A 68,556-nucleotide genomic window follows, 5' to 3' on the forward strand; every position below is an offset into this window, starting at 1 on the left:
ACACCTACGGCTTTCACCTTCTGGATTTCACTCCAAACGCCGTCGCGTGCATGGCTCTCTTTGCCCATCTCTGCGAGGGCTTCGCCGGAGTGTTCCCCAACACGGCGCTCTTCCGCCACTACTTTTATCCTCGAATCCAAAAGGGAGGCGCCATCTCTGGTTGTGTCGCCTGGATCCCAAGGACCAAAGGGACATACCCGGAGGGCGCTCCGAAGGAGAGGTGGGAGGAGTGGCGGGGTCGGTGGTGCTGGATTGAGGAGGAGGACCCGCAGGAATTCCGCCAGGTTCGCCAGGCGCCGCCGGTTCGCAGAAATGACTGGGGTGATGTTGATGCCGACGATGCGAAGCTCACGATCGCCACCACCAGGATTCTTCGCCTCACCGAGGCCGGGCTCACCCTTGAGATGATCGGGGCGGATTTCATCCGCCGCTGAATTGCTCCGCTGCACAACAAGGGGATGCCGGCCTAGCTCTTCACGAATGCGGCCGACATCATGAGGCTTCGCCCCGGCTTGGACCACAACCTCACGGTGATAGGGCACGCCCACTTCTGCCAGCGGCTCTTCCAGCTCGACGTAAACCGCGACGCAAGGTCGAGCGGTCCGGCATGGTCGCGAAGGCCGGCAAGGTCGCCAAGGGGCCCTTGTTTGGGTTGCCGGCGGGGGTGGTCCCGCTGAGCAATAACTCGTGCCGAAACGACCTCATCGCCATGATGCCGGAGTTCAACGCGCACGGCCTCGTCCCAAATTGGGCCGAGCCACCGGCGGATCAGGTGCAGGAGTTCTTCGATACCTTGGAGGAGAAGTACGTCCGTGACGAGCCGCGGCTCGTCCAGGACACCACCCAAGCGGAGCTGGACTACATCGCCGCCAGGACGGCAGAGGCGGAGCTCGCTAGGGAGCCGGCAGCGCCGGCGGCATGGAGGACAAGGCTGCGGCGGCCGCGGAGGAAAAGGAGCTCGCCCAGTGGGTGGAGTCCGCTGGGGAGGCCAGCAGCGCCGGCACCAAGGCCCCTTTTGTCGAAGATGTGGTCGACGAGTCGTCGGAGGAGGAGGCCGAGGCCGTCGACCCTCCGGTCATGGGGAGAGGGCGAGTCCTGCGGAGGGCCAGCTCTGCCGAGCCGGTCCGGCCCGGCAGGGCTGTGCAGCCGCAGCAGACCCAGGAGGGGTCCGTGCGCCAGACAAGGGCCGCTGTGGCGAGGAAGTTGGTGAAGGCCATGGTGGCGAAGAAGAAAGCAACCGCCTCTTCTTCGTCCAAGCGTAGCCATACTCCACCTTCTTCCCCTCCTTCGGCAGACGTCGACGTGGAGGTCGCCTTCGACTTCGGGTCCCTCGGCCCAAGGAGGAAGAGGAAGGCAGCAGAAGAGGAGGTGGAGGATGAGTAAGTGTTTTGCTCCTTTTATCATTTCCATCTCCTCAGACTGTGCCGCTTATCTCGATTTGTTTTCATCTTTGCAGAGACGTGGAGACGCTGGCCCAAAGGGTGAAGAGGGCCAGGGCTTCGGGGGGCGACCAGCCCCCGGCGGGCACTTCGAGTACGCCGTTGGTGGTGGTGAGCAGCCCGGACAGCAGCCCCCGGACAGCCCCCAGCGTAAGCTCATCACTCGCCCCTCGTCGACGTGTGTTGGGGGTATGATCCCTTGGCGCTGACCTTGCCGTGGTTGCAGGAGGAGGACAGCAGCAGGAGGAGCCACCGAGGGCTACCCCCAACACGCCGCCCCCATCGACCACGCCGCCCCGAGGGGCGTCCCCGGCAAGGGTGCCAAGCACCGAGCCCATGCACATGGAGGAGGAGGAGGCAAACTTGGGCGCCGGTGACTCCGCCTCGGCGCCAGATGTTGGCGGGGAGGGGGCCTCTTCTTCCCAGCCTAGCACGGGTAAGTGATTCGCCTTCCGTCCCTTTTTTTTCTTCTTGAATCTTGGTCTTGGCTTCGCCTCATCCCCTTCTCGATATCCAGATCCTCCCTTGGCGGACCGGGAGGACATAGACACCGTCATCGAGGATGTCGCCAAGGATGACACGGCGGAGGCCGAGAAGATCGCCACTGAGGAGGCCGCCAAGGATGCTGCTGAGGACGCCGCCAAGGGGTCTGCCGGGGAGCCTGGCAAGGCTGCTGCCGAGGGGGCCGGCAAGGGGCCTGCCGGGGAGGCCGGCAAGGCCGCTGCCGAGGAAGTGGTTGACGACCAACCTTCCTCCTCCACTGCCTCTGGCTCGGGCAAGTACCTGAAGGTGAGCGACGACCTGTTCGTCCACCTCCCAGGGACGGCGAGCACCAAGGCGCCCATCGAGGGAGAGGTGTTCGACGAGGTGCTGCTTGCCGCCGCCGGGCTTGAAGTCGTCAACGAGCCGAGCACCGACGGCGGCGGTTCCCAGGAAGAGCGGCTCTTCCTGGCCATCGGCGCCAGCTTTCGGAAGCTCCAGGCGCTCTACCGTGCCCGCCTGGACAAGGCCAAGTCCATGATGGCAGTGGTGGACAAGGCGGAGGCGGACCTCGAGGGGCGCGTCACCGAGACGCGGGCTTGGTTCTGCCAGGCCTGTGAGGAGCTGAAGACCGCCCAAGATGAGCTGGCCAAGCGCAAGGTGGAGCTCGCCATGAAGCAGGCCGACATCGAGAAGGCCCAGGAGACGGCAAAAAACCAGACCGCCAAGGACGAGGCTACTCAGTCCCAGCACCAGGCCGCGCTGAACTCCCAGGAGGAGGACCTTGCCGCGCGTGAGGAGAAGCTCGCCGCAACGCTCCGTTGCAAGGACGAGGAGGTGGAGAAGCTCGTCGTGCAGCGGACCCAGGAGCTGGAGCAGAGGCACAAGGAGGCACTCAATGCCCAGGCTCTGGTACATGCAGGCGAGGTGAAAGAGCTGGAGGTGGAGCGGGATGAGTTGAAGAGGCAGGCCCTGGAGCTTACGGGAGAGAGGGACGCGGCCAACGGCGCCTTGGCTGACGCGCAGGCCGCAGTCCTCAGCAAGGCCGGGCTACTCTCCTTGGCCAATGAGTCCATCAAGGACCTGAAGCTGAAGCTAGAGGGCCTTGAGGAGACGCTCTCGGAGGCCAAAGCCCGGGAAGGGACCCTGGCCAAGGAGAAGGAGCTGCGAAAGAACGAAGCCACCAACCACAAGGATTTTGTGGAGGGCGAGAACCGCTGGATCAGCCGCCTCGAAGACGTCGCCGGCAAGATCACCACACAGCTGGCTACCATGGGGATGCCAAATGTGAGGTACACCCTGGATCGCAACGCGAGCCCCAACGCCAAGTTGACCCTATTCTTCGAGGGTGTCCTTGGAGCTCTGGAGCGTCTTCGCTCCAGCAGGGCGGCCTCTCTGGCCAATGAGGCCCGGAAGCTTTGCCGGGGTGCCATGACCAAGGTCCTCACCAAGGTGGCGTACTGGAACCCCGACCTCGACTTGGACGCCGCGCTGGAGAGCTTGCCGAAGGATGCTGACCTCGCGGTGCTCAAGGAGCGTATCGAGCCCATCATCAGTCGCGTCGACGGAATCCAGAGGGTGGAGGGCCAGCGCCGGGATTAGGCACCCCGTTTCTCATTATCGCTGCAGGTTCATGACCAAGACAATTTCTATCTTTAGTTAGAACCGCGGCAACAACTGATGTAATATAACTCTGCGGTACTTTTGAGACGATGCATGTTATTTCCTGTTCAATCCCCCCTTTGTATGTCCACCCTACGTTAATCGGGTAGGCTTGCCGGCACGTAAACCTAGGCCGCGGCACCTTGAGGACGGATCCCCAATGGCCTGCCGGGTGTGCTTGCTGCCAGGCGAACCACCTTACCGCTCTCAACGCGGCCACTCGAACTGTCGAGCTTGACTCGAGTCAGAATCGAGAGCGTTGCCAATTTCGGAAGGCTACCCTGCCGTTCTCAACGCGGCCGCTTAAGCTATTGAGCGGACTCGAAATAGAGCAAGGGCTTTGCCAATAGCGGAAGGGCCCCTTTGCGTGCAGGTTTTCCATACATAGGGCAGGACCTCCGAGGACGATAACCTTATATATAAAGAGAAATTGCTCAAGGCTTTGCATGACTTAGCTATTCTATCGTTGCACGGGCGTCCACCGCGTCTGCAGATGGTGCCATCAAGCTCGGTCGTCTTCTTCCTTGGAACGACGGCCACGATGAAGCTGCTGCTCCGATCAGATCAGATTTCCACAACTGCGCCCCCTACCTGGCGCGCCAAAGATGTCGGGGGAATCGACACCTATGGAATCACTGGGTCCCTTCTACGGTTGGCGGGCGCGGGGTTGTGCAAAGAGCGGGTCTGACAGGAAGCACGCGGATTGTTTACCCAGGTTCGGGCCGCAAAGATGCGTAATACCCTAGTCCTGCTTTGGTGGATGTATTTGAGTGTTCTTGTGTTCTTGAGCTAGCTACGGGGTGTGACTTGCCCAAAAGATCCGAATCCTTCTCCTGGTCTCCTCGGGCCCCCTTTTATAGGCAAAAGGGGTTGCCACAATGGCACACAGGATGTGGAAAGGTGTACAGTGGATGAGTCTATCCTCTGGCACCGTTGGACAAACGCATTTAATGTGCTGCCAACGTGCCCCTCTTGCTTTATCGGGGACGGCAAGGAAGCACGTCCCAGCTGTCGCCGCCTCGCCTGGCTTCGACACGCATCCGAACTGACGAGGCGTCGCGGCGCCATGCTGGCTGGCTGCTGGGCTGGCGCGGTGGTGGAGCCTTCACGAAGATCTGCATGCCACCACACAGGTGCTTGCTGGGTCGGTGTGGAGGCCGCTCGTCGCCACGCAGGTGCCTGCCCAGCTGGTTGAGCTAGCAGCTGCATGGGACGGCGGTGGAGTCTTGGCAGGCGTGGGCCTGGCTGTGGCCCCGCTGGTGTCCTCGGCAAGGGTCTTGCCGGGGCCCCGGCAAGGGTCTTGCCGTGGCGTCGTGGTCGTCCTCGGCAAGGATCTCGCCGGGGGTCTTGTGGATTTCCTCGGGTGGAATCCCATTGAGGGTCGTCGTCTTCTGGTCTTCATCTGATCTCGTGTGTTTATGATCTTGACAAAGATCTGCATGCCACCACGGAGGTGCCCCCCCCCCCAGCCTTGGTTCCAACGTAGTTGTTGGCGGCGTTTGGAACCCTTAGGCTCACGGGTGGCTCGCTCTGCTGGTGTTGGGCAAGCTGCCCCGGCAAGGCTCTTGTCGGGGCCGCGGAGGCCGCCCGGCAAGGGTCTTGCCGGGGGAGTCCACCTCGCCCCTTTGCTCTCTTGTGTTTCTGGTCTCGGCGTCGCCTTGGTTGTCTTGTGCTCCGGCTTTCCTCCGGCTTCCCTCCTCTGCCCTGCTAAGTGTGGTCGTGGGCGCGGCTCTGACTATCCGTGCACAAGTAAAGGGGTTAAAAGGAGAGCCCCTACTTTTGTACACCGACACAAACCATGTGAAGCCAGTGGACTTTAGCAATCGCATGTGTCTACCAAATCACATGGTGAGCCTCATAGTGGTGATTAAGATTTCTGGATGGATTTTTTTCTAACATGTCATTAAGCACGTGCTTACATTGTCTTGTAAGTTCGTACGTAATAGTTTATGGAACAAATCATACTACCATAGTGTTATTTGTTTGCAATCTGTTTTCCATTTAATATTTTTCAGAAGCATATATGTCTACTGATGTAGCTTTTAGGGTATTGAGATCATAGAAGGCACTGATTATATGGGTGAACAATGTTGGGCTTTGCTTGAGGTACTACTAAACACTCTAGTAATTTGTTGGTTCTGTTATTAGTAAATATTCCATTATTGCAAAATATATGCACTCTCCATTATTAGTGTTAATTTAAGGTCTAGTTGAATTTCTTGGAATGTCTATTGAACTTTGTTCCGAGATTTTGGTTCTTCTGCTCATCGAACTTGGTTACGGCACACCGCCAATGGATAAGGAAGAAAACTTCTGACACCCCAAAGACTTGGATGTATTTTTCAATTCATGCAAGAGTGTTTTAGTATGATATGTGCTACTTAATATATTGTCTTTTGCATTTTTGCAAAAATAGATAAAACTCGAATGATTTTTTGTCTTGTGGAACTCCGATGACTTTAAGTTGTATGATTTATGGATAGTGACTAAAGTGGATATACCACTCTTCTTTTTAAAGAAGTGGGTATACCACTTTCTAAGAAAAAAAAAGTAGGTATACCACGAGTGTATTTTACACTCTCCTTTCTTAGATAGAGTGTAATTTATACTCGAGGAAAATATTACTAGTACAGCCCAACACTAGACAACCCATGAGTTGCAAAGAAGGAAGGCAAACCCATTAGCTGCAACGCACACATGTAGCATCATGTGAATTCTCTAAAAATCTGACCGAGGGAGTCTGGAAGAAAACATCCATACCAGACCTTCATATTAATCTTGTGTCCAAACGGATCGGAGCGTAAGGTAGTAGTACGGAACAAGTTTTACAGATTCCGCAGCTTCGGCAGTTTCCCGATCGCCAGCGAGAGTGTGCCATCAAGGTCCATGTTTTGAAGTTGTCTACGAGCAAGCAGAATCAGGGAGAGAAACCATGTGAAGCCACTGGACTTGAGCAATCGCATGTGTCTACTACATCACATGATGAGCCTCATAGTGGTGATTAAGATTTTTGGATGGATTTTTTCTAAACTGTCATTAAGCACGTGCTTGCATTGTCTTGTAAGTTCGTGCGTACTAGTTTATGGAACAAATCATACTACAATAGTCTTATTACGTTTGTAATTTGTTTTTCCTTTAATATTTTTCGGAAGCACATATGACGACTCAAGTAGCTTTTTGGGTATTGAGATCATAGAAGTCACTCGTTATGTTGGTGCAGAATATTGGGCTTTGCTTGAGGTAGTACTATACACTCTAGTAATTTGTTGGTTCTGTTATTAGTAAATATTCTATAATTGCAAAATATATTTTGCTCTCCATTATTAGTGATTATTGTAAGGTCTAGTTGAATTTCTTGTTATGTTTACTTATCTTTGTAGCAAGATTTTGGTTCTTTTGCTCATGGGTCTTGGTTACGGCATGCCGGCGATGGATGAAGAAGAAGACTTCGACACCCCGCAGACTTGGTGTATTTTTCAATTCATGTAATGGTGTTTTAGTAAGGTATGTGTTACTTAATATATGTTCTTTGGCCTTTTGCAAAAATAGATAAAACTCTGATGACTTTTTTGTGTTCTGGAACTCCAATGACTATAAGTTGTATGTTTTATGGATAGTGACTAAAGTGGATATAAAAAAAAATCTTCAAAAAAAGTGGTTATACCAACTTTTAAGAAACAAAAGTGGGTATACCATGAATTTATTTTACACTCTTTTTTCAGATAGAGTGTAATTTATATTCGAGGAAAATGCTACTAAACCAACCTAACACTAGATAAACCAAGAGTTCCAAAGTAGGAAGGCGGGCCCATTACCCACAACTCACACATGTAGCTTCGTGCAAATTCTCTAAAAAAACGACATATAAAGTCTGGAAGAAAACATCCATGAGATATGGGAAAAACATCGTCCATTCCTGTTGACAAAACCAGAGAGAGAAAAATGGAGCTACCTGATGAAATAGCAGAAGATTCGATTGATAGCGAGATGACCGTAAGCAATGATTCTGTGGGCATCGCATACTGTGGCAGCCAAGCCGAAGATGACGACCTGGAAGCAGATCTTGCTATGCTATTACCTGCTATCGGACGGAAGCAAGCAAGATCTGACGGGCATGGTTATACTGATGGCCATGAGATTGATTCTGCCTCCCATGCTGGGAGGGTTGTTGTCAGCCCAGAATCTTTACCAGTAGCACAACCCGGAGACTATGTAGATATACCTCTCCCTAAGTGGCCAAAGGATATAGACTCAGGAGCAGGAATGTAGACGGCTGTTAAACAATTTCGAAAAGATGGGAACCAGTATGACAAGGTTAGTGTACTCATGTTCTTCTATGCTCTTTCCACTAACAATTTTTGTTGTGTGCTAATCCCTAATCATCTCATAGCATATGGAGTGTTTAGTCATGAGCACTCACACCAAATGATAAATTATTAAGATTCACAAAGATGTGTTTTAATTGAGTTATATTATAGATTTTTGATCTTTTGCATCCAAATAATATTCTGCATATGTGAAACAAGACATGGGACACATTGGTATCATGTTATTATAGAATTCTCTTGTGTACTGAATGGTTAAAACAATTAAAACCCACTCGACCAATCATGTGACGTTTGACAATCTGATGCCATAATTTCCAAAAAAAAAAGTGGTTATACCACTTTTTAAGAAAAAAATGTGGGTATATGATGAACTTATTTTACACTCTATTTTTAGATAGAGTGTAATTTATATTCGAGAAAATGCTAATAATACAACCCAACACTAGACAACCCATGAGTTACAAAGTAGGAAGGCGGGCCCATTACCCGCAACGCACGCATGTAGCATCGTCCAAATTTACTAAAAAAACCCGACAAATAAACTCTGGAAGAAAACATCCAGACCAGACCTTCATATTAGTCCAGCGTTCGAAAGTATCAGAGCGTAAGGTAGTATTATGGAACAAGTCTTACTTATTCCGCAGCTTCCGCAGTTTCCCGATCGCCGAGAAGAGTGTGTTGTTAAGGTCCATGTTTTGCAGTTGGCTACGAGCAAGCATATGCAGGTAGAGAAACCATGTGAAGCCAGTGGACTTGAGCAATCGCATGTCTCTACCACATCAAATGATGATCCTCATGGTGGTGATTAGGATTTTTGGTGGATTTTTTCAAACCTTGCTTCCTGACCTTCTGCTTCCAACTTCCTGATCTCCTCTGTGATGAATTTCTGTCGTTCCAAAGCTTGCTTCCTAACCTTCTGCTTGATGGGTCTCTCATGGGGACAGACAGCAAGATGGTGCTCCATCACTTCCCTGGGAACGCGGGGATGTCAGATGCTTTCCATGCAAACACATCGACATTCGCCTGCAGGAAAGTGACGAGTGCGCTTTCCTATTTGCTATCAAGGGTGGAGCTTATGGTGAAAGCCCCTCCCGTGCCATCCTCCCTGACGGACACCTTCTTGGTCTCTGGTGGCGCAGCTCTGGATTTCTTACTCTTGCCGGTGGAGCTCTCTGGCACGTCCTGGCGGTAGCACAACACTCCGAAGAGGTGCGCTTGCCGAAGTGGGTGCGAGAGGTCTTGCCGGTCTTCTTCTTCCCTCCCGGGGCTTCAGCGGCAGGAGCAAGTGCCTTGGCGGCAGCTGCTGCAACTGCTTCCCGGTAGAGTAGGTCGGCGCAGATCAGTGCGTCCTTCTTGTCGGAGGGGACGGTGATGATGTTCATCGGCCTAGGCATCTTCAGCGTGTTCTAGGCGTGGTGCGACGCTGCCATGAACTAGGCTAGTGCTGGGCGGCTGAGGATCCCGTTGTAGGGCAAGGGGATCCCGGCTACATCGAAGACAATCCTCTCCGTCCTGTAGTTCAACTCGCCTCCAAACATCACAGGCAATTTGACCTTCCCCTTCGGCTGGCTCCTTCCCGGGTTGACCCCTTGAAATGTGCCCGTTTCCTCGAGGTCTCCATCAGGAATTTGCAGCCTTTTGATCACAACGGGTGAGATCAAGTTCAGACCGGCCCCGCCGTCAACCAACATCTTGTTCACCTTGAGGTTGCGTATCGTTGGTGAAACCAACAACGGCAAACACCCGACCGCAGTTGTGCGGTCAGGGTGGTCCTCGGCTTCAAAGATGAGGGGCATGCTGGACCACTTCAGTGGCTTCTAAGCGTCGAACGAGGGCTCCGCTGCTGTGATCTCACGCGCCCACTATTTGAGCTGGCGGTGAGAAGTATGCAGCGAGGCGCCACCGTCGACGCACATGGCCTCCGTAGCCTTCTGGAACTCATGCTCGCCGGACTCGTCGTCCTCGTCATGATCATCGTCTTCCTACTTCTTGTCGCGGCCCCGAGCGGGCCTCTCTTGCTGGTTATCCTTGCCGCAGCGACCTCCTTGGCCGCCATGCTTCTTGTCGGATCCTTCGGCACCATGCTGACCCTTCTCCTTGTCCCACCTCTCATACTCGGCCTTTTGCTTCTACGCAAGCAGCTTGACTTGCCGGCAGTTCTGGAGGTCGTGGCCCTTGGTGCGGTGGATCTTGCAGTACTGCTTGTCGGAGCCCCCTGGCTTGTCGGCAGCCGCCAAGGCCCGGCAGGCGGCGCACCCAGCAATCTCCTTGCCGGGGTCATCTGCCTTGGCCTTCTTGGCGGCGCCGGTGTCGCTGGATCCCTCGACGGCAAGCACGATCTTGCCCTTGCGCTTCCTGTTGCGACGCCGACCCTTCTTCATCGGGGCGGCAGTGTCTTCATCGGTAGAGTCGGTTTCTGCGCCGGCGTCTTCGCCAGGGTACTTCCTCCCCTCTTCTGCCCGAGCGCATCTATCGGCCAGAACGTAAAGTTCGGCCACATCCTTGACCTTGTTCATTGCCAGCTCTTCACGCATCTTGCGGTTGTGCACATTCTGATGGAATGCGCTGATCACGGCGGCAGGGTGAACATCTGGGATGTTGTATTGCACTCGGCTGAACCTCTGTATATACTTGCGCAGGTTTTCACCTTCCTTCTGGGGAATGATATGCAAATCACTCGCCTAGCCATGAGCTTGGTGGCCTCCAGTAAAGGCACCAACGAACTCATGACACAGGTCCGACCAAAAAGAAATGGAATCCGCCGGCAAGTGCATTAACCAAGACATGACATGGATTTCAGGGCCAACGGGAAGTAATTGGCGAGCACCTTATCGTCGCGAGCCCCAGCGGCCTGCATCGCGATGGTGTAGATGCTAAGGAACTCCGATGGGTGGGTCTTGCCGTTGTACTTCTCGCCGACGTCGGGCTTGAACGTACGGTGGGACGGCCACTAGAACTTCTGCAGCTCACGGGTAAAGGTCGGGCAACCCACCTCGTAAGGTAGGCCGCCGGGCCTCCCGGAGCTGGGTGGTCCATAGAGGGAACCGCCTGCCTGTATGACTGGTGGCGTGTATCGCGCCGGCGCTCGATGGTGGTTCGAGCGTCTTCATGGGCTCGCTCCCGAAGAACTTGGCGCTGGTCGCGGTGGGTCCGTGGGTCGGACGACGCTATGGAAAAGTTATCACAAGCGTCATCACGACGGATCGACACCCGCGGTGGCTGGCGTGGAGGAGGAGAGTGCACCATGGCCGCAGCACCCCCGGCCCCTCCACCGCTGGCATGCGGTGGTTCGACGAAGCGCCGGCCCGAGGGCCCCGCTGGCCGTGGCTCGTCTTGATTGGCGACGCCGACAAGGCTCCGGATGGTGGCCCCCCATTCGTCGAGCTTCTCCGCAGCAGGAGGGAAGTCAAGGAGTAGCTGCGCGCGGGCCAAAGCTTCTGTTGGCGTGGGTGGCGGCGAAAGCTGCGTGGACTGTGGCGCACTTCGACTTCTAACCACGTTAGAAGGAGCTCTATCACGGCCCAGCGGCTGCGTGCCGTTTTCGCCAGCATTTCGGCGGGCATGCTGGCCTCCTTCGTCTCGCAGATGATGCAGAGGACTCTTCCCACGGCGGCGCCCGGGGTCTCCAGCGTGGTGACGCTGCTCGTCGCGCGCACCCTGGGAAGAGCGCGCTGTGGGCGCCGGCGTGGGCGTCTTGGAGGTTGCTACGCCGCCCGTGGGTGGCACAGCGACACTCCTTGAGGGCCCCGCGCCGCCTGCGGGGGGCCCAGCCCCGTCTTTGGATTTGGCGGTGTGCGGCCCGTCGCCTGGCGCACGAACAACGCCGCTCGCCAGGCTCTGACTGCCAGAGCTATGCTGGTGCTCGTGGGCTGTGGCCCGGGTCCTGTCTGCGACCGGCCCGCTGCTCGCCCGTACTGGCACGGGCCGTTCGGCTCCCGACGAGCCGGCTGCCATGATCATCTTCTTCTTGGGAGCCATGGCGATGAAGAACTGCTAGGCTAACTGCTAGACCAGATTCTCACAACTGCGCCCCCTACCTAGCGCGCCAAAGATGTCGGTGAGAACGATAGCTATGGGATCACTGGGATCCCTTCTACGGTCGGCAGGCGCGGGGTCGTCAGAAGAGCAGGTTTAGGAGCTAGCACACAGATCGTCTACCCAGGTTCAGGCCGCGAGGATGCGTAAAACCCTAGTCCTGCTTTGGTGGATGTATTTCAGAGTATCCTTGAGCTCTTCAACTAGCTACGGTGGCTGCCTCGTTTCAAAGAGCCGAATCCCCCTCCTAGTCGCCTCGGGCCTCCTTTTATAGGAAAAAGGGGTTGCCACAGTGGCACACAGGAGGTGGAAAGGCCTACAGTGCGCGAGCTTATCGCACGGCATTACGGGACAAAGTGCATTAAATGCGCTACTTAGGTGTCCATTAGCTTTATCGGGGGCGGGAACAAGGCCCGTCCCGTCCGTCGCCACTCTACCTCGCTTCGACATGCGCCCAGGCCAGCGGCGCATGCAGCGCCATGTAGGCAGGCAGGCTACTGAGGTGGCGCGGTGGTAGGGCCTTCACGAAGATCTGCATACCACCACGCAGGTGCTTGCTGGGTCGGTGTAGAGGCCGCCCGTCGCCACGTAGGTGCCTGCCCAGTTGGTTGAGCTAGCAGCTGCTTGGGGACGGTGGTGGCACCTTGGCAGACGCGGGCCTGGTTGCGGCCCCGCTGGTGTCCTCGACAAGGGCCTTGCCGGAGGGCCCGGCAAGGGTCTTGCCGTGGTGTTGTGGTCGTCCCCAGCAAGGCGCTTGTCGGGGGTCTTGTGGATTCCCTCGGCTAGGATCCTGCCGAGGGTCGTCGTCTTCTGGTTCTCATCTGGTCTCATGTATTCATGATCTTGACGAAGATCTGCATGCCATCACGGAGGTGCCTCCCGAGCCCTGGTTCCAACGTAGCTGTTGACGGCGTCCGGAACCCCTGGGCTCAAGGGTGGCTCGCTCCGCTGGTGTTGGGCGAGCTGCCCCGGCAAGGGTCTTGTCGGGGGAGTCCACCTCGCCCCTTTGCTGTCTTGTGTTTCTGGTCTTGGCGTTGCATTGGTTGTCTTGTGCTTCAGCTTTTCTCCGGCTTCCCTCCTCTGCTTTGCTAAGCATGGCCGCGGCGCGTGGCTCTGACTGCACGTGCACAAGTAAAGGGGTCAAAGGAGAGCCCCTACTTTTGTACACCGACAGGAGCCCCCGGGCCTGGGCCACACATAAGCGCGATGCATTGTTGGGCCAGGCCCAGAACGGTGCGCGGGCAGGTGGGGCGGATTTTTACCATAGTAATTGTTCATCCGCTGTGCTTCCCACGATCCGCGTTGAATGCGTGACATGGAGGGTCGTGTGTGACGTGGGGGTCATGCGTGGGGTGGTTCCCGCACGCATGCGTCACATCATGGTAAAGAGGCGGCTCGCGCCTTCCCCATAAAAAGAGGGAGGCGCGGCTCATTTACTGAGTGGACTCGGGTCCCGGTCTTCAAGGCGCCCACGCCCCATGATCACGGGGCGGGGAACGGTCGTCTCACCCGTCCTCTCGATCCTGCTCGCTCGCCACGCGTCCTCCATGCAGGTGGCAGGCGGTGGAGGTGGGAAACCGGGCCATCGCTGTTTGGGGCAGCGGGTCGGTCCCGATTCCCTACACCTCCGATGGCTGGATTGGTCGAGTGGGGCGGCCGAGCCTTGACCCCGCCCCTTTATAAGGAGGGGGAGGGGGCGTCGTCCCACGTTCTCCCAGTATCCATCTTCTTCCACTTCCGCCCCTTCCTTCCACCCGTCATGGCGAGAGGGGGCGCAGGTCCTTCAACGGTGGGGGCGAGGGTCACCGCTCGACAGCGCGTCCCTCCTTCCCATGAGCCCGCGGCGGCGGACCCGGCCACGAGAGGAAGGGGGAGGGGGCGAGGCCGAGGTCTCCGCGGCGGTCGGGGGAGAGGGGGACGAGGCAGCGGCGATGGTCGTGCCTCCGCCAGCGATGTCTCCCGCGATGGAGGGCCACGTCGGGGACCAGCCCTGCGAGTTCTTCATCAGGCTGCACTGGCCACCGCGCTGTCGCCTCCGCCTCCCCACCCCCTTTGCTCGGGAGATGGAGCTCGATCCGCCCCAGACCCTTAGGCTGCACATGAGGGGCTGTGGGAACGGCGGTATGCGGGTCGACGTCGACTTCCCCGCTCCTCACGTCATGTACCTCTGCCGCGGGTGGAAGACGTTTGCTCGCATCCACAGCCTGACGGCGGGGCTCGTCCTCTACTTCAAGTTAATGGAGGGCGGCCTACTCTCCGTCAAGATCTTTGGAGATCTTGGAACTCGCCTGAAGTGCTGCGTGGAGAGCTCCTCCGACGATGAAGATTCCTCCTCAAGCGGGAGTGACGAGGAGGACAGCAACAACGACGACGATGGCATCGAGCGGCGGGACACCGACCCCGACTCCGGCTGACCGCGTTGCCCCTCCCTCGACCACGCGCCTTGCCGGGGGCCTTCCTTGTCAAGCTCTCCATCAGCGCGTTCCCCATCGCCTCCTTGGGCGGCTGGCGTAGGAGGGCCGGAGAAGGCGAAGAAGGCGGGCGGCGGCCGTCAAATCGGAGTACACGGGCACCAATGCATTCGTCGCGTATTGTTGGGCCGCTGCCTCATCTTCCAGCTCCTTCCCCGGCACCGGGACGCTCTCTTGGTGCCTTCTGCTTCTCGTACCTCACCTAGGCGCTCCTTTTGCCCTCCTGCTATCTTGTTCCACCTTCTGAGGTGAGGGACAAGAAAGGGATTACGGGCACCTTATCTCTTTTTAGTTTGTAAGCCTGCGGGCACTTGTTAATTTTAAGACTTGTAATCCCCTTGCTCATGTTTTTTATTCCGTATGAACTGTACCTGTATGGGATGTTTTTAATGAAAAATGGTGCTTGCCGGGTTCTTTGTGCGTGAGCGAGGCCCATGCCAAGGAACGAATCCTTGTTATTTTTAAGATAAACATTGTCGCCCGGCAACAGGCCTTGCCGTCCCCCCACTTCAGTCGACCATTCTCGCGCTCTTGGCGGAGGCAGGGCGAAGTAGAGTTAGGCCCCTCATATATTTCCTGGCCACCGCGTCTACGACCCGGTCCTGTCCCAGTGGCTTGGGTACAAGAAGAAGGGGGAGCATGGTGGTTTCGGAGTTAAACGAGGTCTCATTTGTCCCTGTTCCATACGAAAATGCATAACAGGGGATGAAAAACTTATCTGAATCCGCAGCCCCCGGCAACCTTGGCTTGCCGTGGTTGGATCCTTGTGTCTTCAGCCCCTGGCAGTCTTGGCTTGCCGGGGCCGGAGTGCCGGTCCGTTCTCTTTCTTCCAAGCGGCTCAGCAGAAGTGTCCACATGCCCTACGTACCAAAGAGGACAGAAAGACGCACACTCGACCTCTAGGCTAGGGGTTAGTCGCCGCTAAGCACTATCAACCCTAACCGAGGGGGACACTCAACCTAGCATGCATGCTATAACTTAGGGCGCCAACGCTTCATTTATTTATGCTCAGGGTCTGCGCCTGGCTTTGTACATAGGGTTACATGCCTTGCCGGCAAGGCTTGTACAAAAGGTGGTTTGCCGGGGGGCCCGGCAACCGCGCCTCATGGGTAAAACTTGCGAAGATGTTCGACGTTCCAGGAGTTGCTCACTGGAATAGCATCTTCGGTCTCCAGGCGGACTGCGCCAGGCCTGGTGACTCGTATTACCCGATAAGGGCCTTCCCACTTCGGCGTCAACTTGTTGGAATTCTTGGCCGACTGAACGCGCCGAAGAACAAGGTCGCCTTCCTCAAAGCTTCGGGCATGAACCTTGCGGCTCTGGTAGCGGCGCAAGGCTTGCTGGTAGCGTGCTACTCTCACAGCCGCCCGAAGACGATCTTCCTCAAGGAGCGTTGCGTCATCTTGCCGCAATTGCTCTTGCTCAAGCTCGTCGTAAGTGATCACTCGAGGTGACCCCTATATGAGTTCCGTGGGGAGAACTGCTTCTGCCCTGTATACCAGGGAAAAGGGTGTCTGGCCGGTGGCTCGATTTGGCGTCGTCCTGATCGACCAAAGAACCGCCAACAACTCATCAATCCAGCGCCTTCCGCTCTTGTGCAGCCTATCAAAAGTCTTTGTCCTCAGGCCTCGCAACACTTCAGCATTTGCCCTCTCTGCCTGGCCGTTGCTCCGTGGGTGTGCCACGGAGGCGAAACAGACCTTGCTGCCGATGTCTTGGATGTATTGCATGAATGTGTGGCTTGTGAACTGCGTGCCGTTGTCGGTGATGACTCTGTTTGGCACACCAAAACGGCACACTAGCCCCTTGAAGAATTTGACGGCTGACTGTGTTGTCACCTTCCTCACTGCTTCCACCTCCGGCCACTTTGTGAACTTGTTGATCGCAACGTACAAGTACTCAAAGCCCCCGACAGCGCGGGGGAAAGGGCCCAGGATGTCGAGCCCCCAGACTGAGAATGGCCAGGAAAGAGGAATTGTTTGAAGGGCTTGAGCTGGTTGATGAAGCTTCTTCGAATGGAACTGACACGCTTCACACTTGGTTACTAGTGTCGTTGCATCCTGGAGGGCAGTGGGCCAGAAGAAACCCTGCAGGAACGCCTTGCCGGCAAGGGCCCTCGACCCTATGTGGGTGCCACATGTGCCTCCGTGTATTTCCGCCAACAGCTCCAGTCCTTCTTCCCGGGGAATGCACTTCAATTTCACAACGTTCGGTCGCTTCCTGTACAGGACGTCATCGACGAACTGATACATAGCAGACCGACGGGCTACTTTCTCCGCTTCTTCCTGCTCCTCAGGAAGTTCCCCTATTTGGAGGAATCGGACGGTATGTTGTGCCCATGCCGGAGCCTGGGGCTCGACGGCAAGGACCAAAGGCATTTCTTCTACCATGGGAGCGGTCGTCTCTACGGCCAGGGCTTGACGGCCTGCCGGAGTCAGTCGCTCCTTGGCAGGCTCAGGATCCACGGCAACACCCTCGCCGGCAGCTCCTGGGGGCTCAGCGGGGAAGTACTTGCCGGGGCCTGATTTCCTCCGTTTGTTCTACTCCGTTGACGGCTCAACGGATGGTTGAGTTAACCGAAGCAAAAAAAATACCTGGTTCCACAGGTAGCTTGAATGCAGCGCGCTTCGACAGGTAATCGGTGGTGTCATTCTCCACTCGGGGAACGTGCTCCACTTGTATACCGTCAAAGCGCTCCTCTAGCTTCCTCACCTCATCTACGTAGGCCTCCATCAACGGGCTCTGATAATCTTTGTTGACTTGTCTGACGACAAGCTGCGAATCACCCCTGACGATGAGCTTCTTAACCCCGAGGTCTGCCGCAATCCGGAGACCGGCAAGCAACCCCTCGTACTCAGCAGTGTTGTTGGTGGAGATCTCCCTGGGAAAGTGCATCTAGATTACATACTTGAGGTGCTCACTGGTGGGTGCGACGAGCAGCACACCAGCCCCAGCGCCTTGCAGCGAGAAAGCCCCGTCAAAGTACATAATCCAGTCGCGGGTTGTTTCCTTGCCGGGGAGATTGGTCTCCTGGATTTCCTCGTCAGGCATTGAGGTCCATTCTGCAATGAACTCTGCCAAGACTCTGCTCTGGATCGTCGAAGTACTTTCAAACTTCAAACCAAAGCTTGATAACTCCAAGGCCCACTCCACAATCCTTCTGGTTGTGTCTGGGTTGTGTAGTATCCGTTGCAATGGGAGGCAGGTGACGACAGTGATCTCGTGGGCTTGGAAGTAATGACACAGCTTCCTCAAGGCCATAAGGAGGCCGAAGAGCAATTTCTGCACACCGGAGTACCTTGACCTAGCCCCCTGCAAGAGGGATCTGACAAAGTAAACCGGGTGCTGCACCATCTTCCTCTTCGGCACCACTCCACTTGGTTGCGCGGGCTTTGTCCTGATGGCGTCAGACTCTGCCGGGGGCCTTGCCTTGCCGGCACCAGGCCCTGCCGGGGGAGTCTCTGACTTGCTGTCCGCCGGTCCTGCCGTTGCCACTGCCTCTTCGTCAACCTTCCTCTGTGCCACTAGCGCGGCACTGACCACTTGATTTGTTGCCGCCAGATACAGCAGCAACGTGGTTTAGGCGCAACTAGTATCGGTGTAGAGGAAAGGTATCTCTTCAGGTCTTGCAATGCTGCCTCGGCCTCTGGGGTCCACTCCATTGGGCCTGCCTTCTTCAAGATCTTGAAAAAGGGAAGGGCGCGCTCGGCAGACTTGGAGATGAATCGGCTCATGGCGGCAACGCAGCCAGTGAGCCGACGCACATCCTTGATCCGCTTGGGCGCCTCAATCTGCTCGATAGCCTTGATCTTGTCTGGGTTTGCCTCGATCCCATGCTGTGACACAAAGAACCCAAGAAGTTTGCTGGACGGAACGCCGAAGACACACTTCTCAGGGTTCAGCTTGAGGTTGATCTTGCACAGGTTGGCAAACGTCTCTTCTAAGTCTTGTACAAGAGTTGCCCTGTCCTTGGTTTTGACCACTATGTCATCCATATAGGCTTCCATATTTCTATGTAGCTGGGGTTCAAAACCAATTTGGACTGCCCTTGCAAATGTTGAACCAGCACTCTTCAACCCGAAAGGCATCCGTAAAAAGCAATACGTACCACATGGGGTGATGAATGCTGTCTTCTCTTCGTCTTCTCTTGTCCTGAAGATCTGGTGGCAGCCCGAGTAGGCGTCGAGGAATGATAACAGATCACACCCGGCCATGGAGTCAACAATCTGGTCGATGCACGGCAACGGGAAGGGGTCCTTAGGACAAGCCTTATTGATATCTGTGTAGTCAATACACAGCCTCCACTTCCCGTTTGCCTTGCGCACCACCACCGGATTGGCCAACCACGTCGGATGGAGCACTCCCCTCACCAAGCCTGCTGCTTCCAACTTCCTGATCTCCTATGTGATGAATTCCTGCCGTTCCAAAGCTTGCTTCCGGACCTTCTGCTTGACGGGTCGCTCATGGGGACAGACAGCAGGATGGTGCTCAATCACTTCCTTGGGAATGCTGGGGATGTCGGATGCTTGCCATGCAAACACATCGACATTCGCCCGCAGGAAAGTGATGAACGCGCTTTCCTATTTGCTGTCGAGGGTGGAGCTTATGGTGAAAGCCCCTCCCATGCCATCCTCCCTGATGGACACCTTCTTGGTCTCTGGTGGCGCAGCTCTGGATTTCTTGCTCTTGCCGGTGGAGCTCTCTGGCACGTCCTCGACGGTAGCACAACACTCCGAAGAGGTGCGCTTGCCGGAGTGGGTGCGAGAGGTCTTGCCGGTCTTCTTCCCTCCCGGGGCTTCAGCGGCAGGAGCAAGTGCCTTGGCGGCAGCTGCTGCAACTGCTTCCCAGTAGAGTAGGTCGGCCCAAATCAGTGCGTCCTTCTTGTCGGAGGGGACGGTGATGATGTTCATCGGCCCAGGCATCTTCAGCGTGTTGTAGGCATAGTGCAACGCTACCATGAACTTGGCTAGCTAGTGCTGGGTGGCCGAGGATCCCGTTGTAGGGCAAGGGGATCTCGGCTACATCAAAGACAATCCTCTCTGTCATGTAGTTCAACTCGCCTCCAAACATCACAGACAATGTGAGCTTCCCCTTCGGCTGGCTCCTTCCCGGGTTGACCCCTTGAAACGTGCCCGTTTCCTCGAGGTCTCCATCAGGAATTTGTAGCCTTTTGATCACAACGGGCGAGATCAAGTTCAGACCGGCCCCGCCGTCAACCAACATCTTGTTCACCTTGAGGTTGCGTATCGTTGGCGAAACCAACAACGGCATACACCCGACCGCAGTTGTGCGGTCAGGGTGGTCCTCGGCGTCAAAGATGAGGGGCGTGCTGGACCACTTAAGTGGCTTCTGAGCGTCGAACGAGGGCTCCACTTCTGTGATCTCACGCGCCCACTGTTTGAGCTGGCGGTGAGAAGTATGCAGCGAGGCGCCACCGTCGACGCACATGGCCTCCGTAGCCTTCTGGAACTCATGCTCTCCGGACTCGCCGTCCTCGTCATGATCATCGTCTTCCTACTTCTTGTCGTGGCCCCGAGCGGGCCTCCCTTGCTGGTTATCCTTGCCACGGCGACCTCCTTGGCCGCCACGCTTCTTGTCGGATCCTTTGGCACCATCCTGACCCTTCTCCTTGTCGCGCCTCTCATACTCGGCCTTTTGCTTCTCAGCAAGCAGCTCGACTTGCCGGCAGTTCTGGAGGTCGTGGCCCTTGGTGCGGTGGATCTTGAAGTACTGCTTGTCAGAGCCCCCTGGCTTGTCGGCAACCGCCAAGGCGCGGCAGGCAGCGCACCCGGCAATCTCCTTGCCGGGGTCGTCTGCCTTGGCCTTCTTGGCGGCGCCGGTGTCGTCGGATCCCTCGACCGCAAGCACGATCTTGCCCTTGCGCTTCCTGTTGCGACGCCGACCCTTCTTCGTCAGGGCGGCAGTGTCTTCATCGGTAGAGTCGGTTTCCGCGCCGGCGTCTTCGCCGAGGTACTTCCTCCCCTCTTCTGCCCGAGCGCATCTATCGGCCAGAACGTAAAGTTCGGCCACATCCTTGACCTTGTTCATTGCCAGCTCTTCACGCATCTTGCGGTTGTGCACATTATGATGGAATGCGCTGATCACGGCGGCAGGGTGAACATCTGGGATGTTGTATTGCACTCGGCTGAACCTCTGTATGTACTTGCGCAGGTTTTCACCTTCCTTCTGGGGAATGATATGCAAATCAGTCGCCTGGCCATGAGCTTGGTGGCCTCCAGTGAAGGCACCAACGAACTCATGACACAGGTCTGACCAAGAAGAAATGGAATCTGCCGGCAAGTGCATTAACCAAGACATGACATTGGGTTTCAGGGCCAACGGGAAGTAATTGGTGAGCACCTTATCGTCACGAGCCCCAGCGGCCTGCATCGCGATGGTGTAGATGTTGAGGAACTCCGACGGGTGGGTCTTGCCGTTGTACTTCTCGCTGACGTCGGGCTTGAACGTATGGTGGGACGGCCACTGGAACTGCCGCAGCTCACGGGTAAAGGCCGGGCAACCCAGCTCGTAAGGTAAGCCGCCGGAGCCCCCCGGATCTGGGTGGTCCATAGCGGGCCCCGCCCGCCTGTCTGACTGGTGGCGTGTATCGCGCCGGCGCTCGATGTTGGTTCGAGCGTCTTCATGGGCTCGCTCCCGAAGAACTTGGCGCTGGTCGCGGTGGGTCCATGGGTCGGACAACGCTATGGAAATGTTATCACAAGCGTCATCAGGACGGATCGACACCCGCGATGGCTGGCGTGGAGGAGGAGAGTGCACTGTGGCCGCAGCACCCCCGGCCCCTCCACCGCTGGCATGCGGTGGTTCGACGGAGCGCCGGCCTGAGGGCCCTGCTGGCCGTGGCTCGTCTTGATTGGTGATGCCGACAAGGCTTCGGATGGTGGCCCTCCATTCGTCGAGCTTCTCCATAGCAGGAGGGAAGTCGAGGGGTAGCTGCGCGCGCGCCAAAGCTTCTGCTGGCGTGGGTGGCGGCGAAAGCTGCGTGGACCGTGGCGCGCTTCGACTTCTAACCACGTTAGAAGGAGCTCTATCACGGCCCAGCGGCTGTGTGCCGTTTTCGCCAGCACTTCAGCGGGCATGCTGGCCTCATTCGTCTCGCAGATGATGCACAGGACTCTTCCCACGGCGGCGGCCGGGGTCTCCAGCGTGGTGGCGCTGCTCGTCGCGCGCACCCTGGGAAGAGCGCACTGTGGGCGCTGGCGTGGGTGTCTTGGAGGTTGCTGCACCGCCCGTGGGTGGCACAGCGACACTCCTGGAGGGCCCCGTGCCGCCTGCGGGGGGCCCAGCCCCGTCTTTGGATTTGGCGGTGTGCGGCCCGTCGCCTGGCGCACGAACGACGCCGCTCGCCAGGCTCTAACTGCCAGAGCGATGCTGGTGCTCGCGGGCTGCGGCTCGGGTCCTGTCCGCGACCGGCCCGCTGCTCGCCCGTACTGGCACGGGTCGTTCGGCTCCCGACGAGCCGATCGCCATGATCATCTTCTTCTTGGGAGCCATGGCGATGAAGAACTGCTAGGCTAACTGCTAGACCAGATTCTCACAACTGTGCCCCCTACCTGGCGCGCCAAAGATGTCGGTGAGAACGACACCTATGGGATCACTGGGATCCCTTCTACGGTCGGCGGGCGCAGGGTCGTGAGAAGAGCAGGTTTAGGAGCTAGCACACAGATCGTTTACCCAGGTTTGGGCCGCGAGGATGCGTAAAACCCTAGTCCTGCTTTGGTGGATGTATTTCAGAGTGTCCTTGAGCTCTTCAACTAGCTACGGTGCCTGCCTCGTTTCAAAGAGCCGAATCCCCCTCCTGGTCGCCTCGGGCCTCCTTTTATAGGAAAAAGGGGTTGCCATAGTGTGGCACACAGGAGGTGGAAAGGCCTACAGTGCGCGAGCTTATCGCACGGCATTACGAGACAAAGTGCATTAAATGCGCTACTTAGGTGTCCATTATGGGCTCTGGCATAGTTGAGTAAGTTGCGTGAAGCTCTTGAAGAGGTAGACTAGCAGATGTAGTGGGTTGTAGGTGGTACTGTCTATCCAGAGTAGAGAGTTAATGCTTCAGAAAGACTGTGTCTCGAATCTCCGACCATGGATGTATTCGAGTCTTGTGGGGAAAAGTGCACAAACCTCTGCAGAGTGTACAAACTAATCATGGTTAGCCGTGTCCCCGGTTATGGACATCTTGAGTATCTAGTTCTTGGATTATCATGTGGATCTCATCACTCTTAATATAATTTGATTGGGTTTAATGATGATGCTTAATTGGGATTGAGTTGGGTGAACCTTCTCAATGTTTAACAACCACCATGATAGTTAAATAAAATTTATTCCTTTGTTGTAGGGAAAAATTGGCTTTCCGCAAAACATATTAACCATACAGCCTCCACCAGCCATATATGCATGTAGTGATAGCATTATTTTGTTCATTACTCTTTTGTGTTGCCTTGCCAGCATATTCCATGTGCTGACCCGTTTCGGGCTGCAACGTATCATGTTGCAGACTTTTCAGTCGACGAGTAAGGAGCCATAGGTCGTTGTCTTTCACTCAGTGATGTCGTTGGAGTTGATGGACTCACTTTATCTTCCAAGCCTTCCATTGTTATCGTATTAGATGGCCTTAAGCCATATTTATTGTAATAGTTCTCTTTTGAGACATTCCATGTAATGAGTGTGTGATTGCTACTCTGTTATAAATCCTCAAGTACTGTGCGTGTCAGCATTACCGATCCAGGGATGACACTGATGCACAGAGATCAGACTGTTTGAGGTCTGGTCGCTACAAGATGGTATCAGAGCACACGCTAACTGTAGGACACGACCACTAAGTTAAGTCCCTAGATCACTACTCTCTTCTCATTTCTGACTCCTCTCCATTTTCTACTCTTTAGGATGGCGGACGCAAGGAACAAGTTTGCACAACCGGATGAAGACACCCCCTTTGGACGACACTTGAAGGAAGTCACTAGATAACTGAACATTGGAATACCAAGCTTCACCGGGACTTACAATGCCATTTTACCAGAAGAGGAGCGCTGGATGATTCAAGTTCAAGTTCCAGGAAGGACATTCACGCCAGCCATTGAGCCCATAGAGTTTTCCTTTGATGCACCAACCTGGAGTCTAGGAAAGAGTATGGCAGCCCACATCACCATGGGACGCATTGGAGAAGTTTACCACAAGGATCTCAAGGATACTATCTACCAGATTTGTGGGCGCCGAGATGAGCAATGGGAGATGATCAGCACCAGGAAGGATAGATCGATTGCAGCTTTCATCCAGGAGTTAAACCAGCACATTCGACGCCAGGAGAACCAGATGTGCGCAGGCATGACAGATCTGAAGAAGGCAATGACCAGGATCACGGAGCTGGAGGCAGAACTCAAGTCTACACGTGATGGATACGAGGAGGAAATGACGATACTCGTGGAGAAGAATGACGATCTGACAAGGAAGCTAGGAGTATTCATGGGAGATCCCGCGCCAGGAGGAGAAGACGACGATTCCACTTGCCCGGAGAACTACATCATCATCGACGACACCAACTCGGACCCCGATGATAGCGATGATGACTATGTTGATGAAGCTGGAGCGGATATCATGGAGTCTTCGACCGATCAATTTTTCTAGTCGACCACCATATCAGTAGTAGTATTCCACCATGTATATAGTATAGTCCGAGCACTTTTGTAACGATAGTTCTAGACCGATTGTATGCCCTTGCTTGATTGATTGAGTGATACGATTGTGTTTGTCTCATGTGCATATGGGTAGTGTTTTCCCCCTAGACCTCATTCTACTCTGTTTTCTCATCTTTTCTAAACCCAGCAGATGCCTCCGAGACGCGACAATGGATTTGCTTTCCCACCGGAGCTCACTCAGTTGATCCAGCAGCAGAATGCATTGATGCAGATACTAGTCCAGAATCAGAATCAGGGGAACAACAACAACAACAACCACCCACCACCACCACCTGTTGATCACTTAGCCCGTTTTCTAAGGCTGAATCCGCCGGTGTTCTCCAGAAGCACCGAGCCAATAGTTGCAGATGATTGGCTCCGCAAGATTGGAAGGGAGTTGACCACTGCAGGATGCACAGATGCGGAGAGAGTGCGTTTTGCCGCCCATCAGCTTGATGGACCCGCAGCATCATGGTGGGAGAATTTCACAGCCACTTACCCAATCGACACTGTCACATGGGACCAGTTTCAGCAGGCTTTTCGCACTGCCCATGTATCAGCATGAGCTATGGCCATGAAGAAGCGCGAGTTTCGCAACTTACGCCAAGGAGGACGCACAGTTGGCCAGTATGTGGATGACTTTAGTAAGCTAGCACGTTATGCCCCAGATGACATCGCTACAGATGCAGCTAAGCAGGAGAAGTTTCTGGAGGGACTGAATGATGAGCTGAGCATGCAGTTGATGGTGGCAAATTTCAATAAATACCAGGAGTTGGTAGATAGAGCTCTCATGATTGAAGGGAAGCAGCAGCAGATTGACAACCGCAAGAGGAAGTATGGACAAGGGAAGTATAATTCTGGAGCTCAGCAGAGACCCCGTTTTACCCCGAACTCGGGAGGACCCCTTCAGCATAACCATGGAGGTCACAATCACACTGGAGGAGGTTCGCACAACCATAGTGGCTCCAAGAGCGGGAATGGTAATGGAGGAAGCAACGGACAAAACCGTTCCAACCCAGCAACGCCCGCCAAGAAAGATCTAAGCCACGTTACTTGCTACAAGTGCCAAAAGGCTGGACATTACGCCAATGAATGTCCTGAAGCTAAGAATGGAAACGGCAATGGAAGCTCTGGGAAGAAGCCCAACCCTTTCAACAGGGGACAAGTGAACCACGTTAACATGGAGGAGGTTGAAGCCCAGCCAGATGCAGTAATAGGTAAGTTTTTGGTTAAGTCATTTACTGCAGTCGTTCTTTTTGATACTGGTGCATCGCATTCATACATATCAAGGGGATTTGTGGATAAGTATAAACTGCCCACCAAAGTTCTCAGTACACCTATGTTAGTGAGCTCGCCAGGAGCAGAGTATATGGAAAGCCAAGGATGTTTTCAGATGCCATTGACCATAGGTAGGTATGTTTTCCCCTCAGATCTGATAATTTTAGAGTCGCAAGGTTTGGATGTGATTCTGGGTATGGATTGGCTATCGATGTATGGAGGAAACATCGATTGCGCCAGTAAGTCGATTTTGCTCACCACCCCAGAAGGAAGAAGGATCAAGTATGTATCCCGGCATGTGCCGAGTAGGACTCAAGTAAATTCCTTATCAGGAGTTGTACAGGAGGAAGTACCGGTGGTGAAGGATTACCCGGATGTATTTCCAGAAGAGTTGTCAGGCATGCCACCGGGTAGAGACATTGAGTTTTTGATTGAGCTTTTGCCAGGCACAGGGCCAATATCTAAGAGACCGTACAGAATGCCTGCAAAGGATTTGGAGGAAATTAAGAAGCAGATTAAGGAGTTACTAGATAAAGGTTATATTCGCCCAAGTTCGTCACCTTGGGGATCACCAGTGCTTCTAGTGGAGAAGAAGGATGGATCGTTAAGGATGGTTGTTGATTATCGAGGATTGAATGAGGTGACAATCAAGAACAAGTACCCACTACCGATGATCAATGATTTGTTTGATCAGCTGCAAGGAGCTAAAGTGTTTTCCAAGATCGATCTGCGATCAGGGTACCACCAGCTAAAGATTCGAGAGCAGGATATACCTAAGACAGCTTTTACCACGAGGTACGGGCTATATGAGTATACCATTATGTCATTTGGCCTGACTAACACACCTGCCTACTTTATGAACATGATGAACAAGGTGTTTATGGAGTTTTTGGATAAGTTTGTTGTGGTGTTCATTGATGATATTCTGGTCTACTCGAAGAATGAAGAGGAGCATAAAGAGCATTTGCGTTTAGTACTTGGGAAGCTCAGAGAACATCAGCTATATGCCAAGTTCAGCAAGTGTGAGTTTTGGTTGAAGGAAGTTGGATTCCTTGGACACGTTATATCCGGAGAAGGAATAGCGGTAGACCCCACCAAAGTTGTCACTGTGACAAATTGGGAGGCACCCACGACACTTGCAGAGATCCGGAGTTTTCTTGGACTCGCAGGATACTACCGGAGATTCATTGAGAATTTCTCGAAGATTGCAAAGCCTATGACGGAGTTGTTAAAGAAGGACACCAAGTTCAAATGGACTGGGGAATGTGAGGCCAGTTTTCAGGAGTTGAAGAAACGCTTGGTTACATCACCAGTGTTGATTCTGCCAGATCAACGCAAGGATTATGAAGTGTATTGCGACGCTTCTCGTTGAGGACTTGGAGCCGTACTTATGCAGGAGGGAAGAGTTGTTTCATATGCCTCCCGACAGCTTAAACCCCATGAGTTGAATTACGCTACCCATGATTTGGAGTTAGCAGCCGTAGTGCATGCATTGAAGAATTGGAGACATTTTCTCATCGGAAACCATTGTGAGGTATACACGGATCACAAGAGTTTGAAGTATATCTTCACGCAGAAGGAGTTGAATCTCAGGCAGAGGAGATGGTTGGAACTCATTAAGGATTATGATATGAAGTTGCATTATCATCCCGGAAAGGCTAACGTAGTAGCCAATGCGTTGAGCCGCAAGAGTCATGTCAATACACTCATGACCGGAGAGTTACCCACGGAGTTAGCAGAGGATCTTCGCGAGCTATGTTTGGAGATAGTTCCGAGAGGCTATGTAGCAGCATTGGAGATTCAATCTACTTTGATGGATAAGATCAGAGAAGCTCAGAAGACGGACAAGGAGATAGCCGAGATAAAGGAAAGGATGAGCAAAGGAAAGGCTAAAGGATTTCGTGAGGATGAGCACGATACCTTATGGTTTGAGGACCGCCTATATGTGCCAAATGATCAGGAGATCAGGAAGCTGATTTTGCAGGAGGCCCATGATTCGCCATATTCGATTCACCCAGGAAATACCAAGATGTATCTGGATTTGAAGGGTAGCTTCTAGTGGACCGGAATGAAGAAGGATATTGCGGAGTATGTAGCAGTTTGTGATGTATGTTAGAGAGTGAAGGCAGAGCATCAGAAGCCAGCAGGATTGCTACAACCATTGTCGATACCTGAATGGAAGTGGGACAAGCTAGGCATGGATTTTATCACAGGATTGCCCGACTCGTTCAGGCTATGACTCGATATGGGTTGTAGTCGATCGTTTGACGAAAATAGCTCATTTCATCCCAGTGAAGACCACTTACACCAGTGCTAAGTTGGCAAAAATATACATGACCAGGATCGTATGTTTGCATGGAGTTCCGAGGACCATTGTATCAGATAGAGGAACCCAGTTTACCTCAAAGTTTTGGAATCGGTTGCATGAAACTTTGGGAACCAGGCTAGAGTTCAGTATAGCTTTTCACCCGCAGACAGATGGACAGACTGAGAGAGTCAATCAGATTCTGGAGGACATGTTGAGAGCTTGTGCACTAGACTATGGATCTAGTTGGGACGATAATTTGCCTTACGCAGAGTTCTCTTACAACAACAGCTATCAAGCTAGTTTGAAGATGGCCCCTTTCAAAGCATTGTACGGAAGGAGGTGCAGGACACCGTTGTTGTGGGATGAAGTTGGAGACCGATAGTTGTTTGGACCAGATTTGATTAAAGAGTCTGAAGAGAAGGTTAAGCTGATTCGCGATAGACTCAAGGTAGCCCAGTCCAGGCAGAAGAGTTATGCGGATTCTAAACGCAAGGAGACAGTTTACGAAGTCGGAGAAAGAGTGTATCTTCGTGTATCACCACTTCGAGGAGTGAAGCGCTTTGGAGTTAAGGGAAAGTTAGCACCACGTTTTGTGGGACCATACAAAGTTTTGGAACGTATGGGAGAAGTTGCTTACAAGTTGGAATTGCCCGAAGGATTGTCAGGAGTTCACGATGTGTTCCACGTTTCTCAGTTGAAGAAGTGCCACGCAGAGATGGCTGATATCCCTCTGAGAGATACAGTGCCACTGGAAGCGATACAGTTGGATAGCGATTTGACCTACGAGGAGAAGCCAGTCAAGATTCTCGAGTTTGCCAGCCGAGTTACACGCAGCAAAGTTATCAAGTTTTGCAAGGTTCAGTGGAGCCATCATACCGAAGATGAAGCCACCTGGGAACGAGAGGAAGACCTACGGAAGGATTACCCTCACCTATTTTCTAGCCAACCCGAATCTCGAGGGCGAGATTCATCTTAAGGGGGGTAGGTTTGTAACATCCCAAATTTTCAATTTGGAATGTTATACATTAGGTCATCATTGCATATCATATTTTATTGCATTTTGGCTTGATCCTACAAATTCTACGCAACTCAAGGACCCACGGAGAGAGTTGGGAATTTTGTTATTTTCATATTTGAGTTTTCTCGAATTTTGAACAGAGGATCGTTTGATTTTAATTATTTTCTCTTGAAGATTTCTTTTATGAAAATAAAAGAGAGAGGATAAAATGACTTCCTCAAAATAAAAAAATATTGGAGATTTAATATTAAAATCAAATAAGAATTTTATTCGGAGTTTCATCGCTATTTTATTTGAATTAGGAAAATTTTGCGTTTTTCAAAATTGCATTAGAGTCCCAAATAAATGTTCACCTTGTCCAGTAGATTTTTAGAGGACGGAGAAAATTTATTTCAGGATTTTTGGAGTCCATTCAGTATTTCTTTTCTTCGTTTTTCTGCGCGGAATTGTTTTAGAAAAAAGTGAACCGACTTAGCCGGGCCGTACCCGACCCGGACTCGTCCGGCCGGCCTCTTATAAGGCCCGCCCGGGACCCCCCAGCCCAGCGGAACCTTAGCCCCGCCGCCCGACCCGCCGCCGCCGCCGCAGCCGCCGCCGCCCCGCACGACGCCCGCCGGAGTGCGGCGCCGCCGCCGGAGTGGCCGCCGCCCTCGCCGGATCTCGTCGAGGTAGCCGCCGCCGGTTTTCTCGAAAAACTGACCGTTTTTTTTTTAAACCCTAGATCTGTTTCTTTTCAAATCTGGTTCGATTTTTTTTCGGTTTAGTTATTTAGCGGACGTTTGTCCGTACGTTCGTTTTAACGAACGGTTTTCGCCCTTTTAGCCGCAGACAGCGAACGTTCGTTCGTTAGCCTGTTCGTCATTTTTTCTTTTTCTCGGATTTTTCGCGATTATTTTCGATCGCGATTTTTGATCCGATTTTCGTTTTAGTTTATCTTTTCGCTCGTTTATCGGAATCAGGCGATTCAAGCGCCTAGAGTTTCGTCTCGAAGCCCTCTTTCTGTTTAATCAACTTAAACAAGTTTTTGCTACTGTAAAATTTGACTTTAGTCCAAATTAGTAATCAAAGCTTGTTTCTTTCGCAGTTTGAGTTTCGTTGCTTCGTTCGATTTGATTCTTTTTGCAAACCGGAGTTCTTAAGTTGAAATTTCTGGTTAGATCTTCTTATTCAAGTTTTACCCGTGCATCTTTGCTTGATTGCTTATTGTATGCTTGTTTATTTGCGATAGAGTACCCGGAGTGCGAAGCGTGCTACTACGAGTCTCTAGGTTCCACGGATCATCAGCAAGGCAAGTGACGCTTTGATCATACCTCTTTACTACCCAGTTTTATTGCATTAGATCAATCCTCAAACAATTGCATGGTTAGGATCTGATTAAATTGTGGGTTTGGGAAGTAGATGAGGTAGTACCTATTCACCTATTTATTATCAAACCTATGGGAGTTACTTCTACGTTGCTTATACTGCTATGCTATGCTCATAGACGTGGTTTGGGTTTGAGTGTATTCATGACAGATGTGAGTATGGTTAATTAATGGTTAACTTAAGGTGGCAACTTTAATACTGTATTTTTGGAAATCCCGGGGTACCGTGTGATTCTCCTATGGACTGCCACCCAGGCTTAAAGGGATCATAAGATTATTCATGCTAGAAACTTCCGTGTGCAGCCACATGCCATTATGGGCTCTGGCATAGTTGAGTAAGTTGTGGGAAACCTTTCCATGATGGGCTAGCAGATGTAGGGGATTGTAGGTGTACCGGCCTATCTATCAGTTAAGGGGTCCTCTTCGGAAAGACTGTGTCTCGGTCATCCGTTTCTCAAACATTTTATAGTGCGAGAAATCCAACGGAGGAGATCGAGTCTTGTGGGGAAAAGTGCACAAACCTCTGCAGAGTGTACAAACTAATCATGGTTAGCCGTGTCCCCGGTTATGGACATCTTGAGTATCTAGTTCTTGGATTATCATGTGGATCTCATCACTCTTAATATAATTTGATTGGATTTAATGATGATGCTTAATTGGGATTGAGTTTGGTGAACCTTCTCAATGTTTAACAACCACCATGATAGTTAAATAAAATTTATTCCTTTGTTGTAGGAAAAATTGGCTTCCAGCAAAACATATTAACCATACAGCCTCCACCAGCCATATATGCATGTAGTGATAGCATTATTTTGGTCATTACTCTTTTGTGTTGCCTTGCTAGCATATTCCATCTGCTGACCCGTTTCGGGCTGCAACGTATCATGTTGCAAACTTTTCAGTCGACGAGTAAGGAGCCATAGGTCGTTGTCTTTCACTCAGTGATGCCGTTGGAGTTGATGGACTCACTTTATCTTCCAAGCCTTCCGCTGTTATCGTATTAGATGGCCTTAAGCCATATTTATTGTAATAGTTCTCTTTTGAGACATTCGATGTAATAAGTGTGTGATTGCTACTCTGTTATAAATCCTCAAGTACTGTGCGTGTCAGCATTACCGATCTAGGGATGACACTGATGCACAGAGATCAGACTGTTTGAGGTCTGGTCGCTACACAAGCAAGTTGCCACTCCCATGAAGAAGCCCAAAGCCAGACCCAAGCCTGAAACTGAGTGCTTCTACTGCAAAGGAAATGGTCACTGGAAGCGAAACTAGCCAAATACTTGGCGGATAAAAAGGATGGCAAAGTGAACAAAGGTATATGTGATATACAGATTATTGATGTGTACTTTACTAGTGTTCATAGTAACCCTTAGGTATTTGATACCGATTCAGTTGCTAAGATTAGTAACTCGAAACAGGAGTTACAAAATGAACAGAGACTAGTTGAGGGCAAAGTGATGATGTGTGTTGGAAGAGATTCCAAGGTTGATAAGATCACCATCGCACACTCCCTTTACCTTCGGGATTAGTGTTGAACCTAAAATAAATGTTATTTAGTGTTTGCGTTGAGCATGAATATGATTGGATCATGTTTATTGCAATACGGTTATTCATTTAAGCCAAAGAATAATTGTTGTTCTATTTACATGAATAAAACCTTCTATGGTCATACACTCAATATAAATGATTTATTGAATCTCGATCGTAGTAATACACATATTCATAATATTGAAGCCAAAAGATGCAAAGTTAATAATGATAGTGCCCTCCATGTGTCACTCCATGTGTCGGAGAGGTATCTCTAGGCCCTCTCGGTAATGCACATCACTATAAGCCTTGCAAGAAATGTGACTAATGAGTTAGTTGCGGGATGATGCATTACGGAACAAGTAAAGAGACTTGCCGGTAACGAGATTGAACTAGGTATGGTGATACCGACGATCGAATCCCGGGCAAGTAACATACCAATGACAAAGGGAACAACGTATGTCGTTATGCGGTTTGACCGATAAAGATCTTCGTAGAATATGTAGGAGCCAATATGAGCATCCAGGTTCCGCTATTGGTTATTGACCGGAGATGTGTCTCGGTCATGTCTACATAGTTCGCGAACCCATAGGATCCGCACGCTTAACGTTCGATGACGATTTGTATTGTGAGTTATGTGATTTGATGTACCGAAGGTTGTTCGGAGTCCCGGATGAGATCACGGACATAACGAGGAGTCTCGAAATGGTCGAGACGTAAAGATCGATATATTGGAAGGCTATATTCGGACATCGGAAAGGTTTCGAGTGATTCGGGTATTTTTCGAAGTACCGGAGAGTTACGGGAATTCGCCGGGGGAAGTAGTGGGCCTTAATGGGCCATACAGGAAAGGAGAGAAGGGCCTCAAGGGGTGGCCGCGCGCCCCCCATGGCAAGTCCGAGTTGGACTAGGGAGGGGGCGGCGCCCCCCTCTCTTTCCTTCTCCCTCTCCTACTCCTTCCCTTTCTCCCCTCTTGGAAAAGGGAGGGGACTCCAACTAGGATTGGGAATCCTAGTTGGACTCCCCCTATAGGTGCGCCCCTCCTAGGCCGGCCTCCTCTTCCTCCCTCCTTTATATACGTGGGCAGAGGGGCACCCAAAGACACACAAGTTGATTGTTTTTAGCCATGTGCGGTGCCCCCCTCCACAGATTTTCACCTCGGTCATATCGTTGTAGTGCTTAGGCGAAGCCCTGCATCGGTAACTTCATCATCACCGTCATCACGCCGTCGTGCTGACGAAACTCTCCCTCGACCTCAGCTAGATCTAGAGTTCGTGGGACGTCACCGAGCTGAACGTGTGCAGATCGCGGAGGTGTCGTACCTTCGGTGCTAGGATCGGTCGGATCGTGAAGACGTACGACTACATCAACCGCGTTGTCATAACGCTTCCGCTTTCGGTCTACGAGGGTACGTGGACAACACTCCCCCCTCTTGTTGCTATGCATCACCTAGATAGATCTTGCGTGATCGTAGGAAAAATTTTGAAATTACTGCGTTACCCAACAGATACTACCCATAGATTCATCAAAATAAGCAAACAACGCATAGAAAACAGAATCTGTCAAAAACAGAAGAGTCTGTAGAAATATGGACAATGACCATTGATACGTCTCCAACGTATCTATAATTTTTTATTGTTCCATGCGATATTATATTCTGTTTTGGATGTTTATTGGGCTTTATTATACACTTTTATATTATTTTTGGGACTAACCTATTAACCGGAGGCCCAGCCCAAATTGCTGTTTTTTTGCCTATTTCAGTGTTTCGAAGGAAAAGGATATCAAACGGAGTCCAAACGGAATGAAACCTTCGGGAACGTGATTTTCGGAACAAACGTGATCCAGAGGACTTGGAGTCTACGTAAAGAAATCAACGAGGAAGGCACGAGGCAGGGGGCGCGCCTACCCCCCTGGACGCGCCCTCCACCCTCGTGGGCCCCTCGTTGCTCCACCGACGTACTTCTTCCTCCTATATATACCCATATACCCTGGAAACATTAGATACGGAGCCAAAACCCTATTTCCACCGCCGCAACCTTCTGTACCCGTGAGATCCCATCTTGGGGCCTTTTCCGGCGCTCCGCCGGAGGGGGCATTGATCACGGAGGGCTTCTACATCAACACCATAGCCTCTCCGATGATGTGTGAGTAGTTTACCTCAGACCTTCGGGTCCATAGTTATTAGCTAGATGGCTTCTTCTCTCTCTTTGGATCTCAATACAAAGTTCTCCTCGATTCTCTTGGAGATCTATTTGATGTAACTCTTCTTTTGCGGTGTGTTTGTCGAGATCCGATGGTTTATGATCAAGATTTTCTATGAACTATATTTGAATCTCCTCTGAATTCTTTTATGTATGATTGGTTATCTTTGCAAGTCTCTTCGAATTATCAGTTTGGTTTGGCCTACTAGATTTATTTTTCTTGCAATGGGAGAAGTGCTTAGCTTTGGGTTCAATCTTGCGGTGTCCTTTCCCAGTGACAAGAGGGGCAGCAAGGCACGTACTGTATTGTTGCCATCGAGGATAAAAAGATGGGGTTTATATCATATTGCATGAGTTTATCCCTCTACATCATGTCATCTTGCTTAAAGCATTACTCTGTTCTTATGAACTTAATACTCTAGATGCATGCTGGATAGCGGTCGATGTGTGGAGTAATAGTAGTAGATGCAGAATCATTTCGGTCTACTTGTCACGGACGTGATGCCTATATACATGATCATACCTAGATATTCTCATAACTATGCTCAATTATATCCATTGCTCGACAATAATTCGTTACCGGGTCTATTTTCCATCATATTAATCTTCCAACACTTAGCTATTTCTATTACCGTTTATTTTGCTTTCTTTACTTTTAGTCTTTATCATAAAAATACCAAAAATATTATCTTATCAGATCTCACTCCCTTAAGTGACCGTGAAGGGATTGACAACCCCTTTATCGCGTTGGTTGCAAGGTTCTTATTTGTTTGTGTAGGTGCGTGGGACTCGCGCGTGGTCTCCTACTGGATTGATACCTTGGTTCTCAAAAACTGAGGGAAATACTTACGCTACTTTACTACATCACCCTTTCCTCTTCAAGGGAAAACCAACACAGTGCTCAAGAGGTAGCAAGAAGGATTTCTGGCGCCATTGCCGGGGAGTCTACGCACAAGTCAAGACATACCAAGTACCCATCACAAACTCTTATCCCTCGCATTACATTATTTGCCATTTGCCTCTCGTTTTCCTCTCCCCCACTTCACCCTTTCATCTTCAAGGGAAAACCAACGCAGTGCTCAAGAGGTAGCAACCATACTTTTGTAACCCTAAAAATTGTGAAACATTAGAACAACTAGCGCAATTTGTATATCAATCTTGTGTAAAAAAATCAGGTCAAAATCACATTTCTGTGAATTTATAAATTTCCTTAACTGGGCGTAGAAGTTTTTGTTTTTCAGCAAAATCAAATCAATTATCACCATAGATCATCCCAAAGGCTCTACTTGGCACAAACACTAACTAAAACACTTAAACACAATCATAACAGAAGTATAATTGCATATTTATTGAAAAACATAAGGAAAAGCAAAAAAAATTGGGTTGTCTCCCAACCAACTCTATTGTTTTATGCCCCTAGCTAGGCATATTGCATAGATCTAGGTATTGTCATCTTTGGTATTCAATCTATAAGTAGCCCTCATAATAGATTCATATATGGAAACTTAATTTATTTTTTTCTTGGTAAGTGCTCCATGCCCTTTGCAACAATAAGAACATCATCAATTCTTCCCATAGGTTTCTTAATAGTAGAATCTGCTAAGTGCAAATTTAAGGAACAATCAGCAAGTTTATGGAAACCTAGCATATCACATAAAATATTTGGAATAGTGGAAACGCTAGCACCCTAATCACATAAAGCATAACACTCATAATCTTTAATCTTAATCTTAATAGTGAGTTCCCATTCATCACAAAGCTTTCTAGGGATTGAAACTTCCAGCTCAAGTTTTTCTTCAAAAGATTTCATCATAGCATCAACGACATGTTTTAAAAGCCTTATTTTGATTATAAGCATCAGGTGAATTAAGCATAGATTGTAACAAGGAAATACACTCAATCAAATAACAATTATCATAATTAAAATCCTTGAAATCCAAAAGAGTGGGCTCATCACTACTTAAAGTTTTGACCTCGCCAATCCCACTTTTATCAAAAAAAATCATTAAGATCATCACCCTCCAAATTATTGGGACGCCTTCTAGCTAAAGTTGACTCTTCTCCAGTCCCTTTTTCATCAAGTTTTATATTATGAAACAAAGATTCAATAGGAGTAACACCAATCACTTTAAGATCTTCATCATGATTATCATGAAAACTAGAAGAACATGCTTTTTATAATCAATTTCCCTTAGCTCGCATTCTAGCGATTCTCTCCTTACTTTCATTAATAGAAATTTGAATAGATTTCATAGACTCATTATATCAAGCTTGGGTGGCATAGATCTAATCTTAAAGGAATCAATCTCATGAGAAATTCTATCAACGTTTCTAGGCAAATCATCAATCTTAAGCAATTTTTCTTCTACCATGGCGTTGAAAATATTTTGAGAATTAATGAAATATTTAATGTTATTCTCAAGATCAGAGGGTGTCTTATTGTAATTTACATAATAATTGTTGTAGGAATTACCATAATTGTTAGAGGAAATACTAGAAAACGGCCTAGGATTAAAATTGCCTCAATACGCGTTATTACCAAAATAGTTCCTACCAACAAAATTCACGTACATAGATTCATTATTATTCTCAATCAAGGTAGACAAAGTCATATCATTAGGATCAATAGGAGCACTCTTTCTAGCACTCAATTTCATAAGTTCGTCCATCTTTCCACTCAAAGTATTAATCTCTTCAATCACATGCACTTTTTTACTAGTAGAAGATCTTTCAGTATGCCATTGAGAGTAATTTGCCATAATATTATCTAGGATTTTAGTAGCTTCTCCTAATGTGATTTCCATAAAAGTACCACCCGCGGCGGAATCTAAAGTATTTCTATATGCAAAATTCAATCCAGCATAAAAAATTGTATGATCATCCATAAACTTAAACCATGAGTAGGGCAATTTCTTATCATTAACTTCATCCTCTCCCAAGATTGTGCAACATGTTCATGAACAAGTTGCTTAAAATTCATTACATCATTCCTAAGAGAGATGATCTTAGTGGGAGGAAAATACTTGGAGATAAAAGCATCCTTACACTTATTCCATAAATCAATACTATTTTTAGGCAAGGATGAAAGCCAAGTTTTAGCACGATCTTGTAGTGAGAATGGAAACGACTTCAATTTAACAATATCATTATTCATATCTTTTTTTCTTTTGCATATCACATAATTCAATAAAAGTATTAAGATGGGATGCAGCATCTTCATTGGGACTTCCAGAAAATTATTCTTTCATAACAAGATTCAATAAAGCAGCATTAATTTCATAAGATTCCGCACTAATGGTGGGAGCAATCAAAGTACTAATAAAACCATTATTATTAGTATTGGAAAAAACACACAACTTAGTATTTTCTTGAGACATCATGACAAAGCAAGCAATCTAGCACACAAGCAAACAAAAAGCAAACGAAAAGGAGAATGAAAAGAAGGCAAATATTTTTGTGTTTTTCTGAAAGCGTTTTAGAAGTGGGGGAGAGGAAAATGAGAGGCAAATGGCGAATAATGTAAGTGCAAGAGATGAGAGTTTATGATAGGTACTTGGTAGGCTTGACGTAGATCCTCCCCGGCAACGGCGCCAGAAATTCTTCCTGCTACTTCTTGAGCTTGTGTTGGTTTTTCCCTTGAAGAGGAAAGGGTGATGCAGCAAAGTAGAGATAAGTATTTCCCTCAGTTAAGAACCAAGGTACCAATCCAGTAGGAGGAACACACAAGTCTCCAATGATTGCACCTACACAAACAAACAAATACTTGCACCCAACGCGAAAAAGGGGTTGTTAATCCGTTCACGGTTACTTGCAAGGATGAGATCTGATAGAGATAGGTATAAAACATAAGTAAAAGTGCAAAATAAAGTAAAGGTAAATAAATTACAGCAAGGTATTTTTGTGTTTTTGATTTTATAGATCTGAAAATCATATGATAAAAAATATACCCGGGGGCCATAGTTTTCACTAAAGGCTTCTCTCTTGAAAGAAAGCATACGTTGGGTAAACAAATTACTGTTGAGCAATTGATAGAAAAGCGCAAAGTTGTGACGATATCCAAGTCAATGATCATGAATATAGGCATCACGTCCGTGACAAGTAGACCGACTCCTGTCTGCATATACTACTATTACTCCACACATCGACCGCTATCCAGAATGCATCTAGTGTATTAAGTTAACAAGAATGGAGTAACGCCTTAAGCAAGATGACATGATGTAGAGGGATAGACCCAAGAAATATGGTATAAACCCCGTCTTTTTATCCTTAATGGCAACAATACAAATGCGTGCCTCGCTACCCCTACTGTCACTGGGTGAGGACACCGCAAGATTGAACCCATCACAAACCACCTCTCCCATTGCAAGATAAATCAATCTAGTTGGCCAAACCAAATCAATAGATCGGAGAGAAATACAAAGTTGTCTTAATCATGCATAAAAGAGTTCAGAGAAGACTCAAATAATATTCATAGAAAATCTGATCATAAATCCATAATTAATCGGATCTCAACAAACGCACCACAAAAGAAGATTACATCGAATAGATCTCCAAGAACATCGAGGAGAACATTGTATTGAAGATCAAAGAGAGAGAAGAAGTCATCTAGCTACTAGCTATGGACCCGTAGGTTTGTGGTAAACTACTCACACATCATCGGAGGGGTGGTAAGGTTGATGTAGAAGCCCTCCGTGATCGAATCCCCCTCCGGCAGAGTGCCAAAAAAGCCCCTAGATGGGATCTCATGAGAGCAGAAGCTTGCGGCGGCAAAAAAGTATTTTTGGTGTGCTCTTCAGTATAAGGGGAATATTTGGGTATTTATAGAGCAGAGATTAGGGTTAGAGGAGCATCAGGGGGGTGCGGTGCCTGGCGCAGGGCTCGTGCCGAAGTACAAGTCTGCCTCGCTTCAATTTGTTATCACAAATCAAATCTGTCTTTTTTGTGCCAATCAGGCATCTTCGATATTGCAAAATTTTGACACTAGATCGGATAACTCCGGAAGTGTTGGACGCAGCGACGGGTAAGGGTGTTCGAAAGGCATGTATCCCTGCATCCGCACTGAAAGTCTGCTATGATGTCTGAGTCCCGGTAGTCTGGTATGCCGTCTATGACGGACGAAAATCTGTCCCAAAATTGCCTGATCTATTCGTCAATGAGTTGCTACACGTAGGCGAGATCCCAGACATTGGGAGGTCCTGAATTATCGGGGCGATATTCGATGTGGGAGCTGGGTGGGAAAGTGCCTTCGGTCTTTACGGACGTGGGCTTGCAAGTCTTGATATTTTCAGCCCGCGAGGGGCGAGCAGTCACCGGATCGGCCCTGCTGATTTGAAGATCGAACACGCCATCTGTTTCTGGAAGGCTGCCGTCAGAGTCACTTTCCAGGAAGTACCTCGGCCCTTCGCCTTCTACAGGGCGTTCGGCCGGGACAGGAAAGAGGTCGTGGATCACCTCTTGTTCACGAAGGGGAGGGCGTGATCCCATGATGGAGTTTTTGAGAATGGGAATCATGCCTTGGAGGGCGGAGTCGTTGATGGACGAACCCATTGATCTTAATTTCATTGATCCTTGCAGCGGAACTCTCAATGAAAGCACCAGTGTCGGTGTGAAATCCGGCACACCTCGGGGTAGGGGTCCCGAGCTGTGGATCTCGGTTCGATGTTAACAGGAACGAGGGAGACATTGTTTACCAAGGTTCAGGCCCTCTTGATGGAGGTAAAACCCTATGTCATGCTCTTATTTATATTGATGGAGATGTATCGAGTATAGAGTTGATCTACCTCGAGATCATAAGTTGTGTTCTACCTCTAGGGCTAGGTGAATGTAATTGTGATCCAATCCCCTATGCGGGCTAAACCCCTTGGCTTATATACACGCCAGGTAGGGCAACTAGGATTACATGGTTGGTATCCAGAGGATCGCATGGAGGCGGTAAGGGGTGTCTTGGAGCATACGTCAAGTCTTCGGCAGGCGTAGTCTTGATCTCATTCGGGCGTGCAGCTTCTGGATTCTTCCTTTAATGAGAATGTGGGCCCATCGGCCTAGCCCGAGGACTATGGGCCGACTAGGTTAGTACCCCCTAGTGCAGGACACCGTCACTAGGTAAGGCATTCAAAGCAAAAAGTGGGAAGTGAGCATCCCAAGAAGTGGAAATAAAGACCGTTTCAATAGTTGCAAAGATGGGCACCTCTTGGTTGTTTCTCCACGTAAAACTTCTAGTAGACATATTCACCTCCATAAGGGCCCATTTATTAATCCAATTGTTAAAAACATAAGGAAAGTTGTTGCTAATGTGCCCATTGTTCTTATCAAACGCATATCTCATCAAATTAAAATCCCCACCAATCATGCAGCTGAGCAATAAATTCTATCCTCAACTCATTCTAAGCAGTGCCATAAATATCCACAAAGTGCCTAAGGAAACACCCTTTCTTACTATTTTTTAACAATCACTATAATGCAATGTTTTTATTGGAAAAACCAATCACCTCAAACAAATAACACTTAAGCCCCACAATAATGCCACAAGTAGTATTAATAGCAGGTAAGTAATGCTAATTAAACTCAATCCTACCAGAAATGGTTTTAAGCATGCTATCATCAATGAACTCTCTTTTGCTTTCAAAGAAACCAACAAAATTCACATGATTATTATTCAAACATTCAGCAAGACACTTTAATTTACCATGTTGTCCTAAACCTCCAATATTCCATAAGGCACTAATCATTGGATTTTAAAAGGATGAGACAAACAAGGCAAGTTCTTAGTGTGAAAGACTGGAATATCACTATTCAGATCAGCTGTGCCCACTGACCTAGGAATAGTAATAGAAATAATAGGTGAAGAACAACTAAATTCATATTGTTCAAAAGGGTCAAGATTTCGGGAAGAAAAGGTTTCAGGACTATAGTTAGCAAACTTAAGACAGTTGAATTTTTTGGACTCCACCATATCAAGGATAATATATTTTTTGTTCAGGGGTAGTATCACCAAGGCAATATCTACCTTAGTAGTTTGATTAGCAAGTTCTTCACGGTCAAAGTTGGCAAAGGATTTCCCTTTAAAAGAAGCAAGTATCTCCGTATTCTTTTTCTTCATATAAGCTGCAACCTTGTCCATGATTTTTATGTTGCCATGGTTCCTTGTAATAGGCATGTTGGATAGTATAGGGCTCCATTTAGTAACAGGCTCCACAATACTCTTCGGTTTCTTCTTAGATTCATCTTTCTCCAAAGATTCCAATAAAGATCTCTTAACAGAACCTAAGGCCATAGTCAGGTCTTCAGGAGGACATTGCATCTCAAGTAACAAGTTCTCCTCTTCTCCATCCGAGTAAACCATCTTGAACTTGCTCGGATGTTCAAAATGGTACTCCATATGAACAAACAAAGGTTCAATTTCATGTTCTGAAGCAATGTTATTCTCACAAATAGGACTAACATAGTCAACATCCATAAGGATCACAACAGGTTTGGGGAGCGATTTGTTTCTGGTTTCCTCAATGAATTGCTCATGGAAAGAAACAACAAGTTTGTGAGGGTGGAAATCCATAGAAGAAACAAACAACACTTGTTTTGTTTTTTAGCCTACGTAAGTAGCACCTTTCCCAGGGAAGTTAGCTTTGTCAAGTTCACCTATTGATTCATTACCATCTTCATCCATATTATCTTTATCAGAAACATCATAATCCTTATCCACCTTTTCTTCACTATGCTTGTCACTGTCGGGGTTGTGATCATCACCATCTTCACCCACCTGATCAAAACCTTCAACAATAAAGAACAACGAGTATAGCTTCCTTCGTATCTCCACAAGCCTCTCAAAGGGGTTTTTGTGAGATCTCTACAAGCCACTTTCACTCTAATGAGCTCATAAAAGCTTTAAAAATCCCACTCCAGTCCACATCCACAAGGATTCCAAAGCAAGAAGCTACCTGGGCCAGAATCTTCCATGCATGCCACTTTGGGGAATTCCTTCTATCTGAACTGTGACTTCAGTTAACTCTACAAATGGATCAACAATTTGATCCCATTCACAGATCTTGACAGGCACACACCCACTGGCAGATGAAATGCTGGGAATTCAATCAGGTCATCACAATTTTTCGGGGGGGGGGGGGGGGGGTGGGGGGTCTCAGAAAGAATTTTTGTCAGGAAGCTCTTTTTGAAATTCAACCAGCTGGACTATGAAGCGGTAGGGACATCTACATGGTAGAAACCAAGCCCTGTAGCAGCGCTGCCAAAGTAAGTGGCAGTGGGGAACCTTTTAGGACAAATGAAAAATGTATACATGATTTGGAAAATCCCCTCTTTACCTTAAATTTTGTATATCCATGCTCTTCACATTATTGCATTTTTGAAAAATACATGATTTCCATTTTCTTTAGAGGGAACCTTTAAAGGTCTGATCGGCAGTTCCGACACGGCCCAACCACATGCATGTTGGGAGCCCACGGGCCGCGGCTAAAACCCCGAACGGAGCCAGAACCACCTTCCCCCCTCCTCCCCTAGCCAGCCTCGGGTCTATCCTCTTCCCTCGCTGCCAATGGCGTCTCCGGCCTCCACCTCCGCGCCGGTCTCCCTCTCCCTCCCGCTCCGCCCTTCCCCGTGCCGCCTCCTCCCCGCGGCCTTCTCCCGCCCCTCTCCCCGCCGCCTCGCCCTCGCGCCGGCCCGCCCCGCCGCCGCGCTGCTCTCCAGCCCCAGCCCCAGCCAGGCGCAGCACGAAGACGACGAGGAGGAGGAGGAAGAAGAAGAAGAGGAGTACGGGGAAGATGAGGAGCTCGTGGAGGAGGATGAGTTGGTGGAGGTGGGGTACGTGAGCGGCGCGCACGGGGTGCGCGGCGACGTCCTCGTCTCGCCCCGCACCGACTTCCCCGAGCTCCGCTTCGCCACGGTAACTCTTCTAGGCGAGCTTGGTATGATGCTAACTGGCGGTCGAACTGAGCATTTCTCGTCCGTTTGTTCGAATTCGGTTCTGGCAGCCGGGGAAGAGGTGGCTGAGGGCTCGCGCCGCCGGGAAGATGCAGGTCAGGGAGCTCGAGCTCCTTCGGGGAAAAGCCCACACGGGGAAGAAGGGCTGGATCGTGCGCTTCGACGGCGTCGACTCCTTGGACGAGGTCTGCTTGTTTGCATTTCTGTGCCTGAGTTACTTGTTATCTCTGAATCTTTGGGTCTGAAGAACTAGTCACAGTGTTAGCCTCCCTAGTTAGTAGCGAAGTTTAATTCATGGAACGAGAATTCATAGGTAGACAATCTAGCTGTCGTATGGGTTGCTATATGGTTAGCTTCTGATGAGATTTTGCTTGTGACTGTTCTTAGGCCAGGCAGATAGTTGGGTCGGCTGTTCTCGTGAAGACCGAGGATAGGCCGGAACTGGAGGAGGATGAGATCTATTCGCTCGATCTTGTTGGCATGAGTGTTATTGTCAAGGTACATATATATTTCCTCCATGATGTTTTCACCCCCTAAGTTTCTGGCGTGTTTCGTTTGTTCATTTCAGTTACCAAAATGAGACCACATCATGAGTAAGGTGAAAAGAACAGTGGTATCTACGTCGTTATTCTTTTATGCCTACAAGAATTGAATTATGCTGGTTGTTTCCTCCATAGATGGTTTTCTTCACAATTTTGATAATCGAAGTTAGTCCTTTTGTTTCCCTTCCTAGGATACAGGCAAGCTTGTAGGCACTGTTGCACAGGTCTTCAATTTTGGAGGTGGTGATCTTCTCCAGGTTATGGTTGGCTCTGCTGAGAATGCTGTGCAGACTGATTCAGAAAATCAGGATTCAACTCCATCCCGTCAGCACGTGTGGATTCCATTTGCTGAAGATATTGTGCCTGATATTGATATGGAGAGTAGAGAGATGTGGATTACACCACCAAAGGGTCTTCTTGAGGTCAACACACGTCCTGAGAAATCAAAGAAAGAAAGGCGTGCGATGGTTAGGTCCGCGCCATCCTTTTTTTGCATGCAATGATCTCTTTTATAGTACATAACTTGCACTTAAAAGAACATGTCTGATCTAAAGAGCCAGAATGTTGATGCCACCAGCAGCAGCTCTCCTGACTATTGTAGATGATAGATGCATCTCATTTAACAGTTCTTTCAATGAGCATATGTGATTGAAATGTCTTGCTTTAGGTTCTAACCAAGATTGATGCAATAATCTGAGCTATTTTTTGTTGTTTGTTGTGTTCTTTCAAATAAACCGTTTCTATTTTAAATCATTACAGGATTGGAAGGAAAAGAAGAAACTACAGCGTCGCATAACTGCAGCAAAGAAGGTACTACATGAAATGGAACAGGGCCATATTCTGGAAGGGTTGCTATCAGGGGACAAGCTTGAAAAGGCTTCACTTGCTGAACAAATTGCGAGCATTGACTTTCAATTGTTCAAACATGCAATGCATAGTGTCAGCAAGCAGGTTGACAGGTACCAACTGTGGATTCCCGTTATTCCATGTCTTGCCAAAGTATTTTCCGAAGAAGCTGATTTGCTCGTCGCCCTGTTCACTAAGTATTTTCTATATATTCATGAATGCAGTTCCAGAATGCTCCTCGTATGTAACAATATCAGTCTTTCTGTTATTTTGGTGAAACTGTCCTGAGTATTTAATCTAGCCTGCAGCTTACTCTTCGAAACTTTTGTCATTTTCAGTATGTCAAAGAATGTTCTAGCCAACTCCTCATCAAGAAAAAATGTGATGAGGATACCTCGCGAGACCCTCATGAACCATGGAGAGAAAGGGAAGAATGTTTTCAGTACTGAATTTAGCAAAGGTCGTGAAATCCTTCAGAAGTCAAAAGCAGCAATCGTACTTGTTACAAATGGCTCTGACTCTGATATTGTGGATGCTGAGTTTCAGAGATTGCTTAACTCTTTTAGTGAGTTGATGAAGGTATGCATTATTCATGATGGACACTGCATTGTTTTCGTATTGGAACTGAATATAGTAGCACCAATCAAATGCACTTTCTCCATAATTTATTTTGAATGTCATTTAAAATTTTATGACCATGCTGTCATAAGGACAGACCAACACAGTTTTTGATTGTTTCATATGTTGCGTGAAGAACATAATAATCGTAGGAAAGGTTGAGAACTGCTAAGTTCGCTCTTCCTTGTGTTCAAGGTCGATCAATGTCCTTTACTTCTGAAGTTTTTGTGCTGTAATCTACTATTCAGGAATATGCTTTGGTGAATACTCTCTCCGTCCCATAATATAAGAGTGTTTTTGACACTAGTGTAGTATCAAAAACGCACTAGTGTAGTATAAAAAATGCTCTTATATTATGAGACGGAGGGAGTATATCATTTGAATTCTAATCTACTACTCCCTCCATTAACTGTTATAAGATGTTATAACTTTTTTCTGATTCGGAAGTATATAGATGCATTTTAGTGTGTTTGTTCACTCATTTCATTCCGTATGTAGTCCATATTGAAATATCCAAAACATCTTATATTTGTAAACGGGGGGAGTATTCACTAAGGATAGAATTTACAGTGGGCATCAGTTAGTTGCTGCTTGTTTGCTACATGTGTATTGAGCTGTAAAATTCCCCCTGTTAGTTCCACCTGCAAAAACGACTAATGTGTGGTCAAATCTTATTCATTTTTGTTTGATGCAGGTCGAAGAAAATCATATATCTCCCCCTTTCGTTATTATTTCTCCTGACAATCATGTGGATTCAGTTCGGAACTACTTGGTAGAGAACGACTATTTTGGTTTTGACACTCAGAAGGTACAGTACATTGTCCTACTACGTGTTTATGTAGGTGCTCTCTGTTTTGCCCAAAAAAAGGTCTGAATGTGACTGTACGTTTCCATTTTTCGACTTGATACTTTGGCAGTTTCATTAGAGTTCACATTCTTGGCGGAACTGCGCATACCTCACATTTGTGTTATTGTACATTCCACATTGAACATTCCAATCCAGAGAAGCAGTTACTTTAAGATTGCGTTTTGAAATGTATGGAGAACCTGGAATTTGGTCTTGTGTTTATAAGCTTACCAGCATATGTACATCAGTTCAGTTGTACATGTAGCCTGCAGTGCTTGACTCTCTTTTGATTTTCAGTCTTAACTCTTAAGAGAGTCGAGTGGCAAAAGGGGAGAGATTCACGTCATGTTCCGTTATGAATATAGAAATCTTTCTTCTCCAGCATTATCTCCAATTTGTTTGTAACTTTGGATCTCAATATGGCCAAGCTCCTCTACATTTTTAATGCTCCACGGAATCCATTTGCAGGTATGGGTCCTTGAAGAGATGAAACTGCCAGTTGTCAGTCTGTCCTCTGAGCTAGAGAGCAAAAAAATTCTGCTGAAGTCCCCGTGGGAGATACTTCAAAGGCCAGCTGGAACTGGGGCGATTTTCAGCTCACTATCATCAAATAAAATTTTGGAATCGTTCAATGCAATGGGCATAGAGTATGTGCAGGTATGATCATGTGCCATTCGCCTCGCATTTCCCCCCATCTCGCATTTCTTCTCACTTTTTACTTTTTGTTGCGTTGACTTGTTCGTTCTACGAAATATAAATCTTCTTTAAAACTTCTGGCTACCAAAGCTCGTCTTGCTCTGCAATCTGCAACTGAACACTTATAGCCTGCTAAAACAACATCAGCGAGAAGCATGCCAGCATTATAAATAGTTGGGGTTTCAACATATGAACTTAAATATCAGGGATCTAAACATCACAACTTCAAACTCTTGCTTTCATTAATAAGTTATATTTTCTGCTCTTGTAAGAACTGCTATCTTTCTTTTGTCTGGAACCGTTTCCTGAAACGAACTTTACTTTCCGACAGATATGCAGCCTCTCCGACGAACTAGTCCTCGGCCATCCTCTGCTCTTCGGTGCTGCAAGTTCCCGCGGCGTGGATGTTGGTGTCAAGCTCCGCAAGACCAGCGACAAGACGGAAGATGGTTTCGATTTGGTACTTTCCATCGACCACTTGAACAAGATGTGCCGAGACGTGGCCAAAGCCAGGTTCTCTGCCCACCCTGAGCAGCATGAACACATGGAGCATGTCGACGGCCAGTGGGTCACCGTCCAGCCGGAGGCGGCGAACTCTCACCGGTTGAGTACCGATGTTACAAGTGTTTTGGATTCTTGCTCTCCTGACAAGCTGTGCGTCATGGAGATTGTTGAGTAGCGGCTAGTGAATCTTTTTGCTAATGTACTGTAGGACTGTACATAGCCAGCCACAACTAAGTACCTTTTTTTTTTAAACAGAGGCAAAAGGTTTGCCTCATCCATTATTAATTAAGAAGAGAGTTGTCCGATTAATTGACAGAAAACTGGGCAAAAACCGTCACAAATTTGCCCACACATGTGAATTACTCCCCCTTTTTTTGAGTTGCCCACCATCCCCATGCTGCCTCTTACATACTGGGCATGTTTGATACGGGGGTTCTCGAGATCATAGGTAGCAATTGGGGTCATGGGGTCTAGGCTGGCTTCACTTGTGCAGCAAGATGCGCGTGTATATGAGCGCTTACGTATGTACTGTGTTCAAAAAAAAAATTTGAGTGGTAAGCCGAAGACTTTGGAAGCTTTTCCAGCAGAAAGGCCGGTAGGCGTTTGCCCTCCTCACCTCCAGGATTGTTTGGTACTGCTACTGGATTTGACTGGAGTCTAGAAACCCAGTCCAATATCCATTAAGCATTCCATCTTTCTCAAAATCTTAGTCAAAATAGTATACTGAAGATCATAAAAAAAATCAAACACAACTTAAATTTTGAGATGAGAATACAAGTCACATTTTGAGAAGATGGGACTACTAGTCCAGCCCTTTTAAGAAAATTGCACGCAGCTTTCGACCAATCATGATTTCCATTGTTTTTCACTATTACTTACATATTTGGCAGAACTCTGTTCAGTTTGTCAATATTACTTACAAATCAGCACAATTTGTCTGATTGCTTCAACAGTACATATACACATGTTACAGCCTAAGAAAAACATCAGTCAGTTGCATTGTGCTGAGCTGATACTTCTCACAAGTAGCTCCTATTGTTTTCTGAGCCCAAGATATGAAGCTCCAATTGCCTCAACTTGAATTCCTAAACTACAAGGATCTGTTGCTGTTGGAGTTGCTAAGATACACAGCTAGTTCTGTCACGCAAACCTACCATATATTGCTGCTGCAACAGCTTATTGTGTAGGTGGGTGGACACCCACAGATTCTCCTGGTTTGCGGCCCAAATATATATATATATATATATATATATATATATATATATATATATATATATATATATATATATATATATATATATATGCCTGTCCCTTAGATCCTCTGACAACGAATAATGCCTGCGGCGCCTCCATAGCATAACCATCTCTCGCTGCCTCTATTTGTGTTCCATCTCAACCGATGCAGCGCTACAGATTTGGGAGGGAAGACCTCAAAGTCGTCTTTAGTGTTTTCATCAACTGGGCCGTTGTGCATGCCATCACTCTCTTGCATTAGAGCATCAGCTAAAACTAGAGCACTAGTTTCTCGGCCTTCATCTAGTTCACCATCTCTGAGTTCTGGATCTACATGCTCTGCAGTGTAGTTCAGCAGGCATGTCAGGCAGTAAGCCAATGATATGACTTGCAGCAAAATGGAGAGGGTTTTACTTTACTTTTACCTGAGTTAGTGAGAGTCCGTAGTTCCTCTTTCCGCATGTCGTCCGTTTGATCTACATCTTGGCATGATTCTGGACCCTTTTTCGTGACCAGAGGAACATTCGATAAAGGAGAGCTTTGCAATGTGCCACCAATCTTAATGACTGTCCCCTCCTCTGCCAGTGAACCACAGAGGAAATAAGGTACACGGTTCCTCCCAGGTTTCTTCTCCCAGAATCTCTTAGTAAGCTACACGTGTGCAATATTCATTTAGCACACAGATCTGGATGACAGGCACAAGTAGATAATGAATACAGGCTAGCGAGTTCACCTGGAAGCGCACAGCAGTACCATCTACCACGCAATAAGCTGCTTGACCTGTATACAGGCAAAGAATTATTGCCAATTCAAGAATCATAGGGAAGATAACATTTCACCCGTATGTGCTTCAGTATGATATATTTTTACGACAAGCTACTCATTCTCCTTACTTCTGTATAGAGATTCATTTAAAAAATAATAATATCATGTGTCCAAAATGTAGGAGAGCATTGTTAAAATTATACACAAAAAAAGAAAATCAAGTGTCCAAAACAGAATCTTATCAGAGGTGAATATTACTAAAATAATAAACAATTCAAGTATTAGTATATACGGCAAATAACATAATTATAAGATTTATATTCATTTCTTGACACAACAGTCTAAGTAGAGATGGCAATGGGTACCCATTACCCGCGTACCCGGCGGGTAAAAACCCTATTAGGGTAAGGGTATGAGATAAAAAATTACCCATGGGTATATAAATAGAAAAATATTAAACCCATCGGGCAGAGTGGGTACGGGTATGGGATAGCATAACCCATACCCGTGTACCCATATACCCGCGTAAAATCTGTTAAGTGGGCCTTCACTACTCATATATCTAATCTAACTTCCCACAAAATCAGTCTATGTAGTCCACGAGATACATGTAGCCCACATACACACGTACATGGAATGATAGAACATAGAAGGAATCTGCGTGATTAGGGTGATTTGGCTTTGGTGAATAATGAATAGAGATCACGTCCCATATTCTGAGAGACGGAGATTGATATCCTTCTCGTCTCCTCCTGATCTCATCTCGGCTCCTCGCCTCCTCGGGCATCCCTAGTCACCGCCGCCATTGCGTCCAGCTACTCGCTGCCTCGCCGTCGCCAGCGCTTCAGCCGCTCGGACGCCATGGATCTTGGGGATGAGGACCATAGCTTGCGCGAGGACGGCGACCAGGAGAAGGAGATGCAGCTCGTGCTCATGCGGACTGAGTCAGACGGCGGCGACCACCAGGGCCAGGAGCATGGGCATGGCGCGGCTACCCTGGTCCCAAGCCTAACACCATCGTTGGGTGGTGCCGTCCGTCTCCGTCCGCCAGGAAAGGGCCAAGCCCCGGGCCGACGTAAAGGACTTCTACCTCCTGCCTCGGCGTCCAAGGTGCAGCCCCGTCGCAACACTTCAAGCCGGCCGCCTCGCCCTAGCCCGCTTAGTCGATCCTCTACTGTCACCAAGCACAAGAACAAAAGCAAGGCTATTTTGGCTTGGTGAGTTTCAATTTTGTGTATGATTTTATGCATTCGTAGATGATACGTAGATGTATAGATATGTGATGATATGATATTTTTTTCCTGCATATATAAGTTGATAAGTATTGGTTTTCTGCCTATGCATGATGTATATAGCTGCTGTGATGAATGAGATCTTTTTATATAAGAGAAAAAATGTATTTGTTACTGAGATGAGCTCAGCGTAGCAAATTGTGTGCTAGTACGTACATCAGACACTGTGATTTTTTAGCATTGTAATAGCAGAGATAGAATCGGCGGTGGTAGATTTTAGATCTATTTAATGAGCATCGTACTTTCAGTTCACATATAGAATCAAGTATTATATTAAGAAGACTACAAGAATTTGATGTATTTTTTCATTTATGCTCCTTTTGAAGTGGTACAGGTTCAACCAGCCAAGTAGATGCTCCTTGTGATGCATCTGCCCCAATGGATGAAGATGCAGATCATGTCATTCTTTCAGATGATGAAGATGGACAGGAGGAGGAGGTGGAAGAGGTCAATGAAGCAGGCAAACGGAAGCTAACTTCTAAAGTTTGGTTGGAAATGAAGAAGATGAGGATCAATAGACAATGGAAAGCAAAGTGTAACTATTGTCACAAGGAACTTGCTTCAGGACCTAGAGCAGGCACAAAGCATCTTGCTTCTCATCTAAAGATTTGTACTCTCAAGATGTTGAAGATGAAGGGAGGCAAAACATTGAGTCAGCCATCATTGAGGATGAATGCTAATGAGGACGGTAACGTTTTTCTGGAGAGCTATACGTTTGATCAAGAGGTTGCTAGAAGAGAGCTTGGTAACATGTTGGTGTTGCATGAGTATCCACTGTCTATAGTGGACCATGCTGGTTTTAGGAAGTTTGTTCATGCACTTCAGCCATTATTCAAGCTACATACAAGAAATACTATTAGGTATACTTTGCCATGGGTTTATTTGATTTATTTCTGTTTATCTTGTTCTATGCAATGAAGAGGTAACGTATGGTATCCTCTTCTTTTGTCTTTTAGGCAAGATATTGAGGAAGATTATAACCAAGAAAGAAAGAAGGCAATTGATTACATGACTATGAACCAATCTAGGGTTGCTATCACTACAGATATGTGGACTGCGGACCACCAAAAGAAGGGATATATGGCTATTACAGCTCATTTCATTGATGAATCTTGGAAGCTTCGGAACGTTATCATGAGGTACTACTATGTGCTGCTGTATAGTATGTGTTGCTGATCATATACTGTTGTTTATGATGTGCTGCTGTTTATGATGTGTTGCTGATTAAGAAGTGCTGTTGTTTAGTATGTGTTGCTTTCTATGAAGTGCTGCTGCTTATAGGTGTTGTTTTTTATTATGTGCTGCTGTTTATGACTATATGTTGCTGAATACTGCAGGTTTGTATATGTTCCAGCTCCTCATACAGCTGAAGTGATATGTGAGGTGCTCTATGATTCCCTGCTTCAATGGAATATTGATGAAACTGATGACAGTGACTGTGGATAACTGCACCACCAATGACAAGGCAATTGAGATGATTGTGGGGAAGATAGGGAAGGAGAAGCTCCCTTTGGAAGGTACTCTGCTGCATATGCGTTGTAGTGCACACATCTTAAATCTTATAGTTAAGGATGGATTGGATGTTATGAAGTCAGCTATAGAAAACATTAGGGAAAGTGTGGCATATTGGACAGCAACAGGAAAAAGGATAGAGAAGTTTGAGGAGATGGCTAAGTTTAAAAAAATTAAAATAACAAGAAAGTTGATTCTTGATTGCAAAACTAGGTGGAACTCCACTTTCATGATGCTAGAAGTAGCTTTACCATACAGAGTTGTTTTTGAACGTGCAAAACAAGTTGACAAACAATATGAGCATTTACCTAGTGATAAAGAATGGGAGTTTGCTGCAGAGATGGTGGAGAGACTTGGCTTATTCTATGAGATAACAAAGTTGTTCTCCGGAACTAATTATGTGACTGCTAATATTTACTTCCCTAGAATCTGTGAGATTAAAATGAAAATGAGACAGTGGGCCACTTCTAGCAACCCAATTATCAAAAAACTCTCTGACGAAATGACTACTAAATTTGATAAGTATTGGACGGACATTCAAGATCTAATGGGGATGGCTACACTTCTTGATCCTCGGTACAAGAGGCATATGTTGACTGCTTGCTTTGCGATGCTTCATGGCATTGAGCCATCTTCTTATGAGTGTGTGGAGTTGGTTGATGCATTAGTAGCTAGACTACATTCACTGATAGAGGAGTATGAAGTGGAAGTAGATGAATATAAACCATGTGAAGAATTGATTTCTTCAATGAAAGCTCCAGCCATCATGAATATTTTCAATGACATTGTTGCCAAGCAAAGTCCTGCAGCAGCTCGGCTGCAAGGTGAAATAGATATGTACTTGACAGATGGCCTAGTGCCATACACAGAAGTATTTAGTGTGTTGGATTGGTGGAAAGTAGCTGGAACAAGATATCCAACATTAAGGAAGGTTGCCAGAGATATATTTGCCATTCCCGTGACAACAGTTGCTTCAGAGTCGGCATTTAGCACAAGTGGCAGAATACTTAGTGAGCATAGGAGCCGCCTAACTCCTAATATGGTGGAAGTCTTGATGTGCTCCCAAAATTGGCTTAGAAACAAATGCAAAGGTGAGCAAATAATGTAATTTGTTCATACTTACTCGTTATTTAACTATTGCTAATCATTGTTTCATCATCTCTACAAATTGTTTGTTCTAGATGTTCATAAAGGAGATGCTAGCTTTTGGACTTGCCTTCAAGACATTCAAGAGGGGATGCAGGTTAGTATTCACCAACACATTTCCTTTGCCAATTGAGTATTTGAGTGCATATGCTACAAGAAAAATTCTAAAAAATGACTATATTCATGTTTCAACCAGGACTTGGCCCTTTGAGATGTAGAGACATGGACTCCGCGAGTTATGCTCAAGATTGAAGACTTATTGCGCCAAGGTCTTCGTTATGCTACTGTCGGATTGGTCGAGTTTATTTTAATTGAACTAGTTACAATGTCAAAACTTTATTGGGATGCTCATTTTGTGGCCTTATGTACGGTCAAATTACCTGCATACTTTGTCGTGATTTTGTGAACTTAAAATAAATGACTATGTGTTGCTGCCTATGAATAAGTGATGTTCTTTACGGGAATGTATTTTTGTTTATGATATGTTGCTGTTACGAGTAAGTGCTGTTTTTTATAAGAATGTGATGTCGTTTATGATGTGTTGTTGTTTATAAGTATGCGATGTTGTTATGATGCGCTGATGTCTATAAATTATGTTGATATGTTGTCGTTTATGCTTATTTCTTGCACAAGTTCATATGTGCACACGTGGGTATTTTTACCCGTGGGTACCCATTTACCCTGCAGGGTGATGGGTATGGGAAAAAATTGTACCCGTTGGCGGGTATGGGTACGGGTGATGGGTAAGCTCAAAGGGGATGGGTAAGGGTATGGGGTAACTCCACCCGTACCCAAACCCGGCGGGTGCCATCCCTAAGTCTAAGAAAAGGTACTACCCAGGGCTTCTTACTAGGAAACTTGTAACTGCATTCTGCTTAGGCCGGATATTGACTATGATTAGGCATGGTTCTGGAAATGTACCTGTAATTTCTGAGACATGGACGTCCCATATCAAATATTCTGATAATTGATAAGTATGAATGCCCTGAGTTTTAGTCCCAGCGAATGGCCTTCCGGTGACAGGTACATCATTGGCTATTGTAGGTAAGCTGAGGAACTTCAATGTACCATCTTCCAATGAGATGACAATACCTCTGGACATGAAAGATAGCATCAGTTAGCATTGTTAACCTAGTAGACAGAATTTTTTTATAACCTGCATATATACATAGTAAGGCCATGTTGGGAGCGAAGTAGAACTTTCAACCCATAGAGATTCTACAACTCTATTTTACTAATCCAGACCATACCATTATAAACAAAGGAAGCCTAATCATGGACAAAAACACACAAAAAAGAGTGGAATACGAAAGTTTTGATTAGCCATCTTTCAATGTCAATTAAATTCCAACCAAACATTGCAAGCCACCTGAGTCCTATGTCTTCGCTATGTTTAGGACAAGCGAAAGGATAGGCCTGGGATCCATGTCATGTTCCTCAGGGTTTATATACCTGAAAAGTTGAAACTACCAGCCTACCGCTTTATAGACGCAGCAGTTTTGACAAAAATGGATAGGCCTAGTCCCCAATTTACTTGCCCAACCAAGGAAAACATGGTTGCCTTACGATGTTGATATAGGGCATAATGGTAACTAAGCTATCTGATACTTGATTAAAAATGGGAAAACACCAAGGTAAAATTTATTAACCAGATAAGGTTAAAAGATAGAAGAAAAAGTTGTCGTATTGATTCAAACAAAATGCCAGGAAGAACTGGCTTTAATTCAAGCACAGTAAGACTTTATTCATCAGCAACAATCATTGTTAGGTGGGTCAATAATAAAGAATGTAACACATTAGATCCTCACAATAAAAGGGGCATTTCCATTAGTCATTTCCATGGGTAGATAAAGCCATTTCCATTAGTCATGCCTAATCATGGTCAATATATGATTAGGCATGGTTCTAGATCATTTACTTTTTTCTCAAGAAGACACAAAACCTTTGCGTTTCGTTTCACTGAAAAGGTACAAGAGTTCAAAGTACAAGCTACAGCAGGGCCTAGATCAACACAAACGTAGAGCACCAATAGCAAAGCAACAGAGAGTTAATGGAGAATCATTTACGTTTTTAAGAAGCCATAGTTTGTTCTGTAAACAAATAATACAACTACCTTAGCAAGTTAGAATGCTGACATATCAGAGATCAAATGAGCCATGGATTGCATAAGAACATAAATAAATCATTTTTCTTATTTTTTTGCAACTGTGATTTGCATTTCAACTTCAATGAGAATAGCGATCTGCATCTGAAGTTCCCTAGTTTTAACTTCAGAAAAAAATGGAAAACAAGACAAAACCTAGTCACTATCTCACTGGATACTGAAGGAAGCTGAGTAACATTAGCGTCTGCAGGTTTTGTTTACTACGGAAGGAATGGGACATATTACTACAAATCAAATGAGATTTATTTGCTGCAAATGGGACAAAAATATTACCTTGCATCCTTCAACCAATGAAGACTTAAAACAGCCCTTGGGGCAGTAGTTAGTTCCCACAGAGGACGGTATGGATCTCTGCAACAAACAAGTTTTATGGATGCAAATCAGTATTCAAATATTGCAGCCCATTACAAAACAGCACAAGAAAGATGCATCTTCCTAAAAACTGCAGAGTGCAGTTAATTCGCTTGTGGAAAAAAAATCCTGGGTGAAATATTAACCAAAAGGAGAAGAAAAGAAATTGTACTGACTATTGAGATAAACCTCAGTACAGCTACATATATGCAATATCGGAAATGGGGTGGCAAAGAGTAGTTTTGTCCACAACAAAGATTAGAATTATTGATTACAGTTCCTGGTAGAGTTTATGCTACCTTAAATCCCAGAATTTTAGGCCATCCTCTCCAGCAGTGACAAAGGTGTTTGTCTTTTCCTCACTGTCAAAATGATACGGAGTCAGACTCAGTGTTTACCTTTTGGAATGGAATAGAAGTATAACACAACTTAGTACCTTACATATGGTGCCCACGAGAGGGCTCTGATGGGAACAGATTCAGCAGTGACACACATAAAAGGTTTTGAATCTATACATTAACCAGAACAGACGGTTATTTAAGACAAACGAAATAAAATAAGAGATATGCAGTTCAGGAAATCCAATAGCTTGCTCTTTAACATGTGAAAGTAAACAGTTCCTGAGTCAGACATGTCATATGAAATCCTATGAAAAGGGAGGTAGCAAACCATTAGAATACCTTGTGCTGGCAAGTCTGTAGAGAACTTCCATAAAGCAACCTGGAACATCAAAATCCAACAATGAGAATTCTCGGCGCATCACCTTCTAACCAAACGGTGCAGTTATTAGATCTAAACTAAGAAAATAATTTACTACAGGCAGAAAAGATACCGTTCCATCATGACATCCTGCCAGTATCATATCATGAGGAGAAGGCGACCAATCAACTGTCAAGGGAATGCTGTTTACCATTACAAAGAGGCAATGAATTAAAAATGAAAACATGCTGATGAATTTAACAGAAATTTTAAATCTGCCACTAGTTTAATAGCAGCACGATGAAAGTAAAAGTTGTAATACCTCTGTATGTTCCCGCACTTCACTTTAGCACACCTAAATACAGGCCGCAGCTTTAGAAAGCGAGGGTCGGTACCCTTCATTAAAGAAGATGAATATATCTTCTGGATTATGCTTGGAGATGGAACTTCCCATCTGTTCACAATAATGAATAAGTACAAAAATGGTGATATTTAAAAAGTGATGGCAAAACAATTCAAAATTATGCTTTAGCATAGGATGTACTCACACTTCCAGTGTGCCATTTCCCAACAGTACTGCAAGAAAACCCAAACGTGATTTCTGTTCTGACTGATTTGGTAAAGGAGGCTTCCATTTGATGTCCCAAGCAACTTTTCCGTTATGAGCTAAACACAAGACGACCCTTGGTAGATGAATGCCCTTGGGGATTGCAGAAAGGTTTGGGTTTTCTGCACAAGTAATTATGTTATCATTTTGACTTGATTTTTTTATTTGAACTACTTCTGTATTTTCCACTTCAACAATCATCTGGGCACTATCTTCAAAAGGAGCATGGACAACTTGATTGGCAGCCTCACCATCATTCATTTCCATGACCTCACGGTTAATAACTGTGCTCTTACATCCCACCAGACCAGCCTCATTAGCCATGTCTTCACTCATAGATGAACCCAATAGTTTGGGATTCTCAACAGAAGACAAATGATTATTTGGCATGATGGATGTGTAGGATGTCTCCATCTTCTGTACGTCACCACTAAGAGCCAGTGAGCAAGTCTCATTCGGAGCAGATTTCTTTGCAGGAGGTCGTACACGCCTTCTGGTGTAGACAAGTAATTCTTTCTTGCACTTTTCAACTGAGAGCACATTGTCACTTGGTTTGGGAGTTGGCTGATTGTTTTGTTCTTTGCCACTGAATGTGGTTGAAGAACTGCACTCTGTTGAAACAGGCTTCTTTCTATGTTGGGCACTTGATTCTTCCTTGTAATTTGCATTGCACAAGCTAAGTGCTAATGATGCAGCATTCAAATGGACATTGCACTTGGTTTTCCTTGGTCTGCCCCTTGGTTTTTTCAGACTTGGTTCTGCATGATCAGCAGTAGTTGCAGGTTTTATCTTTCTTGGTCTCCCCCTTGGTTTTCTCAGACTTGGTTCTGCGTAATCATCAGCAGTTGCAGGCTCTAACTTTCTTGGTCTACCCCTTGGTTTTCTCAGACTTGGTTCTGCATAATCATCAGCAGTTGCAGGTTTTATCTTTCTTGGTCTCCCCCTTGGTTTTTTCATACTTGGTTCTTCGTGATCATCAGTAGTTGCTGGTTCTATCTTTCTTGGTCTCCCCCTTGGTTTTTTCATACTTGGTTCTTCGTGATCATCAGTAGTTGCTGGTTCTATCTTTCTTGGTCTGCCCCTTGGTTTTTTCAGACATGGTTCTGTGGAATCATCAGTGGTTGTCAGTTTTATCTTTCTTGGTCTCCCTATCGGTTTTCGAGGAACTGATGAACTCTCAATGGAGTTATTCTCGTCTGGTATTTTTCTAGGCCTTCCTCTACGATTGCTCTTACTGTACGCAATCATTGACTGATGAGGATCTGCCTCTTCAAAGGGTGCTACGAGACACCAAACTTGAATGATACCTCTGCCAATCAATGGCATACCAAGCTTATGGTAAGAAGAACCAGGAGGATGAGCAGCAACAGCAAGATACTGCAACAGATAGAAAATCATGAGCAGCTCTAAGTACCTCGTATGTTCTACTTGTTATATTTTTTTATATCCAAGTAAATTCTTGCAATTAAAAATTACTATTCATAGACACTGAAAAACAACCGCAAACCATGCAATGAGCCTGTATGCAAATGCATTTGAGAAAAGTACTTTGATGGATGACCTGAGGTTTTCTTAGACATATTTCTATATGCCAACATACAGTATACAGTTGAGTAAAACAAATCAATATATCATTGAGATGTGGGTTTGGGAGCCACTATAATGGCATTTTTCTCATTGCTAAATCTGGGCGATGAACAAAACATTTCTCCAGATAGTCTTACAAGGGAGAAATTGGATAATAAGATGACGAATGAGCTTTTTTGGAATCATGACTCACAACAAAAGAGCTACTAGTTCATGACCATCAGTCAGTTGATCACAACCTCACAATTTACACGAGAACAAGGCTTGTCGCACAACTTTGGGCACCAGTCCAGCGACCAAACACTTCCCCCAGCGAACAAAATGAAATCAGAACTGCAACAATTATTAAGATATTTAATCACAGTTCACTCAAGATGGTTCACCACAATCATATGGATAGTGTAACAGAAAAAAGTGAAAGAGGGCAGAAATATGGAAGGTCAAATTTAGTAGCGTATCCACGTCTCATTAATTTATGACACCACTGATATTTCAATTAATGAAACAACACAAGCTATTGTGCGGATTGCCTACGTCTCTCTTTTTATCAACAAATCTCCCAAAAGCAGCAGAACCTTGCATGGGTTGACAGCAGTTGATGACCCAACTCACTCCTGGACCAAGAGAATACTGCTTGCATTCTCAAATAACTGTACTTTTTAGAGTGTGCAGTCAAAGATTTAAAGCTTTGATCACTAATATACACAATAGCACAAATGGTATTTGTATATGGGTTAGTGGAAGTACATATCACTAATTATTTTTATCTAATAACTTTACTAGTATATAACTAGAAAAGGTACTGGTCAAAGGGGGAGATGCTAATTTGCGCGCGCGCGTTGCAGCGCTCACTTTCAGACATGTAGTTTTCTCCCGACTTGGAAAGTGGCATTAGAGCAGTAGGTGGGGGAATTGGATAAATAAGAGCCCCCCCACCCCCTGCAGCAATGCACGCCTTAATCAGCTAGCTGTATCATGCGCTCAAACCTCATCCATGTGGTGGGGCCCAAGGCGTTCAGCCTGTCGGCCGAAAGACTAGTTTCGGATGGGTCGCTCGCTGGAGCGAGCGAGCGTGAAAGAGTCCTTTCGGGTCAAAGGTGTATTTGAAATCAAGTTATGTTGCATGTGAAACAACAAGGAAATTATTGTACTTCTGTAGAAATCCTTCACCAGCAACAAGATGAGAATAGGTACTGGTCTGCGGAATACATTAGGTCATAACTTCAATACTTCAAATAACAGAACCAGAGGAACTTAAATCATAATGTATCTCTCCACAACAATACTACCTTGAGTAATTAGTTAGGGAAAATCATGTAACAACATAAGTAGATTCTAGAAAGTTGAGGAAGTCTAGATTATATATAGAACTAATACCTGTCTGTATTCTTATCCCTCCCATCTTCCAAGTGTGTGACCTGCATTGATTCACACTTATATGATCCAAGAAATCAGCTAAAAGCCTAAGCCCTCTGATGTTGTAACAGGGAATTTAGACTCACAAATTAGCGCCGGCAATCAGTTCTAGTTTTACTAACCTGAGGAAAAGATGCAGATGAGAACTGTGGTAAGGTTATCTCAGGTGTGTCATCTCCGGATGAAGCTGATCCAGCGCCGTAAACAAAACTAACACCTTTTGGCTCATAAGAGAAATGCCTCCATTCTCTGGGAAGATAACAAATTTATCATTATCAACAGATCAAATGTCTGGCAGAATGGAATCCAAAAAACATTTGATGACTCTGTTTAACCATAATCTTAGCACATTGCAGTTACATTCGCAGCATACCTAATTGGAGAACACAAGATATCTTCTCCTTTTCTTTTTACTAGTTTACTCCATACTTTCCTATTTTCATTCATATTTTTAATTAATGTTCCATGGATTACTCAAAAGTTCATTCGGCCGACGAGCCCAAAACTGAAACTTGTCAATTTTACCGCGGCATTGCGGGAGCAAAGGAGAGTGGTTTTTACCTGAGGAACGTTACTGAGGAGGCGAGCCTTTCTGCTTCGGCGTCGGGGAACCCCGGCTGGGGGTCGCCGGTGGCGAGCTCCGAGATGGCGCGTACCGCCCTGGAGAAATCCTCCTGCGACTGGTCGAACAGGCAGACCTCGGCGCCCTTGCTGCCCTCTTCCGCCTCCGGCCGGAGCGGCGGCGCGGCCATCGCCGGCTGGGGGAGCGGCAGGCAACCAGCGAGGGGTTTCTACCTAGGGCATCTCACAGATCAGCAATCAACATTCATCCGCAAGAAGCCAAGAACTGCCTGCTGGCAAAAGAAAAACCAACCTTCGCGAGGAGGGGCGAGGCCGGCGGCGTCCTGGCCAGGAGAGGGGCGACGCGACGCGACGCGGCTCAGGGGCGTCCGGGTCAGGGGAGGGGCGAGGTGAGGCGGCGGCGGAGTCCTGGAAAGGGGAGGGAGGGCGGCGGCAATCGGGGGCGCGCGGCCGGAGTCGGGGACCGGGCGAGCGGCGTTCGGCAGCGCGCGGCGAAGGAGGCCGGACGACCTCCGCCGTCAAGCGGGCGGACCAGCGGCGGAGGCGCGACCTGACCTCAGGACGCAGGACGCTATCCCCCGACGAAGTGTCGAATTCTTCAGATAAAAAGTCGAGACAGGGTCGGGTTCAGTTAACGGACGGCGATCCTCGCTCCTTCCCTTGGGTCCCTCGCTCGACGGCCGAGATCGATCGATTCTATCCTTCAACTCTGCAGTTGGGCCGGGTGGTAGAGCTGCTTCACCCCTCTCTGTCCAATGTTGCAGTTCATCGACCTGCGCTTCATTCCAGAGAGAGAGGCTAATAACCGGCAATTCAAAAGGATGAGCAGATTGTGGATGATTTGAGAAACAGATCTAGAACTCTGAGTTGCATTTTCAGATTTAAAATACCAGGGGTGAAGAAACTCCAAGTCAAATTTAAAAAGAAAATTATTATTTTTTCATTTGATATTACTAGATGCCATTGATATGGTGTGATGCATGTTGGCTCCATAATTTTCCGCAGGTCATCCGACCATAGTGCATAAGTAAATTAAGTGAGAATAAAAACTAAAATCCAAAAAACGTTGACCTCCAAAAGGCAAGTGTGGCCGCTAGTTGGGGTGGGAGGCACGGGCACCCGATCCGGGCTGAGGTGCCACCCGTTCGACAGGTCCACGTCGCCCCATTGGAGCGGGGTGCCCCTGTTCTAGTACCGCTGGCATAGCTCCACGCTGATGAAGGGCCGCTGCCGTGGCGGAGCGGGTGGCAAGATTGAGAAGTTGGGTGTGTCCCTCCTTGGCCCCAACGAGCAAGTCAACTACCCGGCCTCCCAGTCGTGCTTCCCCGGGATCCACTTCCACACCACTGTGGCCGGGGGGCGACGGGCGGCGGCGCTTGTTAGGGTTTGGGGCAGAGGGAGAAGATATGTGTGGAAGTGGACCGACGCTTAACTTTAACTTGCTGTGATCATCACGCTTGCATTTGTGTATATGTAGTTATGTAGTACTACTTTGAATTCCAAAAAACTTGCATGTGAACAAGTCGACTATACTCTTGCTTTATTGCTCCCCGCAAATAAATTAGTACTACAGATGTACATCTATTCTCTCCACATCAACGGAGGTGATATTCATGTCCACTCCAGTAACAAGGTTACACACCATCTAAACCACCATAACCCTGAAGAAAATTAGTCCTCATGATCAAGAAAGCCCACATTCAGACAACACTGATTGAAACAAAGTAGAAAAATCCTCAGCCGTAGTCCCATGGTCGGCCTTAATTTTGAGCTGGGCCTTGGATGATGCTGGGTTCACATTGCATTCTACAAGGTAGAAAGCATCAGCCCCAGCTTTCTGACCATAAAAGAAGAACTTGTGGTTTGGAGGCTGACCGCCGGAAGCAACGCATTGAATGTAGTTGCTTTGCATATGACGAATGAGCGATTGGTGATTCATCAAAGAAGCTGACCCTTGTGGAGTTAAAGAGCATTCCTACAACAGAACAAACCATACAAGAGAAGAATGCTTGTCAATTACAAATGTCAAACTCATCGATGTGATGGATTTCAAGGGCAGACCCACACACGAACACGACAAACAGCAGCAGAGCATCACGCAGAATCCTCTTGTGATATACTACCAAAATAAAATCATAATAATCTCAAACCAAGTGAAACCATTTAGAGGAACATAGAAAACCACTACATTAGAAGGGCTAATTTCAAACTCGGTGAGATGAGCTTCATGGGAAGACAAATTAGACGATGACGGAACATAGGATTTCTCGCGATCACTTTGCTAAAATCATAAGAAACTTGACCAGGCAATGACAAAAAGACAGAAGAGTATGCTGCGCTGCCCATAATCATGAAATGTAGCAGGGATAAAAACTTAAAAGCAACGCACCTGAGAAAAAGACAATGCTAGTTGGCTCCATTTATTCTGGAAATCCCTAGGATCTAGCACAGGCCTTGAGTCGAGGGCCAGTGCACGGGGTGGTGGAGGGGCTGGGGCATCAGGAACACCATTTCCGAGGATCATCGAGACTGAAGTTAAATGTGTGAAGATTCAGTACCTCTGTACTAGAAGTGACAGTAATAAGTTGAGTTATCAGTAGTGACCGCAGTAAGAAGTGACAACAATAAGTTGAGTTATCACTTGAACTCATAGTGATAGAAACTAGAACTATGTGCACACACACACAACTTGGGTCACCAAAATCTAGAATTTTTCTTCAACTCGAGAAAGATTTCACAGGAACATTTTTCTTCAACTCCCGTCCATCACGATTACATACAGGAATTGCAGAATAAGGGAGCAACTTAATAAGCATCAACTTTTTCCTAAATTTTTCAGCAGTTCCTGCAAGTTGAGAGACAAAAATAGAAGAAACAACAGCAGCTAATCTCTGTTCCATCAATCGCGTCCACGACGCTGTCGAGGAGAGCAGCGGCAGGGGCCTTGGAGCGACAGCGACACAACAAGCAAAAAAAAAATTCTAGCAATGCAATTTGCAAACATGATAATATTTCTGATGGTTCAGAACATACCATATGGTCAATCAACAACGCAAAGAAGTTGCATTTTTACTAGTTTAAATTGGCCTTGCGATTACCAGGAAGATCAAAGATGTCTATAATTTCATCAGAACTAAACTTTGGCGCTAGATCAATCTAGTGTCATGCCTAATTTACAGTACTACTCCCTCTGTAAACTAATATAAGAGCGTTTAGATCACTATTTTAATATTCTAAACGCTTTTATATTAGTTTACGGAGGGAGTACATATTTGACGCTAGAACCTGTGTGTCAGAAACTGAACTTTGACGCTATATAATAATCCAAGAAGATGAAGCAAACAAGAGAATCCGTACGTGTGCCAGGCCTAATTTAGGTTACATATTCGTGAGGATAAACAAGAAACGATTGCCTGAACTCAAGTATTTCTGCAGCTTACTAGTGCAGTACGGATCAGTTGGCCGTATAAATTAGTACTACACAGCAGGAATTAAAGAAGACTCACGGGCGAATTGAATTTCCTTGCTCGCTGATCGGTTGTGCGAACTGCCCCAGCTAGGCGGCTAGTCGCAGCAGGGAGATATGCGTGCGTCGGCGCCGAAATTACGAAGCGATGGATAGATCGATCGATCGATCCCCTGGTCAGCCTCCATATATATATACGTACTAGTAGATAGAGTGCCCGTGCTTTGCCACGGGCTCTTGAAATAATTTACCAGAATTACATGTTAAAATCCACACATACAAACAATATACCACAGACTGAAGTCCATTATTGCAATGTAACAAACTGAGTGATGTTACAACTTAACATCTATTAAAAAATATTAATATCTAGATGATGCGCTTAAGAAATTCTTTCACAATATCAGGAAAGTTTCCTCTAGCTTCATTCCCACGATGTTTTAGCAAGTATAATAAAAAATGCTTCTTCAATTCATACCCATCCTGCAGAAAAAATAAATGTAGTTAGTATGAAAATTTCACACCGAAGGTCTTAAAACATGTAACCCACAATACTCACCGCGCAAACCGGCTTGACTAATTCTTTACCGTTCCACCAGAGCATAAAATGAAAAACAAAATAGCCAGACACATTCCTGGAAAACTTTCAATTAATAATATAAATAATATAATGATAACAAAAGTAAATATTCTTGTTATGAATTCATTACCCGTCTATACTCGTTGGAACACCGTCCGGAAATAAACGATGCCATTTAGATATATCAGAATTCCACCCAGGCAGCTTTATTTCGAGTGCTTCTTTGAAATCCCTTGAAAAACTTTTTAATTTCAGTGAATGCCTCAAGTTTTTATCCTCTGACGATTGTGATGATTGAATAGGATCCATAATATATAGACGACGTGCCTCTTTGTCGATGATGTACAGGATGTATCGGCCGATGGATGCATAGGGAAGATAAATCTACAAGTGGAGCTATTAGAAACAAAAACAAACCATGATAACAATGGTCAAAATATTTTATTTACCTTATTGCAAGATGAGATGTCGGTCTCCATCCCAGGCCAGCTATCAAATAATGTTGCCAACGTCTGGATAGTTTCCTTCTCACAAAACTTCTGACCTCGTGTTGACTCTAGTAGCATGGACTAAGTAAAAGAAAAAATATTGTTTCAACATGTTGATACTAATGGCACCTAGAATGAATAGTTACGGTAACTTACACAAAATCGTAGATCCATGTAGTGTATAGGAGGGTCTGTGAACAATAATCCCTCGTCACATGCCAGCATAAGCACGGCGGTGTTGAAGCAATCATTGTCCATGGGCTGCTCCATGTTAAGTATGCACTGAAGTTTCTTAAGACTTAAGCTCATTGGATCGGGTGTGGAACTCCGGACCCATACCTTCCTGTAATTTGGATGGTAAGAAGAACAATAATATACATCCGCACATTAAATATTGATACATGATACTTACTCCAAACACCCAGCATCATTGATCGACATGATGTAGTTGCAGAGGCCGACAAGTATTTCACGTTGGTCCGTGGGAATGATAGTGATTGGGGCGGGACGTTTGTCTTCGACCACGTCAGATGGATTATCCAGGATCTCAAGATCAGAATTAGCTAAAGTTTCTTCGTTGAGAGGTTGATGGTACATGGGACATCCTTTTAGCTTATTAAGCTCTGAATCGAGCAAAATAATTGCTATTTTTTGTCGAAAATGTTTCATATCGTCCTACAAAAAAAATATGAAAACAATTTATAAGATATTTTGATAAAAAATTATGAGATAATATATAAAACTGAAATACCTGCGTAAACTGGTCTGACAGTCCATGTGATGTCCAGTATTCCATAAAATTTAGCATAAACAATCCACATGATACGCTATAATATTATAAAATAATGCTTTAGAATATCACACAGATGAATCTAAAAACAAACCATTGTAACAAGTGCTTACCCATCGGTTTGTATTGCCTCCTGAATTTTCTCTACAACCGTCCATTTTGTAACATTGAGATCAGGCCACTTATGACCTCTGATAAACTCCGGACAATGCTCTGCAAGTTTCAGCCATTTCTCGAGCCCTATATATATATATATATATATATATATATATATATATATATATATATATATTATATATGAGAAATGCTAAGGATGAAGTCAAACAAAATAAATGCTAAGATGAGAAAAGAAATAGATAGTTACCGTAGTAGCAAGGTCATTGCGTTTGACATTCTCACCAAGTGAGTCCAATACTTGGATCTCTCGTTTTTTGGTGTTGGCAACTGCTAGATACCAATGGTAGCCCGGCATGTTAATCGAAATGAATAACTGGTGTAAATAAGATACAAGTCACAGTCACAATTAGATATAGTTATTATTAAATTATTAAACATATGAACTAAATAAAAACAATCCATAATTATATGCATGGATTACGAGAAAAAAACTAACCATATCTTGTTGTAGATAAGTATTAACATGACGCACGATCCGACGATATTTTGATGGGTCTATGTCTCTTTCCCCGTCTTCTTTTATCTGGCCCGATACAAATGTGCTAATAATGTGTACCTTTTCACCCGCCCTGTCTTGTAGATGATCGTGAGCAAGCATGCAATATATGTAAGCATTTATCACCTGCAAACAATATTTAAATTATATTTATAAATTATGATATTATATATAATCAATTAATTACAAAGTTTGTGCAATAGGTCTTACACCGTCATGTAAGAACATGTCATTTCTAATAAGGCATTCCAAATCGTCAGTTGCTAACAAGGCATCTCCAATGTCCACAAACTGGGTATTCTTAGGGGCAGACTTGATTGATTCGATGACTGTAATATCTCTAGGGGTACAAACATAGTCTATGAAATTCATAAAAAGGTGAGCCAGCTTAGTAAACAATAAAAGCCAAATTAGTTGAATACAAGAGGCACTATCACAAAACAAATGTTGATAATAATATAAAAAATACCTTGTGGGATAACATGTAAATTAGCATCCTTTTTTGGTTTATTATGAGATATAACCTCTTCAACGTGATTATGTTGTGAATTTCCGGCCCCTTGCAGCGACATTGCATCTGAACCCTCAATGGATTCTTTCCGTGCATCTCCAGAGTCCATATCCATGTATACTAGATTCTAAAAAAACAAAAATATAAATACACCATTCATTTTATCGTATATAATATAGATGCAGAGTAAGGTTAGCTATATGCACCTCTTCTCGCGGTGTTTCAGTGCGGTCTGTCATTGTTGCATCAGTGCGTATGTCGGAACCCATCAATTTATATCTATGCTAAAATATATTTAATATTTTGGACTGCATCATAAAACTATATATAATATATAATAGAACTGTATCTGAAACTAAAACAACTGCTTTATCTGATAATAAGAAAAGCATTTGGTTATATTAGAAACATATGCTGCTTAAATCATTTTACAAACAGAACAATTCGGGGAAAACAACTAACTATAATGTTCATATAAGTTAGTAAGCGTCTGAAATTGCTTAAACTATTTTAAATTAAATGATAGGCTATGAAAATTGACAAACAAAAACTAAAACAAACAACCCAACATTAACAAACTTTATTTGCTTTTCTATGTTTTTTTTGTGATAACAAGTATACCATGATGAAATATAAATGATATTTCCTACTGCATAATATTATTATATGTAGTATATAATAAAAATAATAATGTTTGTAACACAACTTATTTCTATGCAAAAAAGAAAACCTATTTGATATTATTAGAAATATATGTTGTTTAAATAAATGTCATACCCCATGTTTCTAAAAAAATGGTCAGAATTTTCAAAAAATGTTCATGATATTTGATAAATATTTTTGCTTTTTACATAAATGTTCTTGATTTCTAGAATATGTTTTGATATTTCATAATATTTTTTTCAAATTATGCAAGTGTTATTGCTTTTTAAAGAAAACTGATATATATTATCAAAAAATGTTAGGTATTTTCAAAATTTGTTCCTCAAATTCGAAAAATGTTTTTGCTTTTTATAAATTTTTTATGGATTTATCAATAAATGTTCTGACTTTTCAAAAATTGTACTGGATTTTCACAAATTATACTGGAGTTTCAAAAATAGTTATTGTTTATTGAAATTAGTTCTCAAGTTTAATACAATGTTCATATTTTAAAAAATTGTTCACGTTTATGAAAATATTATGGATTTTTTGAAAAGGTTACGATTTTCAAAGTTTGTTCTCAATATTCAAAAAAAGTTTGTGCTTGTAAAGAACTGTTCACGCTTCCAAAATTGTTCTTTTTTTAAATGGTTCTCATTTTCGAATGTTTTTTAAAGATTCAAAAACTGTTCGTGGTCCCAAATTTGCTCAAATTTATCAAAATTATTATTTGTTTAAAAGTTTCTTCTCAAAATTCAAAAAAAATTGTGTTTGAAAAAATTGTTCGCTTTTCCATAATTGTGTTTGAAAAGTTTTTTTCCACCTCCCCGCCCGACGGCCCACCTCCCCGCCTCTCCACGGAATACACGGGCCAGGCACACGTGCTGGCCTCACCGGCCCAGCCAGGCCCAAGCTGGATCACAGCCCGACCCGACAACCCACGAGACAGGCTAGTCGTCTGCCCTCCCCCGCCGCACTGCAACCCTGGCCACACTCGTTTATCCCCTCCACCAACTCACTTCCACACCTACTTTCCTTTCCACTTCTCCCCTCCCCCGCCGCATCACAAGTCTCGATCCCATCCCCCGCAGCAACGCCGACTGCATCCCCCACTCACGCAACTCGGACCGCCAGCCGCCGCGCAACTCCGACCGCAAGCCGGGAGACTAAGCCCGCCGAGCGACGGATCTGTCCCATGCGCCGCCGCCGTCCCGCCGGATCTGTCCCATGCGCCGCCGCCGTCCCGCCGGATCTGTCCCATGCGCG

General features: G+C 46.6%; 2 protein-coding genes across 4 annotated transcripts; one reads left to right on the forward strand and one right to left on the reverse strand.

Moving 5' to 3' along the window:
• Positions 1-42,280: 42,280 nt before the first annotated feature.
• Positions 42,281-47,095, forward strand: LOC109784134 (uncharacterized). Its single transcript, XM_020342731.4, has 9 exons — positions 42,281-42,695; positions 42,784-42,918; positions 43,121-43,231; positions 43,467-43,742; positions 44,035-44,234; positions 44,460-44,700; positions 45,434-45,547; positions 46,055-46,243; positions 46,614-47,095. The coding sequence occupies exons 1-9, from the start codon at positions 42,348-42,350 to the stop codon at positions 46,959-46,961; spliced, it is 1,962 nt and encodes a 653-aa protein (XP_020198320.1). The 5' UTR covers positions 42,281-42,347; the 3' UTR covers positions 46,962-47,095.
• Positions 47,096-47,622: 527 nt separating this feature from the next.
• LOC109784135 (uncharacterized) lies at positions 47,623-60,720 on the reverse strand. Of its 3 annotated transcripts, none has more exons than XM_045229563.2 (16): positions 60,433-60,720; positions 60,120-60,349; positions 59,681-59,807; positions 59,520-59,560; positions 58,382-58,475; positions 56,497-57,932; positions 56,271-56,402; positions 56,082-56,151; positions 55,930-55,969; positions 55,686-55,758; positions 55,549-55,611; positions 55,172-55,249; positions 53,656-53,828; positions 48,753-48,799; positions 48,445-48,670; positions 47,623-48,358 (listed from the first exon to the last, which is right to left on the reverse strand). In XM_045229563.2, the coding sequence occupies exons 2-16, from the start codon at positions 60,308-60,310 to the stop codon at positions 48,099-48,101; spliced, it is 3,051 nt and encodes a 1,016-aa protein (XP_045085498.1). In that variant the 5' UTR covers positions 60,311-60,349; positions 60,433-60,720; the 3' UTR covers positions 47,623-48,098. The 3 variants fall into 3 exon arrangements, with proteins under 3 accessions (XP_045085498.1, XP_045085496.1, XP_073358164.1); XM_045229561.2 differs by having other exon boundaries at positions 60,120-60,353; XM_073502063.1 differs by lacking the exon at positions 58,382-58,475 and having other exon boundaries at positions 60,120-60,353; positions 60,433-60,714.
• Positions 60,721-68,556: the final 7,836 nt, after the last annotated feature.

This window comes from Aegilops tauschii, chromosome 1 (genome assembly GCF_002575655.3).
Source record: "Aegilops tauschii subsp. strangulata cultivar AL8/78 chromosome 1, Aet v6.0, whole genome shotgun sequence".
Classification (NCBI taxonomy): domain Eukaryota; kingdom Viridiplantae; phylum Streptophyta; class Magnoliopsida; order Poales; family Poaceae; genus Aegilops; species Aegilops tauschii.

What these genes read in the sequence shown, in the direction of transcription:
- LOC109784135 (XM_045229563.2), bottom strand. Translation starts at nt 60,310, where the DNA reads ATGGCCGCGCCGCCGCTCCGGCCGGAGGCGGAAGAGGGCAGCAAGGGC. An exon ending in CATCTGCATCTTTTCCTCAG is followed by an intron (nt 59,561 to 59,680) that starts GTTAGTAAAACT and finishes GAATCAATGCAG; the next exon opens with GTCACACACTTGGAAGATGG. An exon ending in AGGGATAAGAATACAGACAG is followed by an intron (nt 58,476 to 59,519) that starts GTATTAGTTCTA and finishes TAATTGTTGCAG; the next exon opens with TTCTGATTTCATTTTGTTCG.
- LOC109784134 (XM_020342731.4), top strand. Translation starts at nt 42,348, where the DNA reads ATGGCGTCTCCGGCCTCCACCTCCGCGCCGGTCTCCCTCTCCCTCCCG. An exon ending in GCATGAGTGTTATTGTCAAG is followed by an intron (nt 43,232 to 43,466) that starts GTACATATATAT and finishes TTCCCTTCCTAG; the next exon opens with GATACAGGCAAGCTTGTAGG. An exon ending in GTCAGCAAGCAGGTTGACAG is followed by an intron (nt 44,235 to 44,459) that starts GTACCAACTGTG and finishes TGTCATTTTCAG; the next exon opens with TATGTCAAAGAATGTTCTAG.